The following is a 72,089-nucleotide window of genomic DNA, read 5'->3' as shown; positions in this document are numbered from 1 at the left end:
CCGTCCTTGTCGAGAGCGCACCTATTTACAAGGTACATAAGATCATGGACATGCGTTCTCGGGACGGGGTCACCAATACTTAGTGGATTGGGAGGGTTACGGTCCTGAGGAGAGGAGTTGGGTTCCGTCTCGGGACGTGCTGGACCGTTCACTCATCGATGATTTCCTCCGTTGCCGCCAGGATTCCTCCTCGAGTGCGCCAGGAGGCGCTCGGTGAGTGGGGGTACTGTCATGTTTGTCATTTATTATCATGTCTTGTCCCTGTGCTCCCCATTCTATTCGTTTCCCTCTGCTGGTCTTTTTAGGTTCTTTCCCTCTTTCTATCCCTCTCTCTCCCCCTCCCTCTCTCACTCTCTCGCTCTCTCTTCTCTCTATCGTTCCGTTCCTGCTCCCAGCTGTTCCTATTCCCCTAATCATCATTTAGTCTTCCCACACCTGTTCCCGATCCTTTCCCCTGATTGGAGTCCCTATTTATTCCTTTGTGTTCCGTTCCTGTCCTCGGTTCCTTGTTTAGTATTCACCGTGCTGTGATTGTGTTTCGCCCTGTCCTGTCGTGTTTTTTGCCTTCATCAGATGCTGCGTGTGAGCAGGTGTCTCTGTCAACTACGGCCTGCGCCTACCCGGGCGACCTGCAGTCTGTGGCCGCTTCTCCTGTTATTCCCTCTACAGACTAGAGGATTTCTGTTATTCCCTGTTTGGACTTGAATAAACTCTGTTTCTGTTAAGTCGCTTTTGGGTCCTCTTTCACCTGCATGACAAGGCCGGGGTGTGACATGGGTTTATATGTTGTATTCGTATTGGGGTTTGTATTATTTGGGATCGCGGCTAATTAGGGGTGTGGTATAGGCTTGGCTGCCTGAGGCGATTCTCAATTAGAGTCAGGTGCTTATCATTGTCTCCAATTGGGAACCGTATTTAGGCAGCCTCAGTTTCGCTTTGTATTTTGTGGGTGTTTGTTCCTGTCTCTGTGTTGTAGTCACCAGATAGGCTGTAATTAGTTTCACGTTCCATTCTGTTGTTTTTGTATTTCAGTTATTTCATGTACCGCTATTCTGTTCATTAAAGTCATGAGTAACCTACACGCTGCATTTCGGTCCGACTTTCTTCATTCAACAGACGAACGTCGTTACAATTTGGTAGCATTTCTATGTTGAAGATTGAAAAAGAGTTGATGCAATTTTCCCAATATCCCATCCAGTTCGCTTTATTTCTTATAATATATTACACTGGATCTTTCATGAATAACTTCCTCCATTTCTTTTTGTTTTTCCTCTAACTTATTATGTGCCTCTATGGTACAGTTTGCTATCTAACTGTACTGTTAGTCCTTCAATTTCCTTTGTTAATATGAACTCTCTTGATCTAAATTGCTTTTGTTTTATAGATAGGTACTGTATTGCATGGCCTCTAAAGGCACATTTAAAAGTGTCCCATACAATAAAGGGTTCTGTTGTACCTATGTTATGTCGGAAAATGTCAGTTATAAATTCTTCTGTCCTAGTTATAAACAAGTTATCATCCATTAGGCTTTGATAAAATATATGTTTTTAAACGTAGCATTAAAAAGTAACATGATGATTGAGTGTCCATAAAGCTATACCATGATATGTGCATTGCTACTAAGTAAACCTCCAATTGGTCCCCACCATTGGGTTGTCATCCCAATGCCCAGCAGACCACCCACGACCCCCCAGATCCCATAGCCCCGGAGAGACTGGGGCACAACCTTTGAAAAGAGCACACAGTGCCACCCACAAAACAGAAGCAGATCAACGGCAGATAAACAGCCAAATGTATTTCCATTGCCATCACCTCGATTATATATAAAAATATATATATTCATAAATACATATTTTTAAATCCTGTTTATCTTATTTCCATAATTAGCTACAATATTTGTAGTAATGTAGGCAATTTAAGCAAAGGATTTTTACCTCTCACCAGTTTCACCATTACCAAAATAACACTAGGGCAAGCAATTATTATATTAGCAAACAATTATTGTGATATATATCTATATATATATAATATAAATAATAATAATATATATGCCATTTCATGTGTGCATACATTCTAGATGGGTGGTCCCGGGATCTAACCCACTTTTATCCACACACACACACACACACACACACACACACACACACACACACACACACACACACACACACACACACACACACACACACACACACACACACACACACACACACACACACTCATACACACTCAAACCCTTTCCCCCCACAACAACCATAGACTCTCAACAGTTGCACCATCCCAGAGCCCAACTCAAGAAAGGTCTTGATTTACAAATGCATATACAGTTGCAGCTGTATGAGAAGGCCTGCAAAACTAAGAATAGAAATGGGGAGATTTGATTAACCATTGTCACGTCCTAGATGATGGTGGTCAGATATATCTCCTTCCCCTGAAACAACGTGGTCCCCCGTAGTGACCATATTCCCAAGCATCTCCATGCAGTCAGTCCTTTGATTTTGTGCCACCAGGGCCACAATAATGTGCCCCCTCTCTGAATGTCTGAATGTGACCCCCTCCCCATGGGTTACTGCAGCTAGTGTTGCCAGCACTGTCACTGCCTGGGTGGAGGCACCTCACCGGAATCCCCACCAGCTAGGTACAAGTTCGTCAAGGTTCTCATTAGGAGCTTTGAGAATTTCCCATCAGGGGGCTTTGGCTTTGCAGGACCAACCTTGCCAAGCAGGCTCAGAATCTTGAGTGGGCGGTGTTGCTCTAGAAGGTCTCTGACTGCATTTTGGCTGCATACAGGCCACTTACAGCAGGCTCATAAAACAGATAGGGACTTCTCCTTAGTATCTAGGTCGTTCAGGTGGGTGTCTAGGGCATAGGGTTGTGGACTGTTCCATAAATAAATCCATTAGATGTATAATTTATTTTAAAACGCTGTTCCACTATGATAGGACAATATATAAATACGTGTATAATTCATTATAAAATGTATATCCCTCATCTGCACAACATTGAAAGCGCTCTCACATCCCCTGCTCACAGAAATACATTGGTTATGTTTTAATTAGTTATATTTGGAGATAGATAGAAAAGCTATATGTTTTGTTGTTGTGTTATTACAATCCATAACAGGGATAGAATTGTGTGTTTCATTATTTGCCTCCTCTATGAGAACTTTGTAATTTTTAGAATAGCCATGGAGTAGTATTTGTGTCTCTGAACAACTGGTTATCAATATACAGTTTATCGACCACGAGAGCTACGTGTTTCCCTTTCAATCTATTTTCCTTGAAAATTGGATACAGAACTTTACGGCTTTCTGGAATTTCCTTCAGGAACTGGTCATTCATTCCTATTTTTGTGCCAACAATTCTTTTACCCAGACTTTTAACCATGATTTCATCTTTAAAGAAAGCAAATTTGGCAACGATTGGGTGTTCATACCTCTGCCCTCTCTGTCAGAAGCGGTGTACACGTTCAAGCTGGATTTTGTCGATAGCTTCGCGTGGGTTCTGAATCTCTGTAGATGACCTCTCTAACTACAGATTCAGGAACTTCTGCTTCTTTCTCTTGGATACCTGTAAGTACCAGATTCTCTCTCATGGATCTAGTCTGTATGTCATGTAAAGGCTTCTCTCCGAACGATGTTCTCATTTTAAGTTCATTAACTTCCGTTTCAATCTTACTGACTGTCCCTTTTAGCTTGTTTGTGTCTTTCTCCAATATCGCAGCTTTTTCATCACTCATCTCGAGGCTTGCCTTCAACTCTTTTATATCCTTACTGACTAGTTCAGGTATACCCAGTTTGTCATTTATTGATTTTAACAGATCGGTTTCGACCTTTACCATTCCTGGTGGTGAAAATATTAAATTGTCTGTGTCTGTAGAAGAGTCACGTTTCATTTTGAAATAGGTTCCCCTTCCCCTGTTATTACCCACCAGATTGTGTAGTGCTAATATTTAGTCTAACTTACCGATATTGAATATTAGGTTTTTATCTTGAGGTGGTCTACATAGCTGTGTTCAGTCCTCCATCTTTCAGGCTTGGATCCACTCTTCCTTTTGCAGTCTGTTCACCTAGATAGTTACAGTCTTGTCTCATCGCTGCAACTTCCGTACGGACTCAGGAGAGGCGAAGGTCGAGAGTCGTGCGTCCCCCGAAACACAACCCAACCAAGCCGACCGCATTGATTACACAACAGTTGAAGCTGAAATGTGTGCACAATTTTGAAGAAATTTAAATGACCTGATGTTGTACATTTTTTTACATTAACAGCCCAGCAGTGAAACAAACCATTTAGAACACATTTAAATTACATAAAGTTATGCATTTCTGACAGGTACATCCCAGCAGTGAATTTATTTTGCCTCTGTAAATCTAATCAGTAACTCCCCTCTCACCATTTATGACTTAACTTCTCTTTCACAACTCAGTCACGACTCAACAATAAAACCTTTTTTCCTAGCAGGGATATTTCTGTATTTCTGGCCTCTACTTCAGTTTGCTCCTCGATTCATGCAGCAATCTCTTCCCCTTGCACTGTATTTCTATCTAGACTTTCCAGGATGCTGTGGTGTGTGGTTTCGCCCCATGCTCACAAAAGATATATCTGCCCTTTACATCTGACCCATGCACATTTTTGACAATTCCTTGGGTAGAGCATTTTGTCCAGTATTTGATGCTATCACTTTGTTCTTGTGGGGGTGGACTGGGACTGGGAATTGGTGAAGCCTGCTACTGTATAGAGCTTCATCTCTGTCCGTGTCTTGTGTCGCCATAGGCATAGCCATCACTATAGTGGAGTGGCGGTGGGTCACATCACTGACAATGAATGTGCACGGGTAAATTGCAATGTGTTCCAAATCCCAGGATCCAATAAGGATCAATAGCAAAGGGCTTCCGCTCCAGGCCACGACATGCATACAGTGCCATGGAAAGAGAAGGTCCACATTGGTCAATTGACAAAAGACAACATGTTGATTTATTACATTATTGGGTCAGTGGAGACGTAACATGAAATAGGGCTTTATCAACGGTCTGTTTATGACAAGGTTCTATTTGCATTTATCGTAGAAATAATTCACATTGTCGACATTTTGAGTGATTGTGTGACTATCAGATGAGCAGTCAGTTGTGCATCACATCTGTGTACTTTGCAATGTAACCAAATTGCGATGTAACCAAATTGTATTTTTTGCTTGTGAAACGCGCTGGTATGAACAGATGTATCTGGTTGATAATAATAATAAATATTATATGCCATTTAGCAGATGATTTTATCCAAAGCGACTTACAGTCAAGCGTGCATACAAAATTGCCATGAATATGGCCTTTGTCTGAGAGCAAAATCTAAAGCTTGAGTGGACCTAAAGGAGGATTTCCCGGCTAATTCCAGGGAAATTACTAAGACCTATTCTAACAGGTGGAGAGACCTGTTTTGTTCAATCTCCCATGATGCTAATGACACTAAAAACCTGGGGTTCCACTGCATTGCTGTCTAAATGACTGACTTCCCGTGATGCGCACCGAATCCAAGGAGTGGTGGGGCCACTATTCCAAATTGATATGCTGTTTTATCACTGGGCTCGCTAATGAAAAGCAATTAGTAGCATATGTTTGCAATTCAGGCACTGAATAAGGGCTGGGTTTAATTGAAACTAATCTAGTTCAGTGAATTTTGCGCAGAGGCACTGCCAATCAAAGAGTATAGAAAATAATAGCCAGCTCCGTTGGCACAAAGACTGCCTGTTGTCAGTGCTTGAGTAAAATGGTTTGAGACTTGCATTAAGGTTGGTCCAGAGACAAGGATGTATTATTTAAGACTGTCACGCTAATGGTGTCGGATATAGCTTTAATGTGAGGAAAGAGGGAGTAAAGAAGCGTGCGTAATAAACTCCTAGGAGTCCATTGATGCCTATGGAGGGAGAGTGGAGAGAAGAGTTGGCACTGACCCAGACACCCTTTTTCAAGTCAACATTTGAGTTGAGTTCATTTTATTGTTTTACAGGGACAGTGCACATTAATCAACGTTTCAGTAAAAGTGCCGGTTTTAGCCACCCGGCTAATTTTCAACAGCAGTCACTGGGCAGGTTATTAAAAACAATTACAATATAGACAATCATTGAGCAGTGAGCACACGCAGAGCAACGTAGGACAAGCAAGACATAGCATACAGACAGAGCAACATAGGACAAGCGAGACATAGCATACAGACAGAGCAACATAGGACAAGCAAGACATAGCATACAGACAGAGCAACATAGGACAAGCGAGACATAGCATACAGACAGAGCAACATAGGACAAGCGAGACATAGCATACAGACAGAGCAACATAGGACAAGCGAGACATAGCATACAGACAGAGCAACATAGGACAAGCGAGACATAGCATACAGACAGAGCAACATAGGACAAGCGAGACATAGCATACAGACAGAGCAACATAGGACAAGCGAGACATAGCATACAGACAGAGCAACGTAGAACAAAAAGCAGCAAGACAACGTGCTGTTCAATGCAGTCAGACAGTTATTTTGTTCTGCAACGCATTACTTTGTCGCACATTTCCTTACTATGCCCATGAGCAAAATATTATATTGTAAGCCTAAAGATTTTTCTAATGACATAAGAAATGGATTAATATTTGTGTGTCAAAGAAGTGATGACTAACAGGACAGAGAGACCTCCAAAGACGTTACCAATAGTTACAGGACTGTCAAATGCTGTTGCTGTGCTGACAGTCCACTCACTGCTTCTGCCAGGGCTGACAGAAGTCGACACTGCTTCCTTCTCAAACCACAGACTGTCAGCTTATTACATTGTCTCGACACAATATCAACACAGGATGAGCAACTGCCACACACCCTCACCTCCATTATTGAAATGTGAAATATTGGTCCTGTGGTTTTCTGCTAGTAATGAAATATAGCACTCCTTTTGAATTATTACCATGCAATTCTGTCTTTGAGGCTAAACAAAAACTGAGATTCAAGATAGGGAGTTGAATGCACTTTTCCACATTAATAATCATTAGTCACATGGCATGAGATGCCTAATTCTCGCTGTGCGTTCATCCGTCTGGGTAATTGCTCATAGAAAGAAGTACAAAATAGAAACGAAAACGATTTAGTTCTGCATGCAAAATTCGGTGACAACTATGTTTTACAGGGTTATTTTCCCACCAAAATGCATTCTGAACAGCTGTTGAGTTATGATGCAATTATCCTGTTGTATTTGGCAAAAGCACCGTTCAAGGTTTACCCAATCCCACAGTTTTATGACATTCCCAATTGCATTTGAACTGTGGCAGAAATACTGACTTCAACATTTCTTCTTTGTCTGAAACTCAATAATAAACTAACTGCATTATAGGAGTCTAATACACAGACATTATGTGTCATTGTTCTCTGAGGAAGGAGGAAGGGGAAGAGGGAAAGCGGGAGATTAGGAAGAGAGAGATTTGTTAGGTATTCTTGGCAACGCTCCGATATGGATGCAGAGTTCAGACAAGAGGTACGGGAGGCCTGAAAAGATCAGGCTCATTAAATGTCCCAAACTTGCATCTGAATGATTAGGAAGAGGCTATTGGTTTTTTGTCTAAAAGTCTCCTGCTGCTCTGTCAAGATCAATCACCACTGACATAAAGATACAAGCAATGCAGCTTTGACGGGTGCCACAACCAATAATGTCAGATAGAAGTGGCAACATTTACATTCAACGTCAGGTAATACAGTGTTCATCAGGATATTGTCAACTGTCTGAAGAAAAACCCAGTTGTCAGACCTCAGTGTTAGTGTTGTTATTTTGTCTGCTTAATTGTCGTAGTTAACAGGCTTAACAGGAATACTTTTTTTCTACCTTTGCCGACGCAGGCCAATGTAGGCAAGAATTCTATTAGAAATCCATGAGGGTTGACGGAATGATGTAATGATGAGTGATGTAAGTCTGAGAGGATGCATAGGAATCCCACAGCCTTTTCAAGTGCACATGGGTAAAGATTAAACTATGGTCATCATTACAGCAGAGGGGGCTGCAGACCATTACAAACAGGACCTAGGAACTGCTGAACTGTTGTGGACGGAATGAATGAAGCCGATATAATAATATAATAATAATAATATATGCCATTTAGCAGACGCTTTTATCCAAAGCGACTTACAGTCATGTGTGCATACATTCTACGTATGGGTGGTCCCGGGGATCGAACCCACTACCCTGGCGCTACAAGCGCCATGCTCTACCAACTGAGCTACAGAAGGACCAGAAGGACCATATAATGTTGGGAAGGATCCAAATGTTTTTTTTTTTCTTTGAAGGATAGCTTACTATAGTAGCAGTCGGTATGCTACGGGTGGGTTGAACGTCCCAAGTAAAGATATTCTCAGTCCTGTAAAAAGATACATTTAAGAAAAAACGGCTTCTTAAGTAACAGATTTTTTAAATAAATCAGATGAGGAACTCAGCTGTATCCTCAGTGCCTGTTAGCATCAACAGGCACTGAATGCGCCACCCAAAGACTGCTCCATGATTGGAGCAGATGTAAGTCTTGTCTAATGGCTCAAAAATATTGACTCGCTGATATATGAGAGGAAAGTGTGTTGGCTAATGTGCTCAGCTCACTCTGTCTTGTGTGAGAGCATTAATAATAGTTTATCCGACTCCAGTGAACCCTTTTGCTTAACTGACAGAGGAGTCATAAAACGTACACCCTCTGAAGAATTTTTTTTAGACTTTCTCGGGTCATCGTCAGTCACCTTCCCGCCTGTCACAGTCACCCAGAAATTCATGCAAACTCCTGCGCAATTGTTAGCTATTTATGCTTCAAAATATTCATCTTCGACTTTTCTAATCCCGGACCGTTCTGCTTGTATTAAGAAGGGTTTGTCCACTGAGCGGTAATGTGATGTGTAATACTACTCAATGCTTTTTAAAACACTTATTTTTTCTTTAAATTGACCAGAACATCCCAATTAACCAGGACATCCCAATCAAGTCCAAAAATTCCATAATCATATCTATGTAGGTTTGCTATTCGGTTGCATCAGGATTGGGGGCTTATCCAGTATTTAATCAAGTCTGTGTTGTGGCTTTTCGAGGTATTTGCTTGCGTAGCTGGCCAATGCATGTTTGGTGTCATTATGTTTTCTCATACACGATACAGTACCGGTCAAACGTTTGGACACACCTACTGATTCAAAGGATTTTCTTTATTTTTACTATTTTCTACATTGTAGAATAATAGTGAAGACATCAAAACTATGAAATAACACATATGGAACCACGTAGTAAGCAAAAAAGTTTTAAACAAATCAAAATATATTTTATATTTAAGATTCTTTGAAGTAGCCACCCTTTGCATTGATGATAGCTTTGCACACTCTTGGCATTCACTCAACCAGCTTCATGAAGATTGCTTTTCCAATAGTCTTGAAGGAGTTCCCACATATGTTGAGCATTTGTTGGCTGCATTTCCTTCACTCCGTGGTCCAACTCATCCCAAAACATCTCAATTGGGTTGAGGTTGGGTGATTGTGGAGGGTAGGTCATTTGATGCAGCACTCCATCACTCTCCTTCTTTCTCCTGTTGAAAAACAAATGATAGTCCCACTAAGCACAAACCAGATGGGATGGGGTATCCCTGCAGAATGCTATGATAGCCATGTCAAGTGTGCCTTGAATTATAAATGAATCACCAACAGCGTCACCAGCAAAGCACCCCAATAACATCACACCTCCTCCTCCATGCTTCATGGTGGGAACCACACATGCAAAGACCATCTGTTCATCTACTCTGCATCTTACAAAGACAGCGGTTGGGACCAAAAATCTCAAATTTGGGCTCATCAGACCAGAGGACAGATTTCCACCGGGCTATTGTCCATTGCTTGTGTTTCTTGGCCCAAGCAAGTCTCTTTTCTCATTGGTGTCCTTTAGTAGTAGTTTCTTTGCAGCAATTCGACCATGAAGGCCTAATTCACCCAGTCTTCTCTGAACAGTTGGTGTTGAGATGTGTATGTTACTTGAACTCTGTGAAGTATTTATTTGGGCTGCAATCTGAGGTGCAGTTAACTCTAATGAACTTATCCTCTGCAGCAGAGGTAACTCTTTGTCTTCCTATCCTGTGGCGGTCGTCATGAGAGCCAGTTTTATCATACCGCTTGATGGTTTTTGCAACTGCACTTGAAGAAACTTTCACATTTCTGGAAATGTTCTGTATTGACTGACCTTCTGGTATTAAAGTAATGATGGGCTGTGTTTCTCTTTGCTTATTTAAGCTGTTCATGCAATAATATAGACGTGGAATTTTACCAAATAGGGCTATCTTCTGTATACACCCACTAGCTTCTCACAATTGAAATTAATACCAGGTGACTACCTCATGAAGCTGGTTGAGAGAATGCCAAGAGTGTGCAAAGCTGTCATCAAGGCAAATCAAATCAAATCAAATGTATTTACATAGCCCTTCTTACATCAGCTGATATCTCAAAGTGCTGTACAGAAACCCAGCCTAAAACCCCAAACAGCAAGCAATGCAGGTGTAGAAGCACGGTGGCTAGGCTAGGAAAAACTCCCTATAAAGGTCAAAACCTAGGAAGAAACCTAGAGAGAAACCAGGCTTTGAGGGGTGGCCAGTCCTCTTCTGGCTGTGCCGGGTGGAGATTACAACAGAACATGGCCAAGATATTCAAATGTTCATAAATGACCAGCATGGTCAAATAATAATAATCACAGTAGTTGTCAAGGGTGCAGCAAGTCAGCACCTCAGGAGTAAATGTCAATTGGCTTTTCATAGCCGATCATTATGAGTATCTCTACCACTACTGCTGTCTCTAGAGAGTTGAAAACAGCAGGTCTGGGACAGGTAGCACGTCCGGTGAATAGGTCAGTGTTCCATAGCCGCAGGCAGAACAGTTGAAACTGGAGCAGCAGCACGGCCAGGTGGACTGGGGACAGCAAGGAGTCATCATGCCAGGTAGTCCTGAGGTATGGGCCTAGGGCTCAGGTCCTCCGAGAAAGAAAGAGAGAAAGAGACCAATTAGAAAGAACATACTTAAATTCACACAGGACACCGGATAAAACAGGAGAAGTACTCCAGATATAACAAACTGACCCTAGCCCCCGTCACAAACTATTGCAGCATAAATACTGGAGGCTGAGACAGGAGGGGTAAGGAGACACTGTAGCCCCATCCGATGATACCCCCGGACAGGGCCAAACAGGAAGGATATAACCCCACCCACTTTGCCAAAGCACAGCCCCCACACCACTAGAGGGATATCTTCAACCACCAACTGACCATCCTGAGACAAGGCCGAGTATAGCCCACAAAGATCTCCGCCACGGCACAACCCAAAGGGGGGGCGCCAACCCAGACAGGAAGATCATGGCAGTGACTCAAAGTGACGCACCCCTCCTAGGGACGACATGAAAGAGCACCAGTAAGCCAGTGACCCCCCCCCCCCTGTAATAAGGTTAGAGGCAGAGAATACCAGTGGAGAAAGGGGAACCGGCCAGGCGGAGACAGCAAGGGCGGTGTGTTGCTCCAGAGCCTTTCCGTTCACCTTCACACTCATGGGCCAGACTACACTCAATCATATGACCCACTGAAGAGATGAGTCTTCAGTAAAGACTTAAAGGTTGAGACCGAGTCTACGTCTCTCACATGTGTAGGCAGACCATTCCATAAAAATTGAGCTTTATATGAGAAAGCCCTACCTCCAGCTGTGTGCTTAGAAATTCTAGGGACAATTAGGAGGCCTGAGTCTTACCATAGCGTACGTGTAGGTATGTACGGCAGGACCAAATCAGAAAGATAGGTAGGAGCAAGCCCATGTAATGTTTTGTGGGTTAGCAGTAAAACCTTGAAATCAGCCCTTGCCTTAACAGGAAGACAGTGTAAGGAGGCTTGCTCTGGAGTAATATGATCACATTTTCTGGTTCTAGTCAGGATTCTAGCAGCCGTATTTAACACTAACTGAAGTTTATTTAGTGCTTTATCCGGGTAGCCGGAAAGTAGACCATTGCAGTAGTCTAACCAAGAAGTAACAAAAGCATGGATACATTTTTCTGCACCATTTTTTAAAAGAACATTTCTGATTTTTGCAATGTTACGTAGATGGAAAAAAGCTGTCCTTGAAACAGTCTTGATATGTTCGTCAAAAGAGTGATCAGGGTCCAGAGTAACCCTGAGGTCCTTCACAGTTTTATTTGAGACGACTGTACAACCATCAAGATTAATTGTCAGATTCAACAGAAGATCTCGTTGTTTCTTGGGACCTAGAACAAGCATCTCCGTTTTGTCTGAGTTTAAAAGTAGAAAGCTTGCAGCCATCCACTTCCTTATGTCTGAAACACAGGCTTCTAGCAAGGGCAATTTTGGGGCTTCACAATGTTTCATTGAAATGTAAAGCTGTGTGTCATCCGCTTAGCAGTGAAAGTTAACATTATGTTTTCGAATGACATCCCCAAGAGGTAAAATATATAGTGAAAACAATAGTGGTCCTAAAACGGAACCTTGAGGAACACCGAAATTTACAGTTGATTTGTCAGAGGACAAACCATTCACAGAGAAAAACTGATATCTTTCTAAACCAGGCCAGAACGTGTCCTTGTAGACCACAAAAGACAAAAGACACAGCACTACGGTCTAGGAGCATGAGGACAGATGCAGAGCCTCGGTCTGATGCCATTAAAAGGTAATTTACCATCTTCACAAGTGCAGTCTCAGTGCTATGATGGGGTCTAAAACCAGACTGAAGCATTTCGTATACATTGTTTGTCTTCAGGAAGGCAGTGAGTGAGTTGCTGCGCAACAGCTTTTAAAAAAAAAATTGAGAGGAATGGTGGATTCGTTATAGGCCGATGTAGTTTTTAAAGTATTTTCTGGGTCAAGGTTTGGCTTTTTCAAGAGAGGCTTTTTTACTGCAACTTTAAGTGAGTTTGGTACACATCCGGTGGATAGAGAGCCGTTTAGAGTGGCTCTTTGAAGAATCTAAAATCTAAATATATTTGGATTTGTTTAACACTTTTTTTGGTTACTACATGATTCCATATGTGTTATTTCATAGTTTCGATGTCTTCACTATTATTCTACAATGTAGAAAATAGTAAAAATAACGAGAAACCCTTCAATGTGTCAATACTTTTGACTGGTACTGTATTTACAAAAGTATGTGGACACCCCTTCAAATGAGTGGATTTGGCAAAACGAGCACACAGCCATGCAGTCTCCATAGACAAACATTGGCAGTAGAATGGCCTTATAGAAGTGCTCAGTGACTTTCAACGAGGCACCGTCATAGGATGCCACCTTTCCAACAAGTCAGTTTGTCAAATCTCTGCCCTGCTAGAACTGCTTCTGTCAACTGTAAGTGCTGTTATTGTGACGTGGAAACATCTAGGAGCAGCAAAGGCTCACACAAGCTCACAGAACAGGACCGCCAACTGCTGAAGCATGTAAATATCGTCTGTCCTCAGTTGCAACACTTACTACCAAGTTCCAAACTGCCTCTGCAAGCAACATCAGCACAAGAACTGTTCGTCGGGAGCTTCATGAAATGGGTTTCCATGGCCGAGCAGCCGCACGCACACAAGCCTAAGATCACCATGCGCAATTTCAATTGTCGGCTGGAGTGGTGTAAAGCTTGCCGCCAATGGAGCAGTGGAAACATGTTCTCTGGGGTGATGAATCACACTTCAACATCTGGCAGTCCGACTGATGAATGTGGGTTTTGCCGAATGCCAGGAGAACGCAACCTTCCCCATTGCATAGTGTCAACTGTAAAGTTTGGTGAACGAGGAATAATGGTCTGGCTCCTTAGTTCCAGAACAGGGAAATATTAACTTTACACCCTACATTTACATTCTAGATGATTCTGTGCTTCCAACTTTGTGGCAACAGTTTGGGGAAGGCCCTTTCCTGTTTCAGCATGACAGTCCCTATGCACAAAGCGAGGTCCATACAAAAATGGTTTATAGAGATCGGTGTGGAAGAACTTGACTGACGGGCACCCCTCAATCCCATCGGAACATCTTTGAAATGAAGACTGCGAACCATGCCTAATCGCCCAATATCAGTGCTCAACCTCACTAATGCGCGTGGCTGAATGGAAGTCCCAGCAGCAATGTTCCAACATCTTGTGGAAAGCCTCCCCAGAAGAGTGGAGGCTGTTATAGCAGCAAAAGGGGGACCAACTCCATATTAATTACAGGGTTTGAACACTAGTCGGTCACAACCCTGTGTGCTTGAAAGCTTCAAAGATTCTATGGGACTCAGCAGCAGCAGACAAGTACAGTTCAGAGACTTTGTGATCAGTCTGTTTGGATATTCACGACCCAGGTTGCACAGGCCAGACAGCACACAGGGAGCCTCAGGGAGGGAATTGGGGTGGGATAGCCGTCCATACTTCACAGGAGGGATCCCGGGTCATGACCGATCCTCTAACAATTGCATCAAAAGCATGGGGGAGAAATCAGCGGCACGCCAGCCAGGAGAGATCCATCACACAAGCCAGGGCCTGTGGGCTCCGAAACCGCTCTCTCCCCCTCTATTCTCTCTTTGGCCTGTCGTGCCTGTCAGTGGCAGACTGCAAGCCATGCTGGAGCCGGAATCAAAGCCTTCCTCCCCTGGTGTGACATTCACAGCATTTCAATTGAGCCATCAATCTGTCAGGCCCCACTTCTGCTAAACCAGGCAGGAGTACACAGTGAGAGAGGAGGTGGGGTTGGCTGTGGAGGTACATTGCAGCCTCACTGTAGTTACCCGCTGGGCACAAACTGGCTGAATCAACATTGTTTTAATGTAATTTGTCAACGTATTGTGACATGGAATCTATATGTGAAATACATTGGATCTTAAAAAGTAATCAACCGGTACTGTTTTCCTCTCATTTCGGCCAGCGTTGTAAACATTGAAATTAGGGTCTGAAAACAAGACTCCCTAAATTTTATCAGCATAAAGAATGTGCGACCCGGGCTGGGGAAATTCTAACTTCCGCAACGGATACAAAGCCACCCCTCGCCCTCCTTTCGGCAAATCTGACCACGGCTCCATTTTGTTGCTCCCAGCCTACAGACAGAAACTTAAACAGGAAACACCCGAGATCAAGTCTGTTCAACACTGGTCCGTTCAATCTGATTCCAGAATTCAAGATTGCTTCGATCACATGTATTTTTTATTTTTTACTAGGCAAGTCAGTTAAGAACAAATTCTTATTTTCAATGACGGCCTAGGAACAGTGGGTTAACTGCCTGTTCAGGGGAAGAACAACAGATTTGTACCTTGTCAGCTCAGGGATTCGAACTTGCAACCTTTCGGTTACTAGTCCAATGCTCTAACCACTAGGCTACCCTGCCGTGTGTACTGGCATATGTTCCGGATAGCATCGAACAACAACATTGATGTATTCGCTGATTCGGTGAGTGAGTTTATTAGCTAGTGCTTTGGTGATGTTGTACCAACCGCAACTATTAAAACCTTCCCCAACCAGAAACCGTGGATTGATGGCAGCATTTGCGCAAAACTGAAAGCGCAAACCACTGCTTTAATCATGGCAAGGCGACCGGGAAACATGACGGAATACAAACAATGTAGCTATTCCCTCCGCAAGGCAATCAAACAAGCTAAGCGTCAGTATAGAGACAAAGTAGAGTTGCAATTCAATGGCTCAGACACGAGAGAAATGTGGCAGGGTCTACATCCCTAGCCACATCCTCAGAGCATGTGCAGACCAGCTAGCTGGTGTGTTTACAGACATATTAAAGACTCACTCCAATTTATTTACTGCCCCAATAGGCGACGCAATCACACTGCACACTGCCCTAACCCATCCACAGACGACGCAATCACACTGCACACTGCCCTAACCCATCTGGACAAGAGGAATACCTATGTAAGAAAGCTGTTCATCGACTACAGCTTAGCATTTAAGACCATAGTACCCTCCAAACTTGTCATTAATTCCGAGACCCTGGGTCTTGAATCCTCCCTGTGCAACTGGGTCCTGGACAACTGGGTCCTACCGGGTCCTACCCAGCATTCTCAGCCCTCTCCTGTACTCCCTGTTCATCCGTGACTGCACGGCCATGCAAGCCTCCAACTCAATCATCAAGTTTGCAGACGACACTACAGTGGTAGGCTTGATTACCAACAACGACGAGAGGGACTACAGGGAGGAGGTGACGGCCCTCGGAGTGTGGTGTCAGGAAAACAACCTCACTCAACGTCAACAAAACAAAAGAGATGATCTTGAACTTCAGGAAACAGCAGAGGGAGCAAACTGAAATGGTCCACCCACACAGACAGCGTGGTGAAGAAGGCAGCGCCTCTTCAACCTCAGGAGGTTGAAGAAATTCAGCTTGTCACCAAAAACACTCACAGACTTTTACAGATGTACAATCGAGAGTATCCTGTCGGGCTGTATCACCGCCTGGTATGGCAACTGCTCTGCCCACAACCGCAAGGCTCTCCAGAGGTTAGTGAGGTCTGCACAACACATCACCGGGGGAAAACTATCTTCCCTTCAAGACACATACACCACCCACCACACGTCACAGGAAGGCCAAAAAGATCATCAAGGACAACAACCACCCGAGCCACTGCCTGTTCACCCCATTATCATCCAGAAGGCTAGGTCAGTACAGTTGCATCAAAGCTGGGACCGAGAGACTGAAAAGCAGCTTCTATCTCAATGCCATCAGACTGTTAAACAGCCATCACTAACATTGAGTGGCTGCTGACAACATACTGACTCAAATCTCTAGCAACTTTAAGTCAACGTATTTAAGTTGAAGTTTAAATCAAATCAAATTTGTTTGGTCACATACACATGGTTAGCAGATGTTAATGTGAGTGTAGCAAAATGCTTGTGCTTCTAGTTCCGAGCATGCAGTAATATCTAACAAGTAATCTAACAATTTCACAACAACTACCTCATACATGTGTAAAGGAATGAATAAGAATATGTACATGTAAATATATGGATGAGCGATGGCCAAACGGCATAGCAAGATGCAGTAGATGGTATAGAGTGCAGTATATACATATGAGATGAGTAATGTTGGGTATGTAAACATTATACGTATAAAGTGGCATTGTTTAAAGTGACTAGTGATACATTTATTACATCCCATTTTTTATTATTAACCCGACTAACAGGTTGAAGGTAAATTAAAGTAAATGCTGAGTGACGTTGGGTGTATGTAGGCCTCATTGACATCTGATTTGCCAAAAGGAAACCATCATTTCAACGTGAAGCTAGTTGTACATACCATTATTCATCCATGGTTGATTGGATCTTTGGAAGTTTAAAAGTAGTTACCATTAGCCTTATAAATACCAAAATCATGTTTTTCATAATATACAGTGCCTTCAGAAAATATTCACACACCTTCACTTTTTCCACATTTTGTTGTGTTACAGGCTGAATTAAAAATTGATAACATTGTTGTCACTGGCCTACACACGATGCCAAAGGGAATAATGTTCCTCAAATCTGAAACCACTTTGTTAAGGCAAGCCTAAATAGGTTCAGGAGTTAAAATGTGCTTAGCAAGTCACATAATAAGTTGTATGGATTCCCTCTGTGTGCAATAGTGTTTAACATTATTTTTGAATGAATACCTCATCTCTGTTACTCACACATACAATGTCCTTCAGTCGAGCAGTGAACTTAAAATACAGATTCAACCACATAGACAAATGCCTCGCAAAGAAGGGCACCTATTGGTAGATCAGTAATAAAAAATAAAATAAAAAGCAGACAGTGAATAATTGTTTTTATTTTATTTTATTTAACCTTTATTTAATTAGGCAAGTCAGTTAAGAACAAATTCTTATTCACAATGACGGCCTACCAAAAGGCAAATGGCATCCTGCGGGGACGGGGGATTAAAAATAAAAAAATGTAATAACAATATAAGACAAAAACACACATCACGACAAGAGACACCACAACACTACATAAAGAGACGTAAGACAACATAGCATGGCAGCAACACATGAAAACACAGCATGGCAGCAACACAACATGGCAGCAGCACAACATGGTAGCAGCACAAAACACGGTACAACAATACGTCACGGGACGCAGCCACAACTGTCAGTAAGAGTGTTTATGACCGAGTCTTTGAATGAAGATGGAGATAAAACGGTCCAGTTTGAGTGTTTTTTTGCAGATCGTTCCAGTGAACCATGGTGAAGTTATTAATTACACTTTGGATGGTGTACACTCTACAAAGATACAGGCATCCTTACTAACTCAGTTTCCAGTAAGGAAGGAAACCACTCAGGGATTTCACCATCAGGCCAAAGGTGACTTTAAAGCAGTGACAGAGTTTAATGGCTGCGATAGGAGAGAACTGAAGACGGATCAACACATTGTAATTACTCCACAGTACTAACCTAATTGACAGAGTATAGCGGTGGCTGCATAATGGCGGCTGCATCATGTTATGGGTATGCTTGTAATCATTAAGGACTGGGAGGTTTTTCAGGATAAAAAATAAACGGAATGGAGCTAAGGACAGGAAAAATCCCAGAGGAAAACCTGGTTTAATTCACCTTTCAGCAGGACAATAACCTAAAATGCAAGGAAAAATCTATACAGAACAATGTTTCTGAGTAGTCAAGTTACAGTTTTGACTTAAATTTACTTCAGAATCTATGGCAAGACCTGAAAATGTTTGTATAGCAATGATCAACAATTTGACAGAGCTTGAAGAATTTTGAAAAGAAAAATGGGCATTTGTTGCCCAATCCAGGTGTGGAATACTCTTACCCAGAAAGACTCACAGTTCTAATCGCTGCCTAAGGTGCTTCTACAGGGGTGTGAGTACTTATGTAAATGAGATATTTCCATATTTTTTCATGCTTATTTTTTTGCTAAAACTGTTTTCACTTTGTGATTATGGGGTATTTTGTGTAGATGGGTGAGAGAACAATACATTTAATCAATTTAATCAATAAATTCAGGCTGTGGAAAATGTCAAGGGGTAAGAAAATATTCTGAAGGCACTGCAATAAAGCTTGATTTGATTTAGTCCTCTTCAAATGAGATTTTTGGTTGAGATGGAGAATTGAATACAACATAACCAACCATCCTTCATATGGGTCTTTCTATGAATAATGAGGCCAATGTGTGAAATTGGGATCAACATTTCTAAATGGTTTGAAACTAAAATAAAAAGGATGTACATGCACTTAGAGAAATAAAAGTTAATATATGCAAATTGGCCCAAAACTCAATGTATTGAAGGACTTTCGGGGACTTTTTCAAGCACTTCATTGTAATTTTCAATAATATTGAGATTAAAAAAGGTAGGCCATTACCAATTTCAGAATAATACATTTTTTTAGGCCATGCATTGATATCAAAATGATTACTACATTGTAAAATATGTGGGTATAATGTGGACATTGCCTTAAACAGTTTGGATGCATGCATGGCAATTGTTCTGTAGCCTAAGTGGCCCGAAGCAGAGACACATAATAAAGCCAACAACGTTAGCATTAATCTCACCAGCATTAATCTCACCATCGCAATTTTTATAATGATAAAGTAACCAAAAACCAGGTTCCTTTTTTATTGGAAAGATTTGAAAGCCAAGATGACCAACAAATGTTGTCATCCTCATAATAACTGCAGATAGCTTTACCGCAACAGAGTAGTGTAACACTCTTCAATTGAAGCGCAGGAAACAAACAAAAACAAAATTAAATCACAGAAAAATTATATAAGGAAGCAGTAAGACTTAGAAATTGTTAACAATAATTACAACGGTGCTTCAAGCACCAAATTGAGGAAATGTCTGATTTTCAAGGTAGGCCTATTCCAGTCATTTCATTTCTGAGGTCCATATTCATGGAGGCTACTTCAAGCCCCTTGTATATATCATTTTATTTCATTACCAGATAATTTTGTGAATAAGCCCACTAGGCTATGTAATCTGTTGTCATTATATCCAGAATAATTCATAGGAATAGTGTTGGGTGTTGCACAATAGTCTATCCTACACAATTATGCACAGTAGACTAGGTGTCCAATCCGAGGTACAAAAACGTGAACATATTACCTTAATACTTTCTCTAATAAAACGAATGAGACCCTGTTGTAAATCAAGCAGACAACAGATGATCAACATCAATTCTCTAGGGATACTAGATTGAATGTGGATACAGGCACAACCCAGCTAGCACATGTGGATCTGGGCCGATTCCGGCTGAGAGTCAGGGCACTCGGCTGACACCATGTGGCCCGAATCGTCGGCGGTATTACTTATGGCTAGGATGGGGGATTGAGCTCAGGCCGTTTCCAGTGCGAGTTATCTGGCCCAAATGTATTACTTGGGGCTCGGGCTGATTGGGTCTACTCTCTGGCAGATGATTACACTGGCTGCTCCAGAGTGGCCGAGCAGTCTAAGACACTGCAACGCAGTGCAAACTGCATTGCTACAGATGTTGGTTTGAGACCCGTGCCGGCTGCGACCAGTAGACCCATGAGGCGAAGCACAATTGGCCCAGCGTCGTCCAAGAATAAATTCCGCCACATCTAATTTCATCACAAACCCAGAGATCAACCTCTGTCCAGTAAAGTCCCCAAATCATATTACATGTAATAAACAGTTAGGTCATGTGTCTTATTGTCTTGGCCTTAAGCCTACATTATTTATCATGGTTACAATTCATATGAACTAACAGGTTATGGAGCAAACTATGCAATTATCACAACACATACTGTTGTAATATGGCTTTTCTCTGGCTTTTCTTCCGCAGTGATTTTTCCCACGCACCGCTATCGTGTAAGAAAAGTTAGTGGTAATTCTTCCGTTTTCAGATGGGACGTCTGTCCTAACAATGCAGCAAAATGTCAAACCAAAAAAAATGCAAGAAAAAAAACAAATACAAGAAATCAAGAACGGCGGAATGAACCTGCCAACCTATACACAGTTTATATACAGTAAGATCGGCTTCGAATTATATGTATAGCAGTAGATTTATTAGAGTCAGCTATGTCAAGAATCCAGTGTAGAAATACATATGCAGTGTGTATAAACAGTGAACCACAGTGACCAGTGGTTCATTGTCTCTATAGAAATGGGACAGCAGCTTTTACTGTGTGTGTCTGTGAGTGTGTGTGTGTATGTGCGTGTGTTTGTGAGTATGAGGTGTGTGTGTGTTCTGTGTGAGTGAGTGTGCATCACCTCGTAGACTGCTAGTGATGGCTATTCAATAGTCTGATGGCCTGGTAATAGAAGTTGATTTTCAGTCTCTCGGTCTTAGCACCTGTACTCTCAGTCTGTCGGACGGTCACCGAGTGAACAGTCCATGGCTCAGGTGGCAGAGGGCTTTAATGTTCTTCTTGGCCTTCCGTTGACACCGGTTGCTGCAGGCAGAGTGCCCCCAGTAATGTGTTGGGCACCACCCTCTGGAGAGTCATGCGGTTGAGGGCAGAGAAATATATTTACTTGTGTAATTTAACACAATTTCAGCACATACATAGTTCTGATAATTATGTTGAACTTTTACTTAACAAAAATATTTAAAGTGTTGGTCCCATGTTTCATGATCTGAAAGAAAAAATGCCCAAAATTTTCCATAAGCAACAAAAACACTGTCAAAAATCTATTCAAATGTATTTATATAGCCCCTCGTACATCAGCTGATATCTCAAAGTGCTGTACAGAAACCCAGCCTAAAACCCCAAACAGCAAGCAATGCAGGTGTAGAATCAAGGTGGCTAGGAAACTCCCTAGAAAGGCCAAAACCTAGGAAGAAACCTAGAGAGGAACCAGGCTGTGGGGTGGCCAGTCCTCTTCTGGCTTTTCCGGGTGGAGATTATAACAGAACATGGACGAGATGTTCAAGTGTTCATAAATGACAAGGCAGAACGGTTGAAACTGGAGCAGCAGCACGGCCAGGTGGACTGGCGACAGCAAGGAGTCAACATGTCAGGTAGTCCTGAGGCATGGTCCTAGGGCTCAGGTCCTCCGAGAGAGAAAGAAAGAGAGAAAGAGAGAGAGAGAGCACACTTAAATTCACACAGGACACCGAATAGGACAGGAGAAGTACTCCAGAGATAACAAACTGACCTTAGCCCCGACACAAACTACTGCAACATCAATACTGGAGGCTGAGACAGGAGGGGTCAGGAGACACTGTGGCCCCATCAGAGGACACCCCCAGACAGGGCCAAACAGGAAGGATATAACGCCACACACTTTGCCAAAGCACAGCCCCCACACCACTAGAAGGATATCTTCAACCACCAACTTACCATCCTGAGTCAAGGCCGAGTATAGACCACAAAGATCTCCGCCACGGCACATCCCAATGGGGGGGGGGGCGCCAACCCAGACAGGAAGATCACATCAGTGACTACACCAACTCAAGTAAGCCAGTGACTCAGCCCCTGTAATAGGGTTAGAGGCAGAGAATTCCAGTGGAAAGAGGGGAAGCGGCCAGGCAGAGTCAGCCACGGCAGTTCGTTTCTCCAGAGCCTTTCCGTTCACCTTCCCACTCCTGGGCCAGACTACACTCAATCATATGACCCACTGAAGAGATGAGTCTTCAGTAAAGACTTAAAGGTTGAGACTGAGTTTGCGTCTCTTACATGGTGTTACGAATCCCTTTTGGCCCGACAGTCTAGGGGGGGATGGTAATGAGACCCGTAACAACTCATGCAAATTCTAATAGTGACAAAGTAAAAGTGAGAACGAAATAACGACAACTGAGATCTACCGTCAAACTCAAGGTTTATTTGTAAACACACAGTAATGGGGGGAGCAGGAAAAGGGCCTGAGCTGGACCCAAGGAAAGAAACAATAAGTATTTTTTTAAACTAAGCTAGACGAGGCTACTTTAACAACAGCTAACTAACCAAAAATACAGTGGATGGTCCGCCCAGTTCTAACTAGTGTATTTAAAAGTCTACCTACGGGTAGTGTATGCCCATGGGCGACTTGTCTTGGTTCCCCCTTTTCCCACCAAACAAACACCATAACCAAAAACAATACTCACAGGGGATGAAAGTGCTATGGAGGTGCTCAAACAAAAGAGAGGTTAATACACAAAGAGAGAGTGCAACAGCTAGACCAACAGACATGGCATTTACAGAGAGAGATTGAGCTCTAGAGCTAACAAATGATGGGGTTTTTAAACCAAGGGAAATGAACTGTGATTGGGTAGGAAACAGGAGGAGGTGTGTCTTCTGATTGATGATTGATTGGTGATTGATTGGGGAGTGATGATTTTCACCTGTGAGGGGAGAAGGAGAGAAAAGAAACACACACAGGATACTTGTATCCGTAACACATGGGTAGGCAGACCATTCTATAAGAATTGAGCTCTATAGGAGAAAGCCCTGCCTCCAGCTGTTTGCTTGGAAATTCTAGGGACAATTAGGAGGCCTGCGTCTTGTGACCGTAGAGTACGTGTAGGTATGTACGGCAGGACCAAATCAGAGAGATAGGTAGGAGCAAGCCCATGTAATGCTTTGTAGGTTAGCAGTAAAACCTTGAAATCAGCCCTTGCCTTGACAGAAAGCCAGTGTAGGGAGGCTAGCACTGGAGTAACATGATCAAATTTTTGGGTTCTAGTCAGGATTCTAGCAGCCGTATTTAACACTAACTGAAGTTTATTTAGTGCTTTATCCGGGTAGCCAGAAAGTATAGCATTGCAGTAGTCTAACCTAGAAGTGACAAAAGCATGGATTAATTTTTCTGCATCATTTTTGGACCGAAGGTTTATGATTTTTGCAATGTAACGTAGATGGAAAAAAGCTGTCCTTGAAATGGTCTTGATATGTTCTTCAAAAGAGAGATCAGGGTCCAGAGTAACGCCGAGGTCCTTCACAGTTTTATTTGAGACGACTGTACAACCATTAAGATTAATTGTCAGATTCAACAGAAGATCTCTTTGTTTCTTGGGACCTAGAACAAGCATCTCTGTTTTGTCCGAGTTTAAAAGTAGAAAGTTTGCTTATGTCTGAAAAACAGGTTTCTAGCGAGGGCAATTTTGGGGCTTCACCATGTTTCATTGAAATGTACAGCTGTGTGTCACCTGCATAGCAGTGAAAGTTAACATTATGTTTTCGAATGGCATACCCAAGAGGTAAAATATATAGTGAAAACAATAGTGGTCTTAAAATGGAACCTTGAGGAACACCAAAATTTACAGTTGATTTGTCAGAGGACAAATCTTTCCGACAGATAAGATCTAAACCAGGCCAGAACTTGTCCGTGTAGACCAATTTGGGTTTCCAATCTCTCCAAAAGAATGTGGTGATCGATGGTATCAAAAGCAGCACTAAGGTCTAGGAGCACGAGGACAGATTCACAGCCTCGGTCTGATGCCATTAAAAGGTCATTTACCACCTTCACAAGTGCAGTCTCAGTGCTATGATGGGGTCTAAAACCAGACTGAAGCATTTCGTATACATTGTTTATCTTCAGGAAGGCAGTGAGTTGCTGCGCAACAGCCTTTTCAAAAAAAATAGAGAGGAAAGGAAGATTCGATATAGACCGATTAGTTTTTTTATATTTTCTGGGTCAAGATTTGGATTTTTCAAGAGAGGCTTTATTACTGCCACTTTTAGTGAGTTTGGTACACATCCGGTGGATAGAGAGCCGTTTATTATGTTTAACATAGGAGGGCCAAGCACAGGAAGCAGCTCTTTCAGTAGTTTAGTTGGAATAGGGTCCAGTATGCAGCTTGAAGGTTTAAAGGCCACGATTATTTTCATCATTGTCTTAAGAGATATAGTACTAAAACTTGAGTGTCTCTCTTGATCCTAGGACCTGGCAGAGTTGTGCAGAGTTGTGCGGACTCAGGACAACTGAGCTTTGAAGGAATACGCAGATTTTTAAAGAGGAGTCCGTAATTTGCTTTCTAATAATCATGATTATTTTCCTCAAAGAAGTTTGTGAATTTATCACTGCTGAAGTGAAAGCCATCCTCTCTTGGGGAATGCTGTTTTTTTTAGTTAACTTTGCAACAGGATCAAAAAGGAATTTCAGATTGTTCTTATTTTCCTCAATTAAGTTACAAAAATAGGATGATCGAGCAGCAGTAAGGGCTCTTCGGTACTGCACGGTACTGTCTTTCCAAGCTAGTCGGAAGACTTCCAGTTTGGTGAGGCGCCATTTCCGTTCCAATTTTCTGGATGCTTGCTTCAGAGCTCGGGTATTTTCTGTGTACCAGGAAGCTAGTTTCTTATGAGAAATGTTTTTAGTTTTTAGGGGTGCAACTGCATCTAGGGTATTGCACAAGGTTAAATTGAGTTCCTCAGTTAGGTGGTTAACTGATTTTTGTACTCTGGCATCCTTGGGTAGACAGAGGGAATCTGGAAGGACATCAAGGAATCTTTGTGTTGTCTGTGAATTTATAGCACGACTTTTGATGTTCCTTGGTTAGGGTCTGAGCAGATTATTTGTTGCAATTGCAAACGTGGTCCGATAGTCCAGGATTATGAGGAAAAACATTAAGATCCACAACATTTAATCCATGGGACAAAACTAGGTCCAGAGTATTGACTGTGACAGTGAGTGGGTCCAGAGACATGTTGGACAAAACCCACTGAGTCAATGATGGCTCCGAAAGCCTTTTGGAGTGGGTCTGTGAACTTTTCCATGTGAATATTAAAGTCACCAAAATTTGAATATTATCTGCTATGACTACAAGGTCCGATAGGAATTCAGGGAACTCAATGAGGAATGCTGTATATGGCCCAGGAGGCCTGTAAACAGTAGCTATAAAAAGTGATTGAGTAGGCTGCATAGATTTCATGACTAGAAGCTCAAAAGACAAAAATGCCATTTTTTGGGGGGGGGTAAATTGAAATTTGCTATCGTAAATGTTAGCAACACCTCCGCCTTTGCGGGATGCCCGGCGGATATGGTCACTAGTGTAGCCAGGAGGTGAGGCCTCATTTAACACAGTAAATTCATCAGGCTTGTTTCAGTCAGGCCAATCACATCAAGATTATGATCAGTGATTAGTTAATTGACTATAATTGCATTTGAAGTAAGGGATCTAACATTAAGTAGCCCTATTTTGAGATGTGAGGTGTCATGATCTCTTTCAATAATGACAGGAATGGAGGAGGTCTTTATCCTAGTGAGATTGCTAAGGCGAACACCACCGTGTTTAGTTTTGCCCAACCTAGGTCGAGGCACAGACACGGTCTCAATGGGGATAGCTGAGCTGACTACACTGACTGTGCTAGTGGCAGACTCCACTATGCTGGCAGGCTGGCTAACAGCCTGGCCTGAACCCTATTTCATTGTGGAGCTTAGAGCCCTGTCTATGTTGGTAGATAAGATGAGAGCACCCCTCCAGCTAGGATGGAGTCCGTCACTCCTCAGCAGGTCAGGCTTGGTCCTGTTTGTGGGTGAGTCCCAGAAAGAGGGCCAATTATCTACAAATTCTATCTTTTGGGAGGGGCAGAAAACAGTTTTCAACCAGCGATTGAGTTGTGAGACTCTGCTGTAGAGCTCATCACTCCCCCTAACTGGGAGGGGGCCAGAGACAATTACTCAATGCCGACACATCTTTCTAGCTGAATTACACGCTGAAGCTATGTTGCGTTTGGTGTTCTCTGACGGTTTCATCCTAACAATGTTGGTGCCGACGTGGATAAAAATATCTCTATACTCTCTACACTCGCCAGTTTTTGCTTTAGCCAGCACCATCTTCAGATTAGCCTTAATGTCTGTAGCCCTGCCCCCTGGTAAACAGCGTATGATCACTGGATGATTCGTTTTAAGTCTAATACTGGTAATGGTAATGGTAATGGAGTCGCCAATGATTAGAGTTTTCAATTTGTCAGAGCTAATGGTGGGAAGCTTCGGCGTCTCAGACCCCGTAACGGTAGGAGTAGAGACAAGAGAAGGCTCGGCCTCTGACTCCGACTCGCTGCTTAATGGGGAAAACCGGTTGAAAGTTTCTGTCGGCTGAATGAGCGACACTGGTTGAGCATTCCTACAGCATTTCCTTTCAGAAACCGTGAGAAAGTTGTCCGGCTGCAGGGACCGTGCGAGGGGATTTATACAAACGTTACTATCTGTACTTACTGGTGGCACAGACGCTGTTTCATCCTTTCCTAAACTGACATTACACTTTCCTAACGATTGCGTCTGAAGCTGGGCTTATAGCACAGCTATCCTCGCCATAAGGCGATCGTTCTCCTGTATATTATGAGTACAGCAACTGCAATTAGAAGGCATCATGTTAATGTTACTACTTAGCTTCGGCTGTTGGAGGTCCTGACGAACCATGTCCAGATAAAGCGTCCGGAGTGAAAAAGTTAAGGGAAAAAAACAAAAATATAAACGGTAATTAAAAGTAAAAACCGTAAAGTTGTCAGGTAGCAAAATAGGTTGGCAACAAAATGCAACACGTAAACAAGTCTGCAAGTTGTATCAAGAAGCTGATTAAACAGCATGATCATTACACAGTTGCACATTGTGCTGGGGACAATAAAAAGCCATTGTGTAATTCTGTCACACAAAACAATGCAACAGATGTGGCAAGTTTTAAAGGGAGCGTGCATTTGGCATGCTGACTGCAGGAATGTCTACCAGAGCTGTTGCCAGAGAATTGAATGTTGAATTTCTCTCCCAATACACATCCAACGTCATTTTAAGAACTTGCCTGAATGTTCAACCGGCCTCACAAACGCAGACCACGTGCATGGGGTTGTGTGGGTGTAACGAATGTGAAACGGCTAGCTAGTTAGCGGTGGTGTGCGCTAAATAGCGTTTCAATCGGTGACGTCACTTGCTCTGAGACCTTGAAGTAGTGGCTCCCCTTGCTCTGCAAGAGCTGCAGCTTTTGTGGAGCGATGGATAACGATGCTTCATGGGTGACTGTTGTTGATGTGTGCAGAGGGTCCCTGCTTCGCGCCCGGGTATGGGCGAGGGGACGGTCTGTTTCATGGGCATGCGGTTTGCTGATGTCAATGTTGTGAACCGAGTGCCCCCATGGTAGCGGTGGGATTATGGTATGGGCAGGCATAAACTACGGACAGCGAACACAATTGCATTCTATCGATGGCAATTATAATGGAAAGAAATACCGTGATGATATCCTGAGATCCATTGCTTTTAAGGTGTCTGTGACCAATTCTCAGACATGTGAAATCTATAGATTAGGGCCGAATAACTGTATTTTAATTGACTGATATGAACTGTAAATCAGTGAAATCTTAATTGTTGCATCTTGCATTTGTATTTTTACTTCAGTATAGATTGATGTAACATCCTGTTAGTCAAGTTAATTCCACGTATTTAAGTTGAAGTATTACCCTAATTTCAATGTTTGAAACGTTGGTTGAAGTGAGATGACAACAGTACTGGTTGATTAATTTTTTCAAATCCAATGTATTTTCCATGTTGATTTGACGTCACAATATGTTGACGAATTACGTTGAAACAACCAGTGTGTTCCCAGTGGGTAGGTTCTATTAAACACAATATGTCCCGAACATCATGTGAAATTAGATGGGTTTTCGGGGGTGGCTGTGCAAAAGTCATTTAAATCCTTGTTGTTCTCTCCCTATGTCTTCCACTGATACCAGTCAAAGTTTCTTGTTTTCTAACTATTGCTTCTTCCTCCCTCGCTTTCTCTCCTCTCCTCTCTTTCTTTGCATTTGTTTTTGTTTTTCTTCAGACTGGGCTCCTGTAAAGAGGAGATAAAGTCCCCCAGTAGGACAGTCCCCTCCTCGCAGTCGCCGTCTGACTTCCTGGACAAGCTCATGGGGAAAAGGTCTGGCTATGACGCTCGCATCAGACCCAACTTCAAAGGTACGTCAAAAAGTATGTTCAGAAGTAGGCCACAGCTCCCATAAAAAAATACTGAAACTTCACTAAATTAATGCAAGCAGACAGCCACTGGTAAAAAAAAGTAAGATAGGACTTACCTGTAGAAATGGATAGGAAGCTTGGAACTGAACATTCCATGTGGTTACCTAACTTAGAATTCCATATACCAATGTGATGCATTTTTTGTTAGACTAGTTCTCTGTTGAAAAGTTAAACAAAGTGATTCATGCCTAGTTTTTCAACTTGTAAAACGACAGGAGAGACACAGTATTCCGTACTAGAGAGCCACTGGAATCAGTACACACTACTACAGCAGTTGTTCCCCACCATAACCCATCTACAATAGTGTCGTACACATTTCATACTTGCTCAACATCGTAGAGGTGACAACAAGACACTCCACTTCTTGCACATACAAAAACCAGTGTCATTCAAATATAAAAATAAAAAATCTTTCTGAAACCTTTTTACAGCAGGTCAAAACAGTGAAAGGATTATCCCATATACGGAGTGATGGATTTTATTTGGGTTCTTTTTCAGGTCCGCCTGTGAATGTCACCTGCAATATCTTCATCAACAGCTTTGGGTCCATCACAGAAACGACTATGGTGAGAGAACACGTCTGGGAAAAGTCAAATGAGTTCATTGAATTTCCGTAGTCAATTAATGTCCTGGAATTGGAATCCATACATTATCAAGCTTAATCATTGAATATGTTGCCGACTACTGCTGTCCAGAACAGGTCTCTCTTGCAAAAGAGATTCATCTCAGACACAAACCTATAAAAAAGGGTGAAATGAAATGTTGAAATGAATATGCACATTCAACAAAACACCATAATTATCCAGGAATCATGATAACCCTAAGCCAGTCTCGTTTTTCAGTATAATCATGAATTACCTCGATAAGGATCATATTTGAGCAGGTTTACACTAGCTAAATCCCAGAATTTACAAAAGAGAAATCTGAACGCTCTCCTCCAGTTCATATAATACCTGTTCCTTCCTAACCTTTGGCCTGCTCAGTATTGGAGCAATTCCCTCACCTCTCTCCCTTTATTTCCTCGAGCCTATCAGAGCAATCTTCAGAGAACAGTGGGTCAGTGATGTTCTGATAATGAACAGTCCACTCTGCAATTAAAATGAAGAATTGGGGAAAGTGCTTGGTCAGTAGATTGTAGCAGTGAGCTGTTAAAATATATTTGGGCCCTGAGGACTTGACCCCAGGTTAGTTCAGCGTGGACAGAGAGGACACTAATGATGTCACTGGATGCTGTGGCCCAGTGTTTGTTGTGCTGTCCTCAATGTATTTGTGGTACCTCATGGGAACGGAGACAGACAGTTGAAAACTGCCAGGGAAGAACACAGCCAAAGAGTCTCTCATTACCATGAGCATTTACTATAATTATTTACTTGAATAACTACCGTGACTAAATGAGGACGTGTACTTTTTGTCGACCCAATTTCAAAATAGCTGTTAATTTTGCTTCCCACAAAGCTGATATTTGTCATTTCAACAGGCACTGAACAATACTTGGATTAAGCCAGAATCTGGTACTTCAGCCTGCACTACAGATAACTGCTAAAATAAAGGAAACCCTTGAGTAAATGAGGGGTACTACGTATATTGAAAGCAGGTGCTTCCACACAGGTGTGGTTCCTGAGATAATTAAGCAATTAACATCCCATGCTAACAAGTCTGCTACAGTACACACGTTGCCACCAGCATTGTGTCAATGTGACGTTTTACCTGCTACACCAAAAACCTATTAAAATCTACATTTTTTCTCTCATTATTTTCATTCACAAGGTAGAATGAACACGCGAATCAGCCCTCAAGAATTGAACCTCGGCGATTCTTGAGTTTGGATGCTGCCATTGGACGTGAGGCAATGCGGGCAGTGTAGAGACTAATGCACTTGTCCTCTTGCTCAGTTGTGCACCAAGGCCTCTCTCTCCTCTTTCTATTCTGGTTAGAGTCAGTTTGTACTGTTCTGTGAAGGGAGTAGTACACAGCATTGTACGAGATCTTCAGTTTCTTGGCAATATCTCGCATGGAATAGCCTTCATTTCTCAGAACAAGAATAGACTGACGAGTTTCAGAAGCAATGTCTTTGTTTCTGGCCATTTTAAGCCTGTAATCGAACCCACAAATGCTGATGCTCCAACTAGTCTAAAGGCCAGTTTTATTGCTTCTTTAATCAGAACAACAGTTTTCAGCGGTGCTAACATAATTGCAAAAGGATTTTCTAATGATCAATTAGCCTTTCAAAATGATCAATTTGGATTAGCTAACACAATGTATCGTTGGAACGCAGAGGTGATGGTTGCTGATAATGGGCCTCTGCTATGTAGATATTCCATAAACAAATCAGCTGTTTCCAGCTACAATAGTAATTTACAACATTAACAATGTCTACACTGTATTTCAAATCAAATTTGATTGGTCACATACACATGGTTAGCAGATGTTAATGTGAGCGTAACGAAATGCTTGTGCTTCTAGTTCTGTCCATGCAGTAATATCTAACAAGTAATCTAACAATTTCACAACAACTACCTTATACACACAAGTGTAAAGGAATGAATAAGAATATGTACATGTAAACATATGGATGAGCGATGGCCGAATGGCATAGGCAAGATGCAGTAGATGGTATAGTACAGTATATACATATGAGATGAGTAATGTAGGGTATGTAAACATTATAAAAAGTGGCATTGTTTTAAGTGACTAGTGATACATTTATTACATCCAATTTTGAATTATTAAAGTGGCTAGAGATTTGAGGCAGTATGTTGGCAGCAGCCACTCAATGTTATTGATGGCTGTTTAACAGTCTGATGGCCTTGAGATAGAAGCTGTTTTTCAGGCTCTCGGTCCCAGCTTTTATGTACCTGTACTGACCTCGTCTTCTGGATGATAGCGGGGTGAACAGGCAGTGGCTCGGGTGGTTGATGTCCTTGATGATCTTTATGGCCTTCCTGTAACATCGGGTGGTGTAGGTGTCCTGGAGGGCAGGTAGTTTGCCCCCGGTGATGCGTTGTGTAGATCTCACTATCCTCCGGAGAGCCTTGCGGTTGTGGGCAGAGCAGTTGCCGTACCAGGCGGTTATACAGCCCGACAGGATGCTCTCGATTGTGCATCTGTAAAGTTTACGGGTGTTTTTGGTGACAAGCCAAATTTCTTCAGTCTCCTGAGGTTGAAGAGGAGCTGTTGCGGCTTCTTCACCACACAGTCTGTGTGGGTGAAACATTTCCGTTTGTCCGTGATGTGTAAGCCGAGGAACTTAAAAATATTTCTGATCAATTTGATGTTGTTTTAATGGACAAAAAAGTTGCTTTTCTTTCAAAAACAAGGACATTTCTAAGTGACCCCAAACTTTTGAATGGTTGAGACCATTTTTGAAAGAGCACAGTTTGAAAGATATGGCATATAGAAATCAAACAGGATAGACATCAGAAATAGATGGGGGAGGTTGAGGGTAGAGGAAGGACAGGAGTAAAAACAAACCAAATGGAACTATTGTAAAATAGACTGAGTACATAAAATGTATATAGTATGAATAAGCTGGAAATAAAGGCTTGTTGTTCACTAGTTTGCTCCAATTGGGGGAGGGGTTTTGGGGTTGGAGGGTAATAAAGGAAATATATATTTTTGAAGATATTTATTTATATGTATTTATATGTGTATGTACGTGTAGGTATGTACAGTGCCTTGCGAAAGTATTCGGCCCCCTTGAACTTTGTGACCTTTTGCCACTTTTCAGGCTTCAAACATAAAGATATAAAACTGTGAGGTTTTTTGTGAAGAATCAACAACAAGTGGGACACAATTCCATTGTGAAGTGGAATTGTCTTGTTGGAAGACATTTATTGGATATTTCAAACTTTTTTAACAAATCAAAAACTGAAAAATTGGGCGTGCAAAATTATTCAGCCCCTGAAGTTAATACTTTGTAGCGTCACCTTTTGCTGCGATTACAGCTGTAAGTCGTTTGGGGTATGTCTCTATCAGTTTTGCACATCGAGAGACTGACATTTTTTCCCATTCCTCCTTGCAAAACAGCACGAGCTCAGTGAGGTTGGATGGAGAGCTGAACTTCACTGAACTTCTGGAGAGAGTTTGCTGCACTGAAAGTAAAGGGGCTGAATAATTTTGCACGCCCAATTTTTCAGTTTTTGTTTTGTTAAAAAAGTTTGAAATATCCAATAAATGTCGTTCCACTTCATGATTGTGTCCCACTTGTTGTTGATTCTTCACAAACAAATACAGTTTTATATCTTTATGTTTGAAGCCTGAAATGTGGCAAAAGGTCGCAAAGTTCAAGGGGGCCGAATACTTTCGCAAAGCACTGTATATGTATATGTATGTTTATATATATATATATATAGATATATATTTATTTATTTGCAACAAATATATGAGGGATTGGAAGTGATGCAGACAATTTCATTGACAATCTATCTGCAATATTAAAGATAATCTAGCCATAAAGGAAATACTCCAAATAAATCATTCAAATCAGTCTGATCAAGATACACATTATTTTTGAAGTATAAATACACCCTACATTTCAAAGAACTAATTGAAAATAAGCTTCCATTTGTCGCATTGGCTTTTGTATAATTAACAACAGTAAAGGTTATTCATTTAATCAGACTTCGCACTTCTTAGACAGAATCATTTAAACCTGGCAACAGTATCATGGCTCAACCTCGATGTATCTTCTGCAATTCCTCACATCCCATCACCTCGCCTCCGTCTCAACGGCATTCAAGGAGAAGGCCCAAAGTTCATCCCTTCTGACATCTTCTCCTATGCGTTTTGAGGAGGAGGCGAGGAATGAGGATGTGATGCGAAGAATCGAGAAAATATGAATTGAGAAGGAGCCAATGAGTCAATTTCTTGGTCAATCCACAGGACTACAGGCTCAATGTGTTCCTACGGCAAAAATGGAACGATCCCCGATTGGCTTACCAGGAGTACCCGGACAATTCCTTGGACCTGGATCCCTCCATGTTGGACTCCATCTGGAAGCCTGACCTGTTCTTCGCTAACGAGAAGGGGGCTAACTTTCATGAGGTCACCACTGACAACAAACTGCTGCGGATATTCCAAGATGGGAGCGTACTATATAGCATCAGGTGAGCAGAGGCAGGTCGGTATGTGACCACAGAGGGAGCTATTGAGTTATTCAAGACAATTCTGCCTATGGCCGAAGGGGAAGCTAGTGAGTTATTCAATTCAATTCTGCCTATGGTCAAAGAGGGCGCCAGTGATTTATTCATTACGATAACTTTGATACCAATATACTGTATTAGCCCCTCAACCCATACACTGCTGTGAGTTGATATATCTCTCAACATTCATGGACCCATGAAGGGAATTGAAAAATATGCAGTTAAGCATGCCATATTGATTACAATGGCAGATGTATCCGCTAACAGTCATCACACACTAGTCCAAATACATTTTCGTAGCTACCTCTCTGAGCTAAGGTTAAATTACACATGCAGAGAAGCTTCGAAGGCTCATTCGTCATTGTATTTTTGGGCCTAGTATTGCACATTATCACAGCACTATAGCAATGGAGGCTCCTGCGAGTAGCATAGAGCTGGTGGCTCTCGTCGCTCCTCTGGGCAATGCATTACAGCAGGTAATTACACAGCTTCTCTTCAAACCCAAACTCCCTAATAGTTCTGTCTCTTCCTCACGGCTCCTTGAAGACTCAATGCGTCAGTGCTGCAATAAATAAAGGGAAGGATGTGTCTACCAATTAGTTTGCTATTACAGCAAAGCCCTGTAACCAAATGGCACCATAACTCATGGCATCCTTTGCAATTTGCCTTTTTTGGTAATCGGAGAAAACGCACACAAATCATGCCATAATGTATAGTATAGTTTATCTAGAGGGTAGGCCATAAATATTGGTACCAACATAGCATTAGGTATGTTTTCAATCACATTTCAAAGTCCCTTTGCATCTGTATTTGTATTTCTTGAGGACCCCATTAGCTGCTTCCATGGCAGTCACTTGCTAAATGTCCACATTATTTATTACATGATTCAGTTGAGGCTTAGGGTTTAGTGAATGATTAGTGAATAAAATGCTCTTAGTTTTTGAAATATTTAGGACAAATGTATTCCTTGCCACCCATTCTGAAACTAAATGCAGCTCTTTGTTAAGTGTTGCAGTGATTTCACTCGCTGTAGTAGCTGACATGTAGAGTGTTGAGTCATCCACATACATAGCCAAACTGGCTTAACTTAAGGCCAATGGCATGTCATTAGTAAAGATTGAAAAAAGTAAGGGACCTAGAAAGTTGCCCTGGGGAATTTCTGATTATACTTGTATTCCTTTGCCTCTTTGTCTTAATTTGTCCCTGTATGTTGTAATTCTCTTCTTTCATGCTCTCCTTTGCTCTTTACCTTCACCTAAAACTTCCCTTCTCTCTTTTCTCTCTCTCTTTCTATCTCAGGCTGACTCTCATCCTGTCCTGCCCTATGGACTTAAAGAATTTCCCCATGGATATTCAGACCTGTACCATGCAGCTTGAAAGCTGTGAGTCTCCTTCTTCCTAATTTTCCTTTTAATTCCCTCCCCAGCCATTTTCACACTGGCTTTTAGTTTGTTTTTAAGTTGTGAAATTTCTGAAGAGATACAATGCATTACCAAAATGAAGTAAGACACCTACTCATCGAACATCTCATGCCAAAATCATGGGCATCAACATGGAGTTGGTCCCCCCTTTGCTGCTATAACAGCCTTAACACTCTTCTGGGAAGACTTTCCACTAGATGTTGGAACATTGCCCACGGGGACTTGCTTCCATTCAGCCACAAGAGTATTAGTAAGGTCGGGCACTGATGTTGGGCGATTAGGCCTGGCTCGTAGTCGGCATTCCAACTCATCCCAAAGGCGTTCGATGGGGTTGAGGACATGGATTTTGTCCGGCCAGTGAAGTTCTTCCGCACTGATCTTGACAAACCATTTCTGTATGGCCCTTCGCTTTTTACACGGGGGCATTATCATGCTGGAACAGGAAAGGGCCTTTGCTAAACTACACATAATTGTCTAGAATGTAATTTTATGCTGTAGCGTTAAGATTTCCCTTCACTGGAATTAAGGTGCCTGGCCTGATCCATGAAAAACAGCCTCAGCAAATTATTCGTCCTTCACCAAACTTTACAGTTGGCACTATGCATTGGGGCAGGTAGCGTTCTCTTGGCATCCACCAAATCCAGATTCATCCATCGGATTGACAAATAGTGAAGCGTGATTCATCACTCTAGAGAATGTGTTTCCACTGCTCCAGGGTCCAATGGCGGCGAGCTTTACACCACTCCAGCCGACGCCTGGCATTGCGCATGGTGATCTTAGACTTGTGTGCGGCTGCTCGGCCATGGAAACCCATTTCATGAAGCTCCCAACGAATAGTTATTGTGATGACGTTGCTTGCAGAGGCATTTTGGAACTCGCTAGTGAGTGTTGCAACCAAGGACGGACTATTTTTATGCACTACACGCTTCAGCACTTGGCAGTCCCATTCTGTGAGCTTGTGTGGCCTACCACGGTGCGGCTGAGCCGTTGTTGCTCCTAGACGTTTCCACTTCACAATAACAGTACTTACAGTTGACTAGGTCAGCTATACCAGGGCATAAATTTGTCAAACTGACTTGTTGGAAAGGTGGCATCCTTTGACGGTGCAACATTGAAAGTCACTAAACTTTTCAATACGGGCCATTCTATTACCAATTTTTGAGATTGCATGGCTGTGTGCTCGATTTTATACATCTGTCAGCAACGGGTGTGGCTGAAATAGCCAAATCCACTAATTTGAAGGGGTGTCCACATACTTTTGTAATATCACCACATATGAGTGACATTGATTGAGATTCAATTCAATGCCTAAATGTGACAGGCTAGGTTTTGAGTTGCTGCTTTTATCAAACATCCTCAGATGACGGACTTGTGCATACATAACATGAAAGACGGACTTTCTGACACCGACTTGTGTGATTTAGCGACCCACCAACACAAAATTACTGGTTAGCTTTGTCAGTGATGTTGTGTAAGGGTAATGCAATTCCTGTGCTGTGCATCAAATGTAGGAATCTATTCATGAAAAATATCAACAGAACAATGTCTAGTCTATAAAGTCTGTGCATAGCATGTCATTCCTTGTTCCATAAATAAAATGTAAATGTGAAAAAAGTATATTTGCTACCCCTTGCCCCAAGTACTGATAGCATCCACAAATCCAATTTTGAGGATATCAATAATGAAACTTCCATTTTGTGTCCCCTTTTATTATATGACCCACCTCTCACCCTCGTAGGTGGCTTAATTCCACCTCTGCCAGGCCAGACAAAATAACTAGCAAGAGGAGAATCAAATGGGAGCAAACCTGGCTCGGAAAACAAAATATTTCTTGCTGGGAGATCCAGCAGCAGGCATTTGAAATGAATTATATGTCAAGTTGTGTGGTATACCCATATTTCAATGCCAAATATGGTAAAAGATTGATAAATATATTTGTTGTTTGCAATTAAACCTACCCTCCTAAAGTGTGGAGAGCAGCTGAGGAGAGAAATCTGGGCCAACATAGGAAAGCATGCCAGCCAGCAAGTTTACTACCTGACAGGACCATTACAGGAGTCCTAATAATTTTTTGATTAAAAGAAGCCCTCCTCTTCGTGTCTCTGAAGGGAACAGCCAGCTCTGTTTTGACAAGTGTTAGTACACCGCCCAGGGTGTGATCACCTTGGCTGCATGGGGAGGACATGTCAGGTTTAACAGGTATAACAGGAAGGTTTAACTATCACACGCTATGCCAACTGCCAATGCTGCACATTGAGGGCGAGAGCAAGGAGGGAAAAGAGAGGGATATCTTCGGGGTCTGCTAATTCAGAGAATGGAAGTCCAAACCAATGCTGTTTGACAGCCTTAGTCTTGATGCCTTGAGCTCTAGTATATATAAATAGTATGTACTGTACCAATATCCTACATCAAACAATCTTTAAAACCATCATGTGTTCTCGTGACCCAATTTGGTGTCCTTAAGTCAGTAAGTAGATGTATAAAGTGTAAATCCACAGGACAGAGTTAGACAGTAAAGCTGAAGCTTGACCAATTCGGACCTCCATCTAAATGTGTTTTTTTTACAGAGACAAGACCCATAAAAACTTCGGTAACCTCAGCTAGGTCATCTCGTCAAATAAATCCAGACAGTGCATCTCATAAATTACACTTTGACCACATACTTTGAATATATTCATTTGATGTTTGACTTCTATTAGTGTGTAACTGGGAAGGAAAAGATAACATTTCGTCACTTTTGTGAAGACATTAATTAATATTCTCCTTGCTTGTTAGGGAAGGATATGTGAATGACACTGAAATCTTCTGGAGCAAGATAATTGTATTTTAGTGGTCATGTTGTTTTCAGGCTGCTGGTAAGGATCAGGGGATAATATCTTGAATAATTTCTGTCTTTGTTACACAGGCCCCAAGGGCCCAGAAAGACATCAGTAGTTTTATTCCAAAATATTAATGCAGGCTACGTGCATTTTTAATGGTCTGGTAATCAGACCCCTGTGTGGGGAAATGGAGCCTTCAAAGGTGTGGGAGGATAGACCCGGTTGAGGGTGTGTGTGTGCTCGTGTACGCATGCATATTATGTGTATGCGCATATGTAGGGCCCTATAGAATCTGTTTAATTTTTTTGCCTGATTCTGTTTAGTTTTTTCCCAAATCCCATTTCCTCCATTTTGTTTTTCAAATTTTATTCAGGTTTTCACTCTCAAAATCACACTGTTTTAAATAGAAAAACAACAATTTTGTTTCAAGTCCACAACAATGTTTGAACCACATCAGGAGACCATTCTTTAGGTCTTGGAAATATTACAGTTTTGGGGTGAACTTTCCCTTTATTGTTTCAAGTTTTAATGTCACATGCACAAATACAGTGAAATGCCTTTCTTGCTATCTCTAAACCCAACAATGCAGTAATCAATAACAATGTTATATTAAAAAATAATAAGGTAGAACAAAAACACACAAGATATAAGAAAAACATGATAAAGGAAGTAAGCATACTATATACAGGGTCAGTTCCAGTACCATATTTACAATGTGCATGGACACTGGATCGATAAAGGTAGATATGAACAAGGGTAAGGTGACTAGTCGTCAGGATATATGATAAACAGAGAAGCAGCAGCTTATTTGATGATTGTATGTGAGTGGGTGTGTGGAGAGTCAGCATAAATGTATGTGCATATTATGTGTATGAGAGCAAATGATTTAGTGAGTGTTTGTATGTGTGTTTGTCAGTGTGCGTAGCTTGTAGGGCCATGTGAGTGTGCATAGAAACAGTGCAAAAACAAGAACAAAATACAAAAGCTCATCTCCATGTAGCCATTTTGTTAGCTATTTAGTTAGCTATTTAGCCGTCTTTATTTGTAAATCGGGATGTGCCGGAACAAAAAGTGAGATTGAGAGGGGGGTCACCTAGGGAGTTTTGAGGTACAAAAAAAACCCACATTTATTATAAAGCATTGCATGTGTAACGTCTTCCTCTGTTGTATGAAGAGAGTCAGACCGAAATGCAGCGTGTAGGTTACTCATGACTTTAATGAAAATAATCGCAGTACATGAAATAACTGTATATGAAAACAACAAATGAAACGAGAAAACCTATTACAGCCTATCTGGTGACTACAACACTAAGACAGGAACAAACACCCACAAAATACAACGCGAAAGTCGGGCTGTCTAAATACGGTTCTCAATCAGAGACAACGACAAGCACCTGACTGATTGAGAATCGCTCCAGGCAGCGAAGCCTAACTAGACACACCCCTAATCATACACAATCCCAATTACTACAAACCCCAATACGAAACACAACATAAAAACCCATGTCACACCCTGGCTTACCCAAACATATACCAAAAACACAAAATATAATGACCAAGGCGTGACAGCATGCATATTATTGCGTTTCCGTCGTGACATAGAGCAGTAGAGTAGAGGAACTTAAAGAAGTTGCACACATGAGGAACATGGTCCGGAAAAATGTGGCCTTTTATAAACACATTTGAATGCAATTCTACTTAATTTTAGCTGACTAAAGACTTCAGCAGAATATTTTTTAATACTGCACAAATGATCGAAATGGCAGGCTACTTTGACACTGAAAAACGGAGAATCTGAGATCAATAAAAACAACCTTGTCTTGAATCCATCAATAGTACGTCGACACGTATTGTAGTCTACAATATGAAGAGGAAATGATAGTTCTAAAAATGCTTTCCAGTTTCACTGACTCCCCCAATGATTAGCAGTTCACTTGCTGGTGATGGCCAAAAGGCTCGCGTCATTAGCCTCTCTCTCTCTTGCTTAACTTTGTAAAACAATATTTGGAAGTTGATCAAATATGTTGGTAGCCTACAGAATACAGTCTTCTCTTTTCAGCAGGATACATTTGCTTTCCAACCTGTGTTTTCCCTCAAATATTTTTTAAATGTTGCGAAAGGCATGTTTTTTCTGCATGCTGGTTTTTCACTGACAGATTTGTAGTGCGTTCCCAACTGTAGGCTATTCCCTGGTTATTAGGCTACAATCCACAGCTAGGCAATTTGTTTTAAGGAGCTATTGATCCTCTGTGGCTAAAGTATAGGCCTTCTCATGGTGTAGTAGGCTATTCTGAATTATTTAATTTATTTCTGAACAGACAGCAGTAATTCTATAACTTTAGCTAATTTATTTCAATTTATCACTGGGGTGCTGCATTTCCTTCAGAACCATTCATGCAATTCTATAAGGAAATAAATGATGAAGTGCAACGCTGGAGAGATGAGAGTTGCAGAATCATGTTCATCAGAGCAGAGAGGGAGAGAGATCGTGGGCCCGTGAAAGGTTTAACAAATTGTGTGAGGAGTAGGATTGAGCAGATTTATCCATCCCCTTCTCCGGGCCGTTGTATTGGGCAGTTCAATGGTGAGAAATGTCTCAGTCCCTGGAGCAAAAACGTTGTGCTACCCAGGAGCACGAGAACAGGACATCAAACATTTTAAACCTGCATCAGGAAATTGAGTATATCAAAGTTCATGTGGGATTCAATGACATTATGAAGGGCAGCTCAGAACAGCTGAAGACGGATTTCAAAGAACTGATTGGGTATCTGCTTGACACCAACAAATGCCCCATAATATCTAGCCTTGCCCCCCCCCCCCCCCCCAGTAGACTTTTAACACTCCATAAACGGCTACGAAACTAATGCAGCTCTGTGGGTGTAACATTTGATGGATATTTTGATACCTTCTGGAAACAAATCTTGTTTTATAATGAGGAGGGTGTACACGAAAATCATTTGGGTTCCTGGATCCTTTCACAGCCTTATAAGGCAGTGTTGAGATAATGACTTATCAATGACCCAAGCCCAGCTCAATTAATCCCTACCTTTGTGTCGCTGAGTTGCCATAATGCTTCAGCAAATGTACGTTATCCCAGTGGCTTTGGAAGCCACCATGTAAGTAACCTAAAGTATGTCCCTCTAACTGCCCTAAATGCCTCTGCTGATCCTACTGTTGTAACTTTAATGTGTTACAGAGTTCATGTTTAAGTTCATTCATTGAGAGGTATCTAAAGATATTTCCTTACACTTATTTACATATGCAATTGTATTGGTTAGTATTGAATTACGCTTTTGACTGCAAGTTCCAGAATGCCTTGCGACAGGAATGAGAGAGATAACGCTCCAGTTGTGTGCAGGTGCAAGGTGATTAACTGATTAAGCTGATTTTCCGCTAGCATCTTACCTGCATTGCTCTGTAGAATCTAAAGTTGTTAAATGTAACGTAAACAAGTATCATTACTAAAAGAAGCTTTCATATCAACTCAACGTCCTGAGTCATTACTTTGAAGACAGTTCATCTAAAATATACAGCTATTGTATGCAGTAATCATGTGCCTGATATCTCAAAGTGCTGTACAGAAACCCAGCCTAAAACCCCAAACAGCAAGCAATGCAGGTGTAGAAGCACGGTGGCTAGGAAAAACTCCCTATAAAGGCCAACACCTAGGAAGAAACCTAGAGAGGAACCAGGCTATGAGGGGTGGCCAGTCCTCTTCTGGCTGTGCCGGGTGGAGATTATAACAGAACATGGCCAAGATGTTCAAATGTTCATAAATGACCAGCATGGTCAAATAATAATAAACACAGTAGTTGTCGAGGGTGCAACAGGTCAGCACCTCAGAAGTAAATGTCAGTTGGCTTTTCATAGCCGATCATTGAGAGTATCTCTACCGCTCCTGAAAACAGCAGGTCTGGGACAGGTAGCACGTCCGGTGAACAGGTCAGGGTTCCATAGCCGCAGGCAGAACAGTTGAAACTGGAGCAGCAGCATGGCCAGGTGGACTGGGGACAGCAAGTAGTCATCATGCCAGGTAGTCCTGAGGCATGGTCCTAGGGCTCAGGTCCTCCGAGAGAGAGAAAGAAAGCGAGAATTAGAGAGAACATTACCATCCTGAGACAAGGCCGAGTATAGCCCACAAACATCTCCGCCATGGCACAACCCAAGGGGGGGTCTCCAATCCAGACAGGAAGACCACATCAGTGACTCAACCCACTCAAGTGACGCACCCCTCCTAGGGACGGCATGGAAGAGCACCCGTAAGCAGTGACTCCCAGTGGAGAGAGGGGAACCGGTCAGGCAGAGACAGCAAGTGCGGTAGGCTGCTCCAGTGCCTTTCCTTTCACCTTCACACTCCTGGGTCAGACTACACTCAATCATAGGACCTACCGAAGAGATGAATCTTCAATAGAGACTTAAAGGTTGAGACTCTCACATGGGTAGGCAGACCATTCCATGGTTTTGGGGCTTCACCATGTTTCATCAATGTACAGCTGTGTGTCATCTGCATAACAGTGAATGTTAACATTATGTTCTCGAATGATATCCCCAAGAGGTCAAATATATATATATATATATATATATATATATATATATATATATATATATAGTGAAAACAATAGTGGTCCTAAAACGGAACCTTGACGAACAACAAACCATCCACAGAGACAAACTTATATCTTTCCGACAGATAAGATCTAAACCAGGCCAGAACTTGTCCATGTAGACCAATTTGGGTTTCCAATCTCTTCAAAAAAATGTGGTGATCGATGGTATCAAAAGCAGCACTAAGGTCTAGGAGCACGAGGACAGATGCAGAGCCTCGGTCTGACGCCATTAAAAGGTAATTTACCACCTTCACAAGTGCAGTTTCAGTGCTATGATGGGGTCTAAAACCAGACTAAATCCTTTCAAATACTTTGTTTGTCTTCAGGAAGGCAGTGAGTCGCTGCGCAACAGCTTTTTCTAAACATTTCGAGAGGAATGGGAGATTCGATATAGGAATTAGGGTCCAGTATGCAGCTTGAAGGTTTAGCGGCCATGATTATTTTCATCATTGTGTCAAGAGATATAGTACTAAAACACTTGAGTGTCACCCTTGATCCTAGGTCTCGGCAGAGTTGTGCAGACTCGGGACAACTGAGCGTTGGAGGAATACGCAGATTTAAAGAGGAGCCAGTAATTTGCTTTCTAATGATCATGATCTTTTCCTCAAAGAAGTTCATGAATTTATCACTGCTGAAGTGAAAACCATCCTCTCTTGGGGAATGCTGCTTTTTAGTTAGCTTTGCGACAGTATCAAAATACATTTTAAATTGTTCTTATTTTCCTCAATTAAGTTGGAAAAATAGGATGATCGAGCAGCAGTGAGGGCTCTTCGATACTGCACGGTATTGTCTTTCCAAGCTAGTCGGAAGAATTCCAATATTCTGGAAGCTTTCTTCAGAGCTCGGGTATACCAGGGAGCTAGTTTCTTATGACAAATGTTTTTAGTTCTTAGGGGTGCTTCTGCATCTGAGGTTTTGCACAAGGTTAATGTTTAGATCCCTCACTTCCAAGGCAGTTATAGTCAATGAACTAATCACTGATCATAATCTTGATGTGATTGGCTTGCCTGAAACATGGCTTAATTAAGCCTGATGAATTTACTGTGTTAAATGAGGCCTAACCTCCTGGTTACACTAGTAACCAAATCCCCCGCTCATCCCGCAAAGGCGGAGGTGTTGCTAACATTTACGATAGCAAATTTAAATTTACAAAAAAATATATATGTTTTTGTCTTTTGAGCTTCTAGTCATGAAATCTTTGCAGCCTACTCACTTTTTATAGCTACTTTTTCACAGGCCTCCTGGGCCATATAAAGCGTTCCTCACTGAGTTCCCTGAATCCCTATCAGACCTTGTCGTCATAGCAGATAATATTCAAATTCTTTAGTGACTTAGTGACATGAAAAGTCCACAGACCCACTCCAAAAGGCTTCCGGGGCCATCATTGACTCAGTGGGGTTTGTCCAACATGTCTCCGGACCTACTCACCGCCACATTCACACTCTGTACCTAGTTTTGTCCCATTGAATAAATGTTGTGGATCTTAATGTTTTCCCTCATAATCCTGGACTATCGGACCACCATTTTATTATGTTTGCAGTCGCAACAAATAATCTGCTCAGACCCCAACCAAGGTTTCATCAAAAGGCATGCTATAAATTATCAGACAACCCAAAGATTCCTTGATGCCCTTCCAAAAATCAGCTAATCACCTAACTGAGGAACTTAATTTAAGTAGCCCTATTTTGAGATGTGAGGTATCACAATCTCTTTCAATAATGGCAGGAATGAAGGAGGTCTTTATTCCAGTGAGATTGCTAAGGGAAACACCGCCATGTTTAGTTTTGCCCAACCTAGGTCGAGGCACAGACACGGTCTCAATGGGGATAGCTGAGCTGACTACACTGACTGTGCTAGTGTCAGGCTCCACTAAGCTGGCAGGCTGGCTAACCCTGCTGCCTGGCCTACACCTTATCTCATTGTGGAGCTAGGGGAGTTAGATCCCTATCTATATTCATAGATAAGATGAGAGCACCCCTCCAGCTAGGATGGAATCCATCACTCCTCAACACTCCTTGGTCCCGTTTGTGGGTGAGTCCCAGAAAGAGGGCCAATTATCTACAAATTCTATCTTTTGGGAGGGGCAGAAAACAGTTTTCAACCAGCGATTGAGTTGTGAGACTCTGCTGTAGAGCTCATCACTCCCCCCTAACTGGGAGGCGGCCAGAGACAATTACTTGATGCCAACACATCTTTCTAGCTGATTTACACTCTGACGCTATGTTGCGCTTGGTGTCCTCTGACTGTTTCATCCTAACATTGTTGATGCCGACGTGGATAACAATATCCCTATACTCTCTACACTTGCAAGTTTTAGCTTTAGCCAGCACCATCTTCAGATTAGCCTTAAAGTCGATAGCCCTGCCCCCTGGTAAACAGTGTATGATCACTGGATGATTCGTTTTAAGTCTAATACTGGTAATGGTAATGGTAAGGTAGTCGCCAATGACTAGGGTGACTCTGACAAACTTTCCCTATGGTTTATTGGACCTTTCCCCATCTCCAACGTCATTAGCCCCTCTGCTGTTCGTCTTCTGTTGCCCCATACCCTTCGTTTACATCCCACTGTCATGTGTCTAAAATCCAACCCATGTCTCACAGACCTTTGTCTCCTGTTTCCAGATCTGGTTTATTGACCTCTGCCTGCCCTTAACCTGCCATTGTGCCTGCCCCTGTTCTTGTAATAAACTTTTGTTACTTCGACACTGTCTGCATCTGTGTCTTCCCTAAAATATGAGAGTTAGCACTGAGGCGTTGTGCCCTCGTGGGAAGTCCACTATGTGCAGCTCACTTTGCACTAACATAAATAACATGAGCATGTCTACTTCTGCTACGCTTCCCAGTAGAGCAATGAAAGCATCCCAGAAAAGTGTTAAAATAACCCACGTTAACATACGTAGTTTAAGAGACAAGGTTCATGAAACAATAATTTGCTAGTAACAGATGACATTCTCACATTCGCTCAAACTCACCTTTTGTCACGCCTTGGTCATTGTATTTTGTGTTTTCGTTATATATTTGGTCAGGCCAGGGTGTGACATGGGTTTAAGTTATTGTATTTTCGTATTGGGGTTTGTAGTATTTGGGATCGCGGTTGATTAGGGGTGTTGTATAGGCTTGGCTGCCTGAGGCGGTTCTCAATCAGAGTCGGGTGATTCTCGTTGTCTCTGATTGGGAACCGTATTTAGGTAGCCTGGTTTCACTTTGTATTTCGTGGGTGATTGTTCCTGTCTCTGTGTAGTTTCACCAGATAGGCTGTAATTAGGTTTCACGTTCCGTTTGTTTTTTTGTATTTTGTATAGTTATTTCATGTGTCACTTTTTCTATTAAAGTCATGAGTAACCACTACGCTGCATTTCGGTCCGACTCTCTTTCCACAAACGAAGAACGCCGTTACAGAATCACCCACCACACACGGACCGAGTGGCGTGGTTACAGGCAGCGACAGCAGGAGCAGAAAAAGGAGGACGTTATGGACAGCAGAGGCATGGAGTATACGTCGTGGGAAGAAATAGACAGGTGGGCGGCCGACCCAGAGAGAGTGCAGGAGCCCGCCTGGGATTCGCTTGAGCAGTGCGAAGAGGGCTACAGGCGAATGGAGTCAAAAAGAAAGACACGGCGGCGCAGAGCGAAAACCGAAAGTAACCCCCAAATATTTATTGGGGGAGGGCTCAGAGAGACAGTGGCTGAGTCAGGAGTCAGACCTGAGCCAACTCTCCCTGTTAATCGTGAAGAGCAGTTGCAGTGGGAGAGGCTGCACCACTTGGAGAATTGGACATGGGAGGAGGAATTAGACGGAAAAGGACCCTGTGCTCAGCCTGGAGAATATCGCCGTCCCGAGGAAGAAATAGAGGCGGCTAAAGCGGAGAGGCGCTGGTATGAGAAGGCAGCACGGCGACGCAGTTGGAAGCCCAAAAAGCAGCCCCAAAAAATTATTGGGGGGGGCTTAAAGGGAGTATGGCTATGCCAGGTAGGAGACCTGCAAAAAAAACTCCCTGTGCTTACCGGTAGGCTAGAGAGACCGGGCAGGCACCGTGTTATGCTATGGAGCGCACTGTGTTTCCAGTGCGGGTGCATAGCCCGGTGCGGTTCATACCAGCCCTTCCTATTGGCCGGGCTAGAGTGGGCATCGAGCCAGGTAAGCTTGGGCAGGCTCTGTGCTCAAGAGCTCCAGTGCGCCTGCACGGTCCGGTCTATCCAGAGCCAACTCTCCTTGTTTATCGTGAAGAGCCAAGGAGGAGACCTGAACCAGAGCCGGTGTTAGAGGGGAGCGAAGCAGAGACAGTGAAGGAGTTAATGGGGAAGGTGGAGTGGAGAGTAATGAGGGAGTTGCTAGCTTTGTGCTTTAGGTACAAGATTTGTCCGACGGAGCGTGTCAGGGATTTAATGGCACCTGGGTCAGCGCTCCATACTCGTCCTGAGGTGCGTGTTAGTCGGCTGGTGAAAAATGTGCCAGCCTCACGCACCAGGCCTCCTGTGTACCTACCTAGCCTTGCACGTCCTGTGCCAGTCCTGCTCTCAGGCTCTCCAGTACACCTTCACGGTCCAGTCCATCCTGTGCCACCTTCACACACCAGTCCTCCGGTAGCAGCTCCCCGCACCAGGCTTCCTGTGCGTGTCCTCGATCCTGTAGCACCAGTTCCAGCACCAGGCCTTCTGTGCGCCTCGTCTGTTCAGCACAGCCAGAGCCTTCCTTCCCTCCTGCGCTGTCGGAGTCTCCCGCCTGTTCAGCACAGCCAGACTCTTCCTTCCCTCCTGCGCTGTCGGAGTCTCCCGCCTGTTCAGTGCTATCAGAGTCTTCCTTCTCTACAGCACTGCCGGAGCCTCCTGCCTGTTCGGAGCAGCCAGAGCTGTCAGTCTGCATAGAGCAGCTAGATCTGCCAGTCAGCCATGATCTTCTAGATCCGCGAGTCAACCAGTCTCTTCCAGATCTGCCAGTCAACCAGTCTCTTCCAGATCTGCCAGTCAACCAGTCTCTTCCAGATCTGCCAGTCAACCAGTCTCTTCCAGATCTGCCAATCAACCAGTCTCTTCCAGATCTGATAGTCAACCAGTCTCTTCCAGATCTGCTAGTCAACCAGAATCTTCCAGATCTGCCAGCCAGCCAGGATCTACCAGAGCCTACTACCTGCCTGAGCTTCATCTCAGTACTGGGCTTCCTCTCAGTACTGGGCTTGCCCCTCAGTTCCGGGCTGCCCCTCAGTCTCTAGCTGCCCCTCAGTCTCCAGCTGCCCCTCAGTCTCCAGCTGCCCCTCAGTCTCGAACTGCCCCTCAGTCCCGAGCTGCCCCTCAGTCCCGAGCTGCCCCTCAGTCCCGAGCTGCCCCTCAGTCCCGAGCTGCCCTCAGGTCTGTGGGGTTCTGGGTGAGGACTATTAGGCTTACATTTATCATGACAAACAGGCGGGGAGGGAGATGGGAATGGCAACTGGACTGAGGGATGTCACCCTGTTTACTCCCATCACTCACTCTCTCCCTCGCCATCTCTCACCCTCTCTTCCTTTACACCTGTCTTTCTCTCTCCAGCACTCCCTGTCTCTCCCTTTCTCAACTCTATACCTTTCTCCATATGTTTCCCTTTGGACCTCTCTCTCAGTTTCTCATCTTCTCTCCCCCACTCTCTCGCTCTCTTTCTCTTTCCCCCTCCCTCCCATGTCTCTCCCACCCTAATCTTATCTCTTTCTCTCTCTGTAGTTGGGTATACCATGAATGATCTGATCTTCGAGTGGTTGGCAGAGAACCCGGTGCAGGTGGCTGATGATCTGACACTCCCTCAGTTCGTGCTGAAAGATGAGCAGGATCTGGGCTACTGTACCAAGCACTACAACACAGGTGGGACCTTGGTGGAACTTAAGTGGAAGAGCACATTGTTAAGATTGTTTTTCTGAAAGGAACATAAATGGCAGAATGGAGCTTTGGGGGTTGGGGATTGTGTTTAAATTGATGTTTAAGAAAATAGTTCAGAGCATAATTTGTTGAGAGAGCTGGTGCTTTCTGCAGAATGATTAAAAGTGCTAGATGCTGCAGAAACATTGATAAATGTACATGAGAAAAAAAGCTAATTAAGTGCTCAATGGAGTAGCAGCAACTTCCTTCTCAACATATGATCTGAACTCCATGGACCAGTGGCAACTTTTCCAACCTACACACAAAAAACACGTAAATTCTACAGAATTTGCCAAAAGACTGACTTAAGTATTTGCCAATTCTATCGGTTATGGTGGCAGGTAAATTCACCTGCATCGAGGTTAAGTTCCACCTGGAGAGACAGATGGGCTACTACCTGATCCAGATGTACATCCCCAGCCTGCTCATCGTCATCCTGTCCTGGGTCTCCTTCTGGATCAACATGGATGCTGCCCCGGCTAGAGTGGGCCTGGGCATCACCACCGTGCTCACCATGACCACCCAGAGCTCTGGGTCCCGGGCCTCTTTACCCAAGGTGAGCATAGATAACGCTCTACCGGGAGGATGATGGATAGCGAGTCTAGTAAGTGCTATCAGTGCTAATTTTGCAAGGCGTGGAAACACTAGTCACATGAAGGGTCACTGTCAACGCAAAGCTTGTAGAAACTGGTAGCATATGTATCAGAATGTTTCAAATGGTTTCAATTTAATCATATAACTCCTCTCCCAATGCTGACTGGCTATTTCAGATGTCACTTTAATGGGCTGGCACCTGGTTATTGTCACCTGCCAGATCAACGGAATGCAATGTTAATGGTCCAGTTCATACCAATTACTTCTAGCATCTGCAATGCTAGGCCTCTAGGTTTGTTGGACTGGAATATCCAATTTAGATACAGTAGTTAGGCCATGTCTAGACAGGTAGCTGGCAAAATATTACTATGGAGTGAACTCAACTGGAATTTCAAACCTGAGTTTGACATGTTTTGACGTTAACGTGTTCATGAACAGAGCAGAGTTGACATTCCCTGGCTGATGTATGAGTCTATGTGAATCTGATGCATCTGCCTGCATCTTATTTTCTCCCGTTACAATTTTGGGCCATTCTGAAGACGAGGCTCATTAGTCTCACTAGTCCTGTGTTGCTCAGTTGGTAGAGCAGCTCCAAGGTTGTGAGTTCAATTCCCACAGGGGACCAGTATGAAAAAAGTATAAAAAAATGTATGCACTCACTGTTATAAGTCTCTCTGGATAAGAGCGTCTGCTAAATGACTCAAACGTAGTCTGCATGTTTAGGGCAGTGTCAGTATGCCATTTCCCCTTTAATTACGCCCACCAACGCCTCCATTGATTCACTATTGATGACCCAGTTGCCTTGTGTGCCTCTCTCCGCCAGGTGTCCTACGTGAAGGCCATTGACATCTGGATGGCCGTGTGCTTGCTGTTCGTGTTCGCTGCGCTGCTCGAGTATGCAGCAGTCAACTTTGTCTCGCGGCAACACAAGGAGTTTATCAGGCTGAGGAAGAAGCGACGGCGGCAAAGAATAGTGAGTGTAAATCGCCAGACACACACACTGGACAAACACACCTGTCACTTTCTACCACACTGACTTACAGACCTTGTTATTGTGCGCTGCTGTATATTCAGAGACTGACAACAGCAACACACTTCAGCTGGCCGTCACTTTACATGAGGAAGATACAGCTCATTTCAGGCTCAGCTCATTTCCACGGTGAGGACTGACCTGCACAGATGTCCATGTGCTCCCTGCTCCCCTCGTCACACCATTAACCTGGTCTGTAAACACAGGCTAAACCTGTCCTCCAGCCTCGCATCACTGGAACTCTGGGAGAGTAAAATAGGGAGTTTTATGGCTGAATAAGAGCTTAGGAGGAGTAAAATATTGCTGATCTGAAGTATTACTATCCAGCCAAAAGAACCAATCCACCATGTAGCCACTTGTAAAGAATGGAGAGCGGTAAATGCTACTGAGCACAAATTACAAGAAGGGAGACCCTTTAGCGAAATAGAAAATTCACTCTCAAGAGCAGAGACAACAGAGTCTGAAAAAACGCATTAAACGGTGGTCCAAAATGGGTGGGCTGTTTTCCTAGATTATTAAAGCTCCCACTGTCCAGGGCAGACACATCTCACAGATTTAGTGGGCTGTCTACTGGACTCGAATACAATAAAAGGAGCGAAAATTATTTTCCATGAGAGCAAGAAGTAACTCCACATCAGTAGGGCAATTACTCCCATCAAGACATTTGGCTTCTGAATTATCCATCTAGGGTGGTATTGAAGCATGGCCTTGGGCTGATGGAGCACACCTAGCTACCATCACTGACTGACCAGGGTTAATTAGTACCTACTGTACCTCCATGGTCTTCAGCTTGGCGTTGAAAAACAACAGAGGGCAGTCAGACCCTGACACCCAAGCTCCCATGTACGTGTACTGAATACACTACAGCTTACGTCATGAAGGAAATAAAACTATTTTACATCTACTGTATAAGAAAATGAGTTGCAGTGTTTGCAAAGCCAACTTACTTTAGTTCCTCAAGGATATTTTCCTCAGCCTCCTGAGCTACAGTAATTCCCTTGGTTAAAGCCGTTTGTTGATGAATCGTAATTTTAACGTTTTCCTTGAGTGCTTCACTGATTTTAAAGGCTAAATTGCATAGCTTGTTTTCCGTTGAGTTCCGTACCACCATGTTTGATATATTTTACAGTAGCAGCAAAAGGTTGGACACATCTACTCATTCAAGGATTTTTCCTTTATTTTTAGTATTTTCTACATTGTAGAATAATAGTGAAGACATCAACACTATGAAATGACACGTATGGAATCATATATGTCCAAAAAAGTGTTTTATATTTTGTATTTGAGATTCTTCAAAGTTGATACCCTTTGCCTTGATGACAGCTTTGCACATTATTGGCATTCTCTCAACCAGCTTCGTGAGGTAGTCAGTCATCTTGAATGCATTTCAATTAACAAGTGCGCCTTATTAAAAGTTAATTTGTGGAATTTCTTACCATCTTAATGTGTTTGAGCCAGTCAATTGTGTTGTGACAGGGTAGGGGTGGTATACAGAAGACCGCTCTATTTGGTAAAAGACCAAAGTCTATATTATGGCAAGAACAGCTCAAATAAGGAAAGAGAAACGTCCATCGTTACTTTAAGACATGAAGGTCAGTCAATGCGGAACATTTCAAGAACTTTCAAAGTTTCTTCAAGTGCAGTGGCAAAAACCATCAAGCGATATGATGAAACTGGCTCTCATGAGGACCGCCACAGGTTAGGAAGACTCAGAGTTACCTCTGCTGCAGAGGATAAATTCATTAGATTTAACTGCACCTCAGAGTGCAACCCAAATAAATGCTTCACAGAGTTCAAGTAACAGACACATCTCAACATCAACTGTTCAGAGGAGACTGGGTAAATCAGGCCTTCATAGTTGAATTGCTCCAAAGAAACCACTGCTAATAGACACCAATAAGAAGAAGAGACTTGTTTCGGCCAAGAAACACAAGCAATGGACATTAGACCGGGTGAAATGTGTCCTTTGGTCTGATGAGTCCAAATTTAAGATTTTTGGTTCCAACCTCTGTGTCTTTGTGAGACGCAGAGTAGGTCAACGGATGATCTCTGCATGTGTGGTTCCAACCGTGAATCACAGAGGAGGAGGTGTGATGGTGTGGGTGTGCTTTGCTGGTGACACTGTCAGTGATTTATTTACAATTCAAGTCATACTTAACCAGCATGCCTACCACAGAATTCTGCAGTGATACGCCATCACATCTGGTTTGCGCTTAGTGGGACTATCATTTAATTTTCAACAGGACAGTGATCCAAAACACACCTCCAGGCTGTGTAAGGGCTATTTGACCAAGGATAGTTATGGAATGCTGCATCAGATGACCTGGCCTCCACAATCACCAAAGCTGTTAAAGGCAAAGGGTGGCTACTTTGAAGAATCTCAAATACAAATATTCCATGTGTTATTTCATCATTTTAATGTCTTCACTATTATTCTGCAATGTAGAAAATAGTACAAATAAAGAAAAACCCTTGAATGAGTAGGTGTGTCCAAACTTTTGACTGTTACTGTATGTTCACATCTTTTGTCTATTTTTGGCTCAAAGAAAGTAATGTACTTTTGCTTAATTTGGAATGAAGCAGATAGCATTTCCTGCACTCAGCAAAATTATTAGATTAGCATTTCTTAGGAATTACATTTTGCAGCACCTGAGCACATCATTCTTTCAGGTCCCTTGTATTATAGACAAAAGCTGAGAAAAAAGGTACACAATCCAATGTGCAGCTCATTTCTGATTGGTATTAAAAGAGAGAATAGCATGGTTTCAAATGACATTTTTCCAATCTATGTATTGCTCCTTTCTCTGCGGAGGACATGGCCTTGTCCAATCAACCGCCGAGTGTAGAGTCAGAGAGGAAAGTGAACGACCTGCCTGGCAACAACACCATCAGCACCAGCTACCACGGAAACCTGAATCAGCACTGCAGGGCCTATGCCAGGGTAAAACTGACCCCTGTATCACCTCTGAACCCAAAGTGAATGTTCCATCACCTCTGTCCACTCAAACTTAATCTGTTGACCCCCAAAACCGAATGTCTTCCACCACATCTGATCCCCAAAGCGAATCCCCTGAAACAAGTCCCTTTTGACCTTTCTCACCCCCCCCTGGTCTGCTCCTGCCCTTTTACGCCATCCTAATTCTAAACGTTAAATTAAAGCCTGATGTAATTCCGTGTCATCGGCTCCAGGTGGGTACTCTTCGGGGGGGGGGGGGGTTCACCTTCGCTGTCTTCTCAAGAAAGCACAAAGACATGACACAGGACATCCTCTGCTCTGAGGGTGTTGGCATGTACTGATCGCTTAGTACTTGGAGATTTTTTTTATTGAGTAAAAAAATGTGCCTTCAGAAGGTATCCATACCCCTTGACATATTCCACATATTGTTGTGTTACAGCCTGAATTCAACATTGATTTAAAAAAAATACATTCTCACCCAATGACATAGTGAAAACAAATGTTATTATTATTATATATATTATTATCAAATTCACTGAAAATAAAATACTGAAATATCTCATTTAAATAAGTATTCATACCCCTGTAGGAAAAAACGGTTGTTGATCATTGCTAGACAACCATTTTCAGGTCTTGCCATTGATTTCCAAGTAGATTTAAGTCAAAACTGTAACTCGGACAGTCAGGAACATTCACTTTCTTCTTGGTAAGCAACTCCAGTGTAGATTTGGCCTTGTGTTATTGTCCTGCTGATAGGTGAATTAATCTCCCAGTGTCTGGGTGGAAAGCAGACTGAACCAGGTTTTCCTCTAGGATTTTCCCTGTGCTTCACTCCACTCCATTTATTTTTTACCCTGAAAAACTACCCACTCCTTAACGATTACAAGCATACCCATGAAATGATGCAGCCACCACGGTGCTTGAAAATATGGAGAGTGGTATTCAGTAATGTGTTGTACTGGATTTTACTGGGTTTAATGATAAACCATCAAAAGTGTAATTAATTACTTCACCATAATCAAAAGGGATATTCAATGTCTGTTTTTTTTATCCATCTACTAATAGGTGCCCTTATTTGTGATGCATTGGAAAACCTCCCTGCTCTTTGTGGTTGAATCTGTGTTTGAAATACACTGCTCGCCTGAGGGACCTTATAGACAATTGTTTGTGAGGTAGTTATTAAAAATAATGTTAAATACTATTATGTGACTTGTTAAGCAAATGTTTACTCATGTAGGCGTGCCATAACAAATCAGTTGAATACTTTTTGACTAAAGACATTTCAGCTTTTAATTTTGAATTAATTTGCGAACATTTAGAAAAACATCATTCCATTTTGATATTATGAGGTATTGTGTATAGGCCAGTGACAAAACAAAATCCAAATTTAATAAATGTTCAATTCAGGCTGTAACACAAAAAAATACCTGCCAAGGGTCAGGGAGAAAGTCACCCGGGAGGCTCAATTCACTCACTGCCTTAACACTGACTACTAATAACCCAATTTAGATCCCACATCCCACCTTTCCCTGCCAAAGCGCATCTCTCAAGGTGTGAGAGGACTGTCAACATTAAGCTACATGTCTATTAATATTCTCCACAAAGATAGGGAACATGGCATCTCACTCTGCATGGAAAGAGTGCCCCGCTATCCATCATTGGTAATGCCCATTGTGTGTTTTTGTCGGGACCCTGACTTTTCACTCCGGCACCTTGATAGGTATATTATTTCAGAAGTTTAGATTTTTTAAAAGTCTGTGTCCTTAGCCTACAAAGAGAAATGGAGGTACATTTTTTTACTTTGGTAATTAAAATGGCCCTTTCGCGTTAATGATACTGTTCCTCTCCAGTATCGTTAAGAAACACTAGTGGCAATGATTTAATTGAAATATGTGTTGGTTTCAGGGTGTGGTTTGATGTGGATGTCTCTTGTGTTTTCGCAGGTGGGAAGAGTTAGACAAATGATTTTGCCAATTAGCTTCACCCGGCTGGCAAAATTGGTTGGACTTTGGATAGCCTATCTCCGGGGCTAGTTAGAAACCGTCAATAAATTACACAATGTAAATGAGACATATTGTACACCTTTTAGTTTTCTCATGAAATGGTTTCAATATTTGTATATTCATTTCTACTATTTATAGTTGGTTTGAGGTTTTTAAGTCATTGAGATGTGGAGACAATTTTAACGTATTGTCCCATGTAGCTTAACCCTCAACAAGACAAAGCTGCACTTCCTTCCGGGTAAGGCTTGTCCACTCCAAGACCTCTCCATCAAGGTGGACAACTCAGGTTCATGATCTACAATATCCGTGGAGTACAACGTTTCCTCACACAAGAAACGGCACACCTCCGAATCCAGGCACTTGTCTTCTCCCGTCTGGACTACTGCAGCTGGCTCTGTTGGCTGGACTCCCCGCTTGTGCCATCTTGTGCCCCATCTTGTGCCCTCCCCGCTTGTGCCCTGGAATTTATCCAGAACGCAGCAGCCAACCTGGTGTTCAACCTTCCCAAGTTCTCTCATGCCACCCCCTCCTCCGCACACTCCACTGACTTCCAGTCGAAGCGTCCACTACAAGACCATGATGCTTGCCCAGGTGCTTGCGTCTGCCACCTCTGGTCTGTTGGGCATCCTAACCCTACGGGAGGTCAGCTCCCGCTCAGCCCAGTCAAAACTGTTCTTTCTACGACTGTAATATGTGGTTGACTCACATAGCTTAAGATCTTAAGATAAATGCACTAACTGTAAGTCGCTCTGGATAAGAGCATCTGCTAAAATGTTTTTTTTTTTTTACAAATTACATTGTGTAATTTAACAACGGTCCCTAACAAGCCCCACAGGGATATCCAAAGTCAATGCAAATTGACCACGGGCAATACGATTGGGTCGCATGCAGCTGCCAAGCTGTTGGCATGTGGGCAGGGTTGACAAAAAATCAAACTTCACTTAGGTTGTGATTTCTGACTTTATACCAAAATTACACTGACTTTATAACCAAAATTACACTTTGTAGTAAACTTTGACAGTAGAATACATGATTATGACTCATATCGATGCCACATAGGCTGTTTTCTAAATGAGAAGTTGTTTTTAGGGGCAATTGCACTTTAAGTCCAGACATGCTTGTTGTTTTTCATTTTAAGTTGAGGAAGTAATGCCCTCACCCTGTTGCCCTTTTGCCTGCATCTGAGAATTACCCACTGGGAAGAAATATGAGTTAATGCCAGTTGACAGTGAAGAGCCAATTTGTGCTTTCTTTTTGCTTCATTCCCCAGGAAGAGGAACTGGTGAGAGACAGCCGTGGGTTTTACTTCCGTGGCTACGGACTGGGTCACTGCCTGCAAACCAAGGATGGAACGGCGGTGGAAGGGGCCACAATCTTCGCCCCACCGGTGTCCACCATGTATGATGGAGAGGTGGTCCGCAAGCGCTTTGTGGACCGGGCCAAGCGCATCGACACGATATCCCGTGCAGTCTTCCCTCTGAGCTTCCTCTTCTTCAACATTTTCTACTGGATTACCTACAAAGTGCTGCGACATGAGGACATCCACGCAAATTTGTAATACGCTCTCTGCTCTATTCCCAACGACCTCTAATTGTTACATGCTACTTTTTTTTCATTGTTTTTTTTTCAACCAAAACTGCCTATCAGATATACATTAAAAGTGTTTCAGGGGCATATGCTTCGCAACAGTTGCCATTGATGCTAAAAACTCTGTGCTCAGGTGCGTCTTCAGGATTTCAGAGAGAGAGAGAGAGAGAAAGTGTGTATGAAAAGAAAGTGAAGATGTGAATTTAAACTGGTGTTAGAGTGCTATTTGTTATTGCATTCTCTTTTATCTTAGTCATCTTGTTTTGACTGGATTACAGCGGAAACATAATAATGCTAGTCTTTGAACTTCTGCCTGAACTCTGAACTATGGCTAAAGGCAGATACCACAAGGGAATATTAGTCATGGCTGGATGGATACTACTGACTTGAATTTTACCAATCAACGCATCTTTGAATGAATGTAAAAAAAGAAGGAAAAAAGGTTTTTTTTTTACAACTTTACAATGCCAAACAAATGGATGTGAGGGAGGGATTGGGGTCTTTGATATTTCTGGATTTAAATGAGGTGATGATGATATGTTGTTTTAACTACATATGACAATAGATTATATACAGTGCATTCGGAAAGCATTCAGACCACTTGAGTTTTTCCTCATTTTGTTACGTTACAGCCTTATTCTAAAATGTATTAAATCGTTTTCCCCCTAATCAATCTACACACAATACCATATAATGACAAACCAAAAATAGATTTTTACAAAAACATTTTTTTTAAATAAAAAACAAAACAATGGAAAAAAATATTTACACAAGTATTCAGACCCTTTACTTATTGAAGCACCTATGGCAGCAATTACAGCCTCGAGTCTTCTTGGTATGACGCTACAAGCTTGACACACCTGTTTTTGTGGAGTTTCTCCCATTCTTCTCTGCAGATCCTCTCAAGCTCTATCAGGTTGGATGGGGAGTGTCACTGCACAGCTATTTTCAGGACTCGCCAGAGATGTTCGATCGGGTTAAAGTCCAGGCTCTGGCTGAGCCACACAAGGACATTCAGAAACTTGTCCCGAAGCCACTCCTGCATTGTCTTGGCTGTGTGTTTAGGGTTGTTGTCCTGTTGGAGTGGGAACCTTTGCCCAGTCTGAGGTCCTGGTTTTCATCAAGGATCTCTCTGTACTTTGCTCAGTTCATCTTTGCCTCGATCCTGACTAGTCTCCCAATCCTTGCCACTGAAAAACATCCTCACAGCATGATGCTGCCACCACCATGCTTCACTGTAGGAATGGTGCAAGGTTTCCTCCAGACGTGACGCTTGGCATTCAGGCCAAAGAGTTCAATCTTGGTTTCATCAGACCTGAGAATCTTGAGCACAACTGCATCCTGTTTCTGCTGATTCTACAACTTAATTGGAGTCCACCTGTGGTAAATTAAATTGATTGGACATGATTTGTGAAGGCACAAACCTGTCTATATGCCTCTGCCATGTGGCTTCCGTCTGGCCACTACCCGATGGTTGTCCTTCTGGAAGATTCTCCCATCTCCACAGAGGAACTCTGGAGCTGTCAGAGTGACAATTGGGTTGTTGGTCACCTCCCTGACCAAGGCCCTTCTCACCTGATTGCTCAGTTTGCGCCGGGAGGCCAGCTCTATGAAGAGTCTTGGTGGTTCCAAACTTCTTCCATTTAAGAATGATGGAGCCCACTGTTCTTGGGAACCATTAATACTGCATAAATGTTTTGGTACCCGTCTTCAGATCTGTTTCTCGACACAATCCTGTCTCGGAGCTCTACAGACAATTCCCTCGACCTCATGGCTTGGTTTTTGCTCTGACACTCACTGTCAACTTTGGGACCTTATGTAGAAAGGTGTGTGCCTTTCCAAATCATGTCTAATCAATTGATTTTACCACCGGTGGAAACAGGATGCAGCTGAGCTAAATTTCGAGTCTCATAGCAAATGGTCTGAATAGTTATGTAAATAAAGTATTTCTGTTTTTAATGATCAATAAATGTACAATTCTAAAAACCAGTTTTCACTTTGTTATTATGGGGTATTGTTTGTAGAGTGATGGGTAAAAACAATTTTTTAAATCAATTTTAGAAGGTTGTAATGTAACAAAATGTGGAAAAAGTCAAGCGGTCTGAATGCTTTCCGAAAGCACTGCATGTGTGTTTATATATACATACAGTACCCGTCAAAAGTTTGGACAAACCTACTCATTCAAGGGTTTTTCTTTATTTTTACTATTTTCTACATCAAAACTAGGAAATAACACATATGGAGTCATGTTAAACAAAACAAAATATATTTTATATTTGAGATTCTTCAAAGTAATCACCTTTGCCTTGATGACAGCTATGCACACTCTTGGCATTTCTCAACCAGCTTCATGAGTTAGTCACCTGGAATGCATTTCAATTAACAGGTGTGCCTTGTTAAAAGTTCATTTGTGAAATGTCCTTCCTTCTTAATGTGTTTGAGCCAATACAGAAGCCCAATTTGAATTGAATAAAGAACAAGTCCGTATTATGGCAAGAACAACAACAAAAAAGCAAAGAGAAACGACAATCCATCATTACTTTAAGACATGAATGGTTAGAACTTGTTCTCAACTTTCCTAACTGGTTCAATAAAAGTTCAATAAAAAAAATAAAAAAAATACGGAACATTTCAAGAACTTTGAAAGTTTCTTCAAGTGCAGTCTAAACACCATCAAGCTCTATGATGAAACTGTCTTTCATGACTACCGGCACAGGAAAGGGACGTCTGCAGCAGAGGATAAGTTCTTTAGAGTTACCAACCTCAGAAATCGGCAATTAACTGCAACTTAGATTGAAACCCAAATAAATGCTTCAGAGTTCAACTAACAGAGACATCTCAACATCAACTGTTCAAAGCAGACTGTGTGAATCAGGCGTTCGTGGTTGATTGGCTGAAAATAAACCACTACTAAAGGACACAATAAGAAGAAGAGATTTGCTTGTGCCAAGAAACACAAGCAATAGACATCAGACCGGTGGAAATCTGTCCTTTGGTTTGATGATTCCAAACTTGAGATTTTTGGTTCAAACCGCTGTGTCTTTGTGAGATGCAGAATAGGTGAAAGGGTGATCTCCACATGTGTGGTTCCCACCGTGAATCAATGAGGAGGAGGTGTGGTGGTGCATTGCTGGTGACACTGGCTGAGATTTATTTAGCATTCAAGGCACATTTAACCTGCATAACTAACACAGCATTCTGCAGCGATACGCCATCACATCTGGTTTGTGCTTAGTGGGACTATCATTTGTTTTTCAACAGAACAATGACCCAACACACTTCGAGTCTGTGCAAGGGCTTTTTGACCAAGACGGAGAGTGATGGAGTGCTGCATCAGATGACCTGGCCTCCACAATCACCCGACCTCCACAAAATTGAGATGATTTGGGATGAGTTGGACCACAGAGTGAAGGAAAAGCAGCTAACAAGTGCTCAGCATATGTGGGAATACCTCCAAGACTGTTGGAAAATCATTCCATTCCAGGGCATTCCAAAGCTGGTTGACAGAATACCAAAAGTGTGCAAAGCTGTCATCAATGCAAAGGGTGGCTACTTAAAAAATCTAAAATCTATTTCTTGGTTACAACATGATTCCAAATGTGTTATTTCATAGTTTTGACGTCTTCACTATTATTCTAAAATGTAGATATTTGCAAGAACAAAGAAAAACACTTGAATGTGTAGGTGTGTCCAAACTAATACAAGTTCTGTATATATAGAGTTGAAGTCGGAAGTTTACACACACTTAGGTTGGAGTCTTAAAAATAGTTTTGGTCCACTCCACAAATTTCTGGTTAACAAACTATAGTCTTGGCAAGTCGGTTAGGACATCTACTTTGAGCATGACACAAGTAATTTTTCCAACAATTGTTTACAGACAGATTATTTCACTTATAATTCACAGTATCACAATTTCAGTGGGTCAGAAGTTTACATACACTAAATTGACTGCCTTTAAACAGCTTGGAAAATTCCAGAAAATGATGTCATGGCTTTAGAAGATAGTCTAATTGACATAATTTGAGTAAATTGGAGGTGTACCTGTGGATGTAATTCAATGACTACCTTCAAACTCAGAGCCTCTTTGCTTGACATCATGTGAAAATCAAAAGAAATCAGCCAGGACCTCAGAAAAAATTGGTAGACCTCCACAAGTCTGGTTCATCCTTGGGAGCAATTACCAAACGCCTGAAGGTCCACGTTCATCTGCACAAACAATAGTACGCAAGTATAAACACCATGGGACCATGCAGGCTACATACCGTTCAGGAAGGAGACGCGTTCTGGTGCGAAAGGGTGCGAAAAGTGCAAATCAATACCAGAACAACAGCAAAGGACCTTGTGAAGATGCTGGAGGAAACAGGTTATTATCTATATTCACAGTAAAACGAGCCCATAAATCGACAATAACCTGAAAGGCTGCTCAGCAAGGAAGAAGCCAGTGCTCTAACTGAACATGGGGACAAAGATCATACTTTTTGGAGAAATGTCCTCTGGTCTGATGAAACAAAAATAGAAGTGTGTTTGGCCATAATGACTATCTTTATGTCTGGAGGAAAAGGGGGGAGGATTTTAAGCCCGGAGAATACCATCCCAACCGTGAAGCATGGGGGTGGCAGCATCATATTGTGGGGGTGCTTTGCTGCAGGAGTGACTGGTGCACTTCACAAAATAGATGGCATCATGGGGGGTGGGGGGGAAATTATGTGAAAATAAGAATTTGTTCTTGACTGACTTGCCTAGTTAAATAAAGGTTTTTAAAAAGTCAGGAAGTTAAAGCTTGGTCGCAAATGGGTCTTCCAAATGGACAATGACCCCAAGCATACTTCCAAAGTTGTGGCAAAATGTCTTAAGGACAACAGAGTCAATGTATTGGAGTGGCCATCACAAAGCACTGACCTCAATCCTATAGAAAATTTGTGGGCAGAACTGAAAAAGTGTGTGCGAGCAGGGAGGCCTACAAACCTGACTCAGTTACACCAGCTCTGTCAGGAGGAATGGTCCAAAATTCACCCAACTTATTGTGGGAAGCTTGTGGAAGGCTACCCGAAACGTTTGACCTGAGTTACACATTTTACAGGCAATAATACCAAATACTAATTGAGTGTATGTAATCTTCAGACCCACTGGGAATGTGATGAATGAAATTAAAGCTGAAATAATTCATTCTCTAATATTGTTCTGACATTTCACATTCTTAAAATAAAATATTGATCCTAACTGACCTAAAACAGGGAATTTTTACTCTGATTAAATGTCAGGAATTGTGAAAAACTGAGTTTAGATGTATTTGGCTAAGGTGTATGTAAACTTCCGACTTCAACTATATATATACTCCGTTCAAAAGTTTGGCGTCATTTAGAAATGTCCTTGTTTTTGCAAGATAAGTATTTTTTTGTCTTTTTTTGTCCTTCAACTAACATTAACTTGATCAAGAATACATTCTTTTACATATAGACATTGTTAATGTTGTAAATGACTATTGTAGCTGTTTTTTTGTGGAATATCTATGTAGGCGTACAGAGGCCCATTATCAGCAACCATTACTCCTGTGTTCCAATTGCACGTTGTGTTAGCTAATCCAAGTTGATCCTTTTAAAAGGCTAATTGATCATTAGAAAACCATTTTGCAATTATATTAGAACAGCTGAAAACTGTTGTTCTGATTAACGATACAAATACTAGCTGAGTATCTGGAGCATCAGCATTTACAGGCTCGAAATGGCCAGAAACAAAGCCCTTTATTGTGAAACTGATAATGGGCCTCTGTACGCCTATGTAGATATTCCATGAAAAATCGGACGTTTCCAGCTCCAATAGTCATTTACAACATTAACAATGTCTACACTGTATTTCTGATCCATTTGATGTTATTTCAATGGACAAAAAAATTGCTTTTCTTTCGAAAACAAGGACATTTCTAAGTGACCAAAATACGTTTGAATGGTAGTGTGTGTGTGTATATATATATATATATATATATATATATATATATATATATATATAATGTATGTACAAATGTATAAACTGTACATAAACAGAGTTGTTCGTCGATTGCACAGCACAGTATTTCTTTTTGTCTAACATTTGAATAAATGGATATTCTGCCAGGAAATAGTGATTGCTTTTGTTCCTCTGTCCCTGAATCTTTTTTATTGCAGAAGATAAAATACCTATAATACACCAAAGATTCAAGTCTGACTTTCAAAACACATAGTCAGGAAATTCCTCAACAGATTTACAGCATCATAGACAATTGCTTCTGTTATAGTCTTCCATTAGTTTCCATTTGTGTACACCAACGGCTGGCCAAATTCCATTAGGCAAATGCAAAATAGAAAAGTGACTCCACTATTTTGTTAAATTGTACAACTATTTCTCCTTGCAAATTAAACAAATTCTGTCAACAGCTCACATCAACTTTTCTCAAAGAAACATCACTGACAGAATCCTTGAGCAAAAACGTATAAAAGCTACCATTCATTTTTCAGTCCCCAGAGTGGCTATGGAGGTTTGGAGAAATGGAAAAATAATTTGGGCATCGCTGACATGGGAGGATGAATTCATATTTTAAATAGGTAATCAGAATGTGTTTTTATCAACTAATGAGTTTGAAAAGGAGTCGACGTTTCACCGTTAATGAAAATCCATTTAGACTTGCAGCTTCAGTTTACTGTCCTTTGTCTTAGGTGAGGCATTCCTAATCAACACCTCTGGATGCTGTGCTACCACTGGTGGGAGAAGGCTGTTTGTGATTTGTGCCTAGATGTCTATATTAATGGAAGGTTACCCTCTTGCGTGGGAGGCTGTGAAACCTTGATGAACCCATTTGTTAATCAATGCATGTGGGCAGACCCATTAGCACCAACTCTGTCAACTGCTGGACATTTTGAAAACCAGTACGCAAACCAATATACTTGGGGGATAGCTGCATACATTCTCCATACAAGCTGATTTTGAAGGGTTATTTTCCCCTCTGATAGAGCTTATGGTTCTGAAATGACATATACACTTCCACATGCCCACTGCAGATTTAATCCAAGATTGTCCAAAACTCCATTAAAAAACACTGTCCTTACTTAAAAAACAACACTGTCCTAAGTTATGGACGAGAGCTCAAATCCCCTTGGTCTAGATGTAAAGACTGTAAAGAAACATTGCAAATGGGGGAAGGCGAAACTCAACGAGTTTAAGGGTTTCTGGACATGAGAATGAATATAGTGGGTTGACACATTCGTTTAAGCACTGTATATTCGTCTCGGACAGCTTAAGTATATTTCTCAAAAGGAAATCTGAGGGTGATAGGCAAATGTCAAAAATATTGGTTATTGTGCATGACTGCCAGATCAGAACTCCAAAATGAAGATTGCTGTCATTTACTGTAACAACCTTTGCAGCAATAATATCACCATTTATTATTGTAGCTCTGTATAACATGAGAAGGTATTGTCTTATTGTGTGGAGAAAAACAATGCTTTTGTATCAGTTTAAGAGGCTTTTCTCAATCTGCAATCCATGACTGACACGCACAAAATATGTTTTTTGGCGCATCACTCCCATTACGCTCCCTCGCCACCTCCTGAAGGGAACATTTCTCCTCAGGGTCCCTTTACACAGGGAAATGGAGAGAGATTGAGGGGTGGGGATTCCAATAAAGCAGAATCTCACGGATGCCCCTGTTCGATGGCTCAGCGGGCCTTCCTCTTGACAAGCAGCCGGGATTCATAAACTAACTCATTACACACTAACTCCCTGGGAGCAATGACTTTTACAAATGCCGCTCTCGCTCTCGATGAGAGAAAAATGATTGATCTTGGCGAGGTGACCTCCCAGGTTCTCCAGATTGGCATCACAGGTAAAGGTGGAACCATAGAACACCAACGGTCTAATCAATAACCTAATATTCCATTGTAATGATGGGTTCAACTTAGAATATTCATTCATTCATTCAGTCACTCGTCTGACAGTAAAAGCCGATTGACGATGTCACGTTGTTCGATGACTTCTGTCGCGAGGTGTTTCTTTTCTTTTATCTTCAGTCTATGAAAAGCGGATTTGGCTCAACGAGGCACTTGAGTAAAGGATATGGGCTGTGTGTTCGTTCATGGCAGGCTTTCTCATTTCCTGGTTGTCCATGAGCATTCAACAACACAGGTAAACAGAGGACAGAGCTGTTGGTTTGATGAAGGCGTTAGTCAGCCATATCCCTCCTTTGGGGATGTTAGGTTCTAAATAAACTGAGTAAAAACTCACAGACGATTATTAAAGCTCAAACCAAGTTTATTCCCCCAATGGGTCAGACAGCTGAACAGACAAAGACATGTTGACACAAGCACTGGTATTTAACCCTTCTTCCTATGTTGAGTCTCCTCCTTACACATCTGAACAGCCAATCCACCTCTGTTGCTAGACAGGACTTTAGTGATATGTTCTTCCTCACTTCAACTGACCTAACCTCGGCCCAAATTCCTCACTCCTCCCCAACTAATGGCTGTCCTGTTGACTTGTACCAGACTGTGGCCCTTCTTCCTTTCCATTGGATACCTGATGTCTAACAATAACATGTTCAGACAGAATGTAAACGTTCTACATTCCCCTCTCTCCCTCAGTGACATGAATAAGGATATTTCATATTTTCAAGTTAAGAAGTCAGAATCCATCAGGGATAATCAACATTCTTTCTTCACTTTATCTGAGTAGAATGTCAATAGGAGCCACTGGTAAAAACTGATGTGTGAGCCACAATGGAGCATCCTGAGACTGATTTAATCAATACCTTTATCCTTTCGTCTTTCTTTACCATTTCTTTCACACGCACAAACAGAAACACATGAATATGCACTTATCAAACCACTCCCTCCCTCTATCAAAATATGATAAAATAGTGTGTACAGAGAGAATGTACAGAGAGAATTAATCTTAATGGTTGTACAGTCGTCTCAAATAAAACTGTGAAGGACCTCGGCGTTACTCTGGACCCTGATCTCTCTTTTGAAGAACATATCAAGACCATTTCGAGGACAGCTTTTTTCCATCTACGTAACATTGCAAAAATCAGAAACTTTCTGTCCAAAAATGATGCAGAAAAATTAATCCATGCTTTTGTCACTTCTAGGTTAGACTACTGCAATGCTCTATTTTCCGGCTACCCGGATAAAGCACTAAATAAACTTCAGTTAGTGCTAAATACGGCTGCTAGAATCCTGACTAGAACCAAAAAATTTGATCATATTACTCCAGTGCTAGCCTCTCTACACTGGCTTCCTGTCAAAGCAAGGGCTGATTTCAAGGTTTTACTGCTAACCTACAAAGCATTACATGGGCTTGCTCCTACCTACCTCTCTGATTTGGTCCTGCCGTACATACCTATACGTACGCTACGGTCACAAGACGCAGGCCTCCTAATTGTCCCTAGAATTTCTAAGCAAACAGCTGGAGGCAGGGCTTTCTCCTATAGAGCTCCATTTTTATGGAACGGTCTGCCTACCCATGTCAGAGACGCAAACTCGGTCTCAACCTTTAAGTCTTTACTGAAGACTCATCTCTTCAGTGGGTCATATGATTGAGTGTAGTCTGGCCCAGGAGTGGGAAGGTGAACGGAAAGGCTCTGGAGCAACGAACCGCCCTTGCTGTCTCTGCCTGGCCGGTTCCCCTTTTCCACTGGGATTCTCTGCCTCTAACCCTGTTACGGGGGCTGAGTCACTGGCTTGCTGGGGCTCTCTCGTGCCGTCCCTGGGGGGGGATGCGTCACCTGGGTGGGTTGATTCACTGTTGTGGTCGGCCTGTCTGGGTTCCCCCCCACCCCTTGGGTTGTACCGTGTCGGAGATCTTTGTGGGCTATACTCGGCCTTGTCTCAGGATGGTAAGTTGGTGGTTGAAGATTTCCCTCTAGTGGTGTGGGGGCTGTGCTTTGGCAAAGTGGGTGGGGTTATATCCTTCCTGTTTGGCCCTGTCCGGGGGTGTCCTCGGATGGGGCCACAGTGTCTCCTGACCCCTCCTGTCTCAGCCTCCAGTATTTATGCTGCAGTAGTTTATGTGTCGGGGGCTAGGGTCAGTTTGTTTATCTGGAGTACTTCTCCTGTCCTATTCGGTGTCCTGTGTAAATCTAAGTGTGCGTTCTCTAATTCTCTCCTTCTCTCTTTCTTTCTCTCTCTCGGAGGACCTGAGCCCTAGAACCATGCCCCAGGACTACCTGACATGATGACTCCTTGCTGTCCCCAGTCCACCTGGCCATGCTGCTGCTCCAGTTTCAACTGGCCTGGGCCCTAGGACCATGTCCCAGGACTACCTGACATGAGGACTCCTTGCTGTCCCCAGTCCACCTGGCCATGCTCCTGCTCCAGTTTCAACTGTTCTGCCTTACTATTATTCAACCATGCTGGTCATTTATGAACATTTGAACATCTTGGCCACGTTCTGTTATAATCTCCACCTGGCACAGCCAGAAGAGGACTGGCCACCCCACATATGCTCTCTCTAATTCTCTCTTTCTTTCTCTCTCTCGGAGGACCTGAGCCCTAGGACCGTGCCCCAGGACTACCTGACATGATGGCTCCTTGCTGTCCCCAGTCCATCTGACTGTGCTGCTGCTCCAGTTTCAACTGTTCTGCCTTATTATTATTTGACCATGCTGGTCATTTATGAACATTTGAACATCTTGGTCATGTTCTGTTATAATCTCTACCCGGCACAGCCAGAAGAGGACTGGCCACCCCACATAGCCCGGTTCCTCTCTAGGTTTCTTCCTAGGTTTTGGCCTTTCTAGGGAGTTTTTCCTAGCCACCGTGCTTTTACACCTGCATTGTTTGCTGTTTGGGGTTTTAGGCTGGGTTTCTGTACAGCACTTTGAGATATCAGCTGATGTACGAAGGGCTATATAAATAAATTTGATTTGATTTGATTTGAGAATTACTCCAAGCAGGGTTTTTAATGCAGACCTTGAAAAAGTCACCAGTTCGTCAAATACAGATATCCATGCATGGTGAATATACTTTATATGTGGTCACTTCAATGGCTCCCTTTATCTAGGGGCCAGGAGAGAGAAGTGATCCTATTTAGCGGTTTCTCTTCCTTTAGAAGTACCCTGACAACCTTATGAAGGTCTGTCTCCCCAACAATATTACATTTACATTAAACAAAATAGTCAGGACTTGACACCTCCTGCAGGAAAATCACAGAAAATTCTGTGCTGAGAAAAATGGCGCAAACTCACAACCCTCTGCACTGTCGTGACTTCGCTGTCATTAATCTGATGACTGTTATTTATTTAAATAGACTAGCTATGTTTAATTGTTACCCGATGAAATTAATCATGGAACAATTAACTCATTGGATTTGGGGCACCACGAAAGCGGTTCATTAAAGAGTTACCATCTCCCGAATTAAACTCTATTTCATCCATAAACAGTTAACTTACTAATCATAACCTCATATCATCATTCTGAACATGCATTGTCCTTGCATCTACAAAAACCCCAGCCTTACTTATGATTCAGTACTACGCAAATTGGTTTAATTATTTATTTACTAGTTAACTAGACGGTAACACAGGATAAACATACATAATACATTAGAAACAGGTCCCTAGCAGACTAACAATATGGCAGCCTAAAAATATGACAGCTTGTTACAAAAGACATGGAGAGTGCGAGAGAGAGCCAGATAGGGACAGAGACACTTAATTAAAGTTGGTACATTTTGAAACTACTGTCACTCGAACCGCCGCACGCTAGGAGTAAGAAATCATGATTGTATTTACGTGGAAATGCCTTGGTTCGCCATGTATCTCTTTCGGAACCTGACATTCTTGGAAAGGGAGTTGGATGGGCATTTTCGCGGCACGCTTGTAAGGCTTTGATTGTCCAAAAGTGGTCCCCACCTATTTTCTACTGTTGTCCTCCTCTGCAGTCATCCGGTATCCGGTGACTTGTCATGTAGTCCTAATCAGAACTACAGAGTTTATACTTCTTCCATTTGATCTGGAAGAAGCCTATTTTAAGGTAGGCTAGCCAGCCGTGTCAATGGTTATCAGTGGGGTGATGAGAGTAGCGTACTACGGTGATTTGAGAAGAGTAGTAGAATGGTCCCACTTAAATTCACTTTTCTGGATACTTTATTTAGGACAGCTAATCAGCCGTACCAGTCATTGTCCGGGAGGGAACTTTATTGTCTCTACCTTAAGATTCAGAGTTCGAACTACTTTGGATGTGAGCTGAAGCTTCATGTCTCTCTGGTCTGACATGTTAATTCTTAACCCATAATTTTATGCGAATCAAATTAAATTGTATTGGTCCATACACATGGTTAGCAGATGTTAATGTGAGTGTAGCAAAATGCTTGTGCTTCTAGTTCTGACCGTGCAGTAATATCTAACAAGTAATCAAACAACTTCACAACAACTACCTTATACACACAAGCGTAAAGGAATTAATAAGAATATGTACATGTAAATATGGATGAGAGATGGCCGAACGCCATAGGCAAGATGCAGTAGATGGTATAGAGTACAGTATATACTCTACATATGAGATGAGTAATGTAGGGTATGTAAACATTGTATAAAGTGGCATTGTTTATGTGACTAGTGATACATTTATTACATCCAATTATTAATTATTGAAGTGGCTAGAGATTGAGTCTGTATGTTGTAAGCAAATTGGAGTGGGTCTAGGGTGTCAGGTAGGGTGGAGGTGATATTATCCTTGATTAGTCTCTCAAAGCACTTCATGGTGACGGAAGTGGGTGCTATGGGGCGATAGTCATTCAGCTCAGTTACCTTAGCTTTCTTGGGAACATGAACAATGGTGGCCCTCTTGAAGCATGTGGGAACAGCAGACTGGGATAGGGATTGATTGAATATGTCCGTAAACACACTAGCCAGCTGGTCTGTGCATGCTCTGAGGATGCGACTAGGGATGCTGTCTGGGCCTGCAACCTTGAGAGCGTTTAAATGTTTTACTCACATTGGCTGTGGTGAAGGAGAGCCCACAGGTTTTGGTAGCGGGCCATGTCAGTGGCACTGTATTTTTCTCAAAGCGAGCAAAGAAGTTGTTTAGTTTCTCTGGGAGCAAGACATCGCTGTCTGCGATAGGGTTGGTTTTCTTTCTGTAATCCGTGATTGACTGTAGACCCTGCCACATACATCTCGTGTCTGAGCCCTTTGAATTGCGACTCTACTTTGCCTCTATACTGATGCTTAGCTTGTTTGATTGCCTTGCGGAGGGAATATCCACACTGTTTGTATTTGGTCATGTTTCCGGTCGCCTTGCCATGATTAAAAGCAGTGGTTCGCACTTTCAATTTTGCGCGAATGCTGCCATCAATCCACAGTTTCTGGTTGGGGAAGGTTTTAATAGTCACCGTGGGTACAACATGGACTTGCTAATAAACTCGCTCACCGAATCAGCATATACATCAATGTTGTTGTCCGATGCTGTCCCGAACATATCCCAGTCCACGTGATCGAAGCAATCTTGAAGCGTGGTATCAGATTGGTTGGAACAGCATTGTACAGACCTGAGCACGGGCGTTTCCTGTTTTCATTTATGTCTCTAGGCTGGGATCAACATAATAATATAGCAATGATCCAGAATTTTGCCAGCCCAGGTCGCGCATTCGATATGCTGCTAAAATTTAGGGAGCCTTGTTTTCAGATTAGCCTTGTTAAAATCCCCAGCTACAATAAATGCAGCCTCAGGATGTGTGGTTTCCAGTTTACATAGAGTCCAGTGAAGTTATTTCAGGGCTGTTAAGGAGTCTGCTTGGGGGGACATACACGGCTGTGATTATAATCAAAGAGAATACTCTTGGTAGATAATACGGTCGGCATTTGATTGTAAAGAATTCTAGATCAGGTGAACAAAAGGACTTGAGTTCCTGTATGAACTCACACCACGACTCGTTAATCATAAGGCATACTCCCCCGCCCTTCTTCTTACCAGAGAGATGTTTGCTTCTGTTGGTGCGATGCGTGAAGAAACCGGGTGGCTGTACCAACTCTGATAATGTATCCCGAGTACAGTTGGTTAAAGGGGGACGGTTCCGTCAGGCTGACACGCTCTCTGACCTCACTCAAGGGCGTGACTTGTCACTCATAGAAAGTTATGTAAAATTATTTTATTTTATGGTTTATATAATCATGTACTTCTCTTAACAAAAACACTTTCATCGTTTTTCATATAGCATGCACAACGCAGAGGATAGAAAGATTATACTTATAGTATACATACTTACATACAAGTTACAGTATTTCCTCTATAACATTTTAATGACATCACTAAATAACAACCAAACCGACATTAGTGTTCTTTTAGGTCGCCTATGATCCTTCCCCATGTTCGAAGTTAGAAGTATTGTTCCAGTATTCGCTTTAGAACGTGTTAGAGTTTCGGCGGGAACAGTGTGCTGAAACAAAGGCAAGGCATGATTTATATTTTTATTTCTGTGTTTTGTGTCGCGCCTGAAGGGTTGAAATATGTTTTCTCTCTTTTGTTTACGGAGGTGCTATCCTCAGATAATAGCATGGTTTGCTTTCACCAAAAAGCCTTTTTGAACACTGACATGTTGGCTAGATTCACAACACGTGTAGCTTTAATTTGGTATCTTACATGTGTGATTTAATGAAAGTTAGATTTTTATAGGAATTTATTTGAATTTGGCGCTCTGCATTTTCTCTGGCTTTTGGCAAAGTGGGACGCTACCGTTCCACATATCCCAGAAAGGTTAATAACACACAACACTCACGCAATACATTATTACATTTCTTCCCCAAATGAGCTGCGTTGTGGCACTAACTGGTGGTTATATGGGGAAATTGTTTGTGGCAGTATCACTTCCTATGTGTCAAATCAAATGAAATAAAATCAATAAAAACAAGCAAAGAAATATACAAAATATAGGTACCACACCTTAATCATCTAATTGGACTCTATTCTATATACGTCCACCATCTTGGCTAAATTACTCTATTAAAGCATTTTGTCTAATGCCACATCTAGGCTGATCCTATCCTATTTTGCTCAGAACCTTAAGTGATCATAATATAAATCCGCATTAGATGTTCCGTTGTGCATATGTGCGTTTATACTTGCACAAGCGCACATGCCAAGGGCAAGAAAACCCAGTATCCTGGTAGGCTGCAACCTGGGCAGAATGAGTCTGCCATCATCAGATCATTTCCATGTCAATGACCATGTATC

At 42.3% G+C, this 72,089-nt stretch overlaps 1 protein-coding gene and 1 long non-coding RNA gene across 4 annotated transcripts; one reads left to right on the top strand and one right to left on the bottom strand.

The window, feature by feature from the left end:
* Positions 1-19,575: 19,575 nt before the first annotated feature.
* LOC124010506 lies at positions 19,576-23,067 on the bottom strand. Its single transcript, XR_006834449.1, has 3 exons — positions 23,009-23,067; positions 21,193-21,416; positions 19,576-20,839 (listed from the first exon to the last, which is right to left on the bottom strand). It is a non-coding gene; the product is annotated as an uncharacterized LOC124010506 (long non-coding RNA).
* Positions 23,068-23,260: 193 nt separating this feature from the next.
* LOC124011356 (glycine receptor subunit alpha-4) lies at positions 23,261-57,341 on the top strand. Of its 3 annotated transcripts, none has more exons than XM_046324649.1 (10): positions 23,261-23,306; positions 28,658-28,791; positions 29,350-29,417; positions 33,733-33,956; positions 35,292-35,374; positions 48,531-48,668; positions 49,064-49,278; positions 50,140-50,289; positions 53,159-53,287; positions 56,576-57,341. In XM_046324649.1, the coding sequence occupies exons 2-10, from the start codon at positions 28,743-28,745 to the stop codon at positions 56,861-56,863; spliced, it is 1,344 nt and encodes a 447-aa protein (XP_046180605.1). In that variant the 5' UTR covers positions 23,261-23,306; positions 28,658-28,742; the 3' UTR covers positions 56,864-57,341. The 3 variants fall into 3 exon arrangements, with proteins under 3 accessions (XP_046180605.1, XP_046180604.1, XP_046180606.1); XM_046324648.1 differs by lacking the exon at positions 23,261-23,306 and adding an exon at positions 23,369-23,427; XM_046324650.1 differs by lacking the exons at positions 23,261-23,306; positions 53,159-53,287 and adding an exon at positions 23,369-23,427.
* The last annotated feature ends 14,748 nt before the right edge of the window (positions 57,342-72,089 follow it).

The sequence above is a fragment of the Oncorhynchus gorbuscha genome, linkage group LG23, assembly GCF_021184085.1.
Source record: "Oncorhynchus gorbuscha isolate QuinsamMale2020 ecotype Even-year linkage group LG23, OgorEven_v1.0, whole genome shotgun sequence".
In the NCBI taxonomy this organism is placed as follows: Eukaryota; Metazoa; Chordata; class Actinopteri; order Salmoniformes; family Salmonidae; genus Oncorhynchus; species Oncorhynchus gorbuscha.
This window is presented reverse-complemented; position numbering and strand designations above follow the sequence as displayed.

What these genes read in the sequence shown, in the direction of transcription:
- LOC124011356 (XM_046324649.1), top strand. Translation starts at nt 28,743, where the DNA reads ATGGGGAAAAGGTCTGGCTATGACGCTCGCATCAGACCCAACTTCAAA. An exon ending in CCATCACAGAAACGACTATG is followed by an intron (nt 29,418 to 33,732) that starts GTGAGAGAACAC and finishes GTCAATCCACAG; the next exon opens with GACTACAGGCTCAATGTGTT. An exon ending in ACTGCAGGGCCTATGCCAGG is followed by an intron (nt 53,288 to 56,575) that starts GTAAAACTGACC and finishes TTCATTCCCCAG; the next exon opens with GAAGAGGAACTGGTGAGAGA.